General features: G+C 36.4%; 8 protein-coding genes and 1 pseudogene across 10 annotated transcripts; 5 read left to right on the top strand and 4 right to left on the bottom strand.

Annotated features, from left to right (window-relative positions):
• The first annotated feature begins 4,319 nt into the window (after positions 1–4,319).
• On the top strand, positions 4,320–5,325 carry LOC121787064 (ribulose bisphosphate carboxylase small subunit, chloroplastic-like). Its single transcript, XM_042185676.1, has 3 exons — positions 4,320–4,592; positions 4,671–4,811; positions 4,880–5,325. Exons 1-3 carry the CDS (start codon positions 4,335–4,337, stop codon positions 5,117–5,119), a joined length of 639 nt encoding a protein of 212 aa, XP_042041610.1. The 5' UTR covers positions 4,320–4,334; the 3' UTR covers positions 5,120–5,325.
• A 13,224-nt stretch (positions 5,326–18,549) lies between these two features.
• LOC121787065 (ribulose bisphosphate carboxylase small subunit, chloroplastic-like) lies at positions 18,550–19,491 on the top strand. The gene is made up of 3 exons (XM_042185677.1): positions 18,550–18,757; positions 18,845–18,985; positions 19,059–19,491. Exons 1-3 carry the CDS (start codon positions 18,584–18,586, stop codon positions 19,296–19,298), a joined length of 555 nt encoding a protein of 184 aa, XP_042041611.1. The 5' UTR covers positions 18,550–18,583; the 3' UTR covers positions 19,299–19,491.
• Positions 19,492–20,215: 724 nt separating this feature from the next.
• LOC121786089 (agmatine deiminase-like) lies at positions 20,216–25,546 on the bottom strand. 3 transcript variants are annotated; one of them, XM_042184619.1, is made up of 10 exons: positions 25,112–25,546; positions 23,631–23,744; positions 23,453–23,525; positions 23,284–23,368; positions 22,919–22,974; positions 22,734–22,812; positions 21,790–21,924; positions 21,199–21,431; positions 20,727–20,882; positions 20,216–20,630 (listed from the first exon to the last, which is right to left on the bottom strand). In XM_042184619.1, exons 2-10 carry the CDS (start codon positions 23,723–23,725, stop codon positions 20,544–20,546), a joined length of 999 nt encoding a protein of 332 aa, XP_042040553.1. In that variant the 5' UTR covers positions 23,726–23,744; positions 25,112–25,546; the 3' UTR covers positions 20,216–20,543. The 3 variants fall into 3 exon arrangements, with proteins under 3 accessions (XP_042040553.1, XP_042040551.1, XP_042040552.1); XM_042184617.1 differs by having other exon boundaries at positions 23,453–23,542; positions 25,112–25,543; XM_042184618.1 differs by lacking the exon at positions 25,112–25,546 and adding an exon at positions 24,064–24,266.
• Positions 25,547–27,070: 1,524 nt separating this feature from the next.
• Positions 27,071–30,447, bottom strand: LOC121787721 (enolase 1, chloroplastic-like). Its single transcript, XM_042186540.1, has 7 exons — positions 29,867–30,447; positions 29,057–29,364; positions 28,276–28,430; positions 27,882–28,199; positions 27,593–27,739; positions 27,462–27,512; positions 27,071–27,371 (listed from the first exon to the last, which is right to left on the bottom strand). Exons 1-7 carry the CDS (start codon positions 30,286–30,288, stop codon positions 27,306–27,308), a joined length of 1,467 nt encoding a protein of 488 aa, XP_042042474.1. The 5' UTR covers positions 30,289–30,447; the 3' UTR covers positions 27,071–27,305.
• Positions 30,448–36,943: 6,496 nt separating this feature from the next.
• Positions 36,944–38,306, top strand: LOC121787122 (tetraspanin-8-like). Its single transcript, XM_042185749.1, has 2 exons — positions 36,944–37,473; positions 37,945–38,306. The coding sequence occupies exons 1-2, from the start codon at positions 36,991–36,993 to the stop codon at positions 38,260–38,262; spliced, it is 801 nt and encodes a 266-aa protein (XP_042041683.1). The 5' UTR covers positions 36,944–36,990; the 3' UTR covers positions 38,263–38,306.
• Positions 38,307–44,218: 5,912 nt separating this feature from the next.
• Positions 44,219–44,933, top strand: LOC121786276 (SKP1-like protein 11). Its single transcript, XM_042184878.1, has 2 exons — positions 44,219–44,584; positions 44,669–44,933. Exons 1-2 carry the CDS (start codon positions 44,264–44,266, stop codon positions 44,840–44,842), a joined length of 495 nt encoding a protein of 164 aa, XP_042040812.1. The 5' UTR covers positions 44,219–44,263; the 3' UTR covers positions 44,843–44,933.
• Positions 44,934–49,087: 4,154 nt separating this feature from the next.
• Positions 49,088–52,317, bottom strand: LOC121787328 (annotated as a pseudogene).
• On the bottom strand, positions 52,010–56,666 carry LOC121787326. Its single transcript, XM_042186028.1, has 6 exons — positions 56,186–56,666; positions 55,086–55,186; positions 54,368–54,465; positions 53,352–53,563; positions 52,641–52,689; positions 52,010–52,312 (listed from the first exon to the last, which is right to left on the bottom strand). The coding sequence occupies exons 1-5, from the start codon at positions 56,601–56,603 to the stop codon at positions 52,655–52,657; spliced, it is 864 nt and encodes a 287-aa protein (XP_042041962.1). The 5' UTR covers positions 56,604–56,666; the 3' UTR covers positions 52,010–52,312; positions 52,641–52,654.
• Positions 56,667–59,663: 2,997 nt separating this feature from the next.
• On the top strand, positions 59,664–60,704 carry LOC121787327 (dof zinc finger protein DOF5.4-like). Its single transcript, XM_042186029.1, has one exon. The coding sequence runs from the start codon at positions 59,811–59,813 to the stop codon at positions 60,603–60,605; it is 795 nt and encodes a 264-aa protein (XP_042041963.1). The 5' UTR covers positions 59,664–59,810; the 3' UTR covers positions 60,606–60,704.
• The last annotated feature ends 10,268 nt before the right edge of the window (positions 60,705–70,972 follow it).

Genomic DNA, 70,972 nt, shown 5'->3' on the forward strand with positions numbered 1-70,972 from the left:
CAATCTTGACCGGCCTGACCACAGAGCGAGCTCCAACAAACTCCTCCGGCAAATCCACAACCGCGGATCAGGACCCTCCCTCAACAAAGGGTCGTAGCAGACTTACATGAAACACGTCGTGGATTCATGATCCCTGCGGAAGCTGCAGGTGCTACTCGACCGGACCCACCTTCTCCATAACCGTGAAGGTAAAACCTCCGTGCGAGCTTCGCAGACAAAGGTCTTGCAACAGAGTGCTGCCTATAATTTTGCAACTTGAGAACAACCTTATCACCAACCTTAAATTGCACATCTCTACGGTGTCGATTTGCGGTAGCGCGCATTCGCTGCTGCACGCGTTCCAGATTTTTCCGCAGCTCCACAAGAAGCGCGGCTCGCTGCTCAATCAATGTAACCACCGTCGGCTCATTCCGAATGCGCCCGCCGACGGCTGCGAGGCCACAAGAGGTGGCGGCTCCCGCCCATAGAATGCCCGGAAAGGCGACGTTCCGATACCCTCATTGTGAAAACAGTTCAATGCGAGTTCCGCCAAAGGTAGGAAGGCTATCCACTTCGTCGGGCAATCAACAGTATAGGCTAGCAAGTATTGCTCCAACCCCCTATTGCGGACCTCCGTCTGCCCATCAGATTACGGGTGATACGCGGTGGAGAAGTGCAGTGTGGTGCCGCTCAGACGGAGCATGTCCTTCCACACATCACTTAAAAATATCGGGTCACGATCCGACACCAGTGTCTTGGGAAACCCATGATGCTTCACCACCATGTCAATGAACAAACGTGCTACTCTCAAGGCATCAAAGTGTGTCGGGAATGGGGAAAAATGGGCATACTTCGACAAACGGTCCACCGCGACCATAATTGTAGTGTATCCCCTCGACGACGGCAGTCCCACAACAAAATCCATCGATACGTCGTCGGGATAGGTAACGGTTGCAATAATCCTGTAGGTTCTGCGTAGAGTACTTCGTGGTCCGACAAGTAATGCACGATGCGACAAAGGCTTTCACATCTCGTCGGATGTTTGGCCAATGAAACGACGTGTTTAAGCTCGGGTGGCCAGCCAAAGGTGTGCTATGGTGCTCGTGCAGCAGTGCCTTGCGCAAAGGCTAGTCTTTGTCCACCATGATACGGCGCCCTCAATAAATCAACCCATCCGACATGGAATACTTATGATCCGCCATGCCCGCCTCGATCTGACCTCACAAGGCGCACAATTCCGGTGAAACCTCCGTCTCCTCGCGCAACTATCTCTAGAGGTCCGGTATGGGGTGGGCTAAAGCTGTCAGGAGGGCCGCTCTGTTGTCACTCTCCTCATCGCGGCGCGACAGTGCTTCAGCCACCCTATTGGCCGCTCCTGCCTTGTACTCAATAGTAAACTTGTAGCCCATCAGCTTGCGGACATACAAATACTGCTCCGGACTTTGAATGGCCTGCTGTAACAGTTCCCGCAAACTCTTCTGATCACTCCGTATAATAAATTCCCGACCCAGCAAATACTGGCGCCAGTTTTGTACCGCTTCCACTATCGCATACAACTCATTGTGATAAGTGGACGCGCTCCAGCAACGGGGCCCCAGCTTCTTACTAAAGAAAGCCAGTGGGTGCTCGTTTGCATAAGGACAACACCTATGCCAAAATCAGACGCGTCTGTCTCCAAGTAAAATGTCTGCGAGAAATCGGGAAGATGAAAGCCTCCTTTTTAAGGAGGTCCGTAAGGGGTGCATCGATGACCGCGTAATGTGCAATAAAGCCGCGATAGTAGCCGGTGAGACCCAAAAATCCATGGAGTTGTCGTGCCGACGTGGGAGTAGGCCAAGCGATCATCGCCTCGATCTTCGCGGGGTCGGCCTTAAGTTGACCCTCCCAAATTAAATGCCCCAAATAATCCACGGTCATACTGCAAAACGAGCATTTGGACATCTTCACAAAATAATAGTGTACCTCCAAAGTAGACAAAACCTGAATCAGATGGTCGCTGTGGGACTCCAAAGTCGGGTTGTAAACTATAATATCATCGAAAAAATCAATCACAGACTTCCTCAAGAGCGGCTGGAATATGCAATTCATTGCGGACTGAAAAGTTGATGGGGCGTTCGTCAGGCCAAAAGGCATCACTAGAAACTCGAAATGGCCATCGTGTGTTCGAAACATCGTCTTATACGTGTCCGCCTCGTGCATTCTAATCTGGTGGTATCCCGGGAGAAAGTAGGGCATTTTCCATTTTTAGAAGCAAAATTTTGTATTAGAAATAATAAAATCTCCAATTATAGGTCCTTTGGGATGTAAAGTATATCCAAAACAGGGGAGCACTAGTGTTCTTTCAGCCTTATAATCACAACATCCTTCCAACCATATGCTGCCACGTGGCACTGATAAGCAACAAAATAAGGTTATTAGGCAACAAAATTAATGGGTGACATTGACGGATTTCCGCAAATCGCATAAAAGAGTATTTATATTGCATTAAATGCAGCTTATTTTGCATTTTACTCTTTTAACTACTTTTTCTAAAGACTGAAGACGATTTGAATATACTCCCTTCGTCCCTAAAATATTGTCACAGTTTGACCGGGCACAGGTTGTAAGAAATGTAATGGAAAATGGGTTGAAAAAGTTGGTAGAATGTGGATCCTACTTTTAAAGTATTAGTTTTATAATAAAATGTGAGTGAGAATAAGTTAGTGGACCGTGCGATCCATTACCAAAAATGATATAAAGTGAAATGTGACTAATTTCACTTTTAAACTCGTTGTTCGTAATCATTCTCTAGTTCTCTATTACGTTTTGAGGATTTGAATCAAATTATATAAAATCTCACATGCTTTAAAATTGTTACCCAATTGATAAATTATGTGCAATGCGTTCAACACAAAAGATATGGAGTACTTTATTACTATGATTCCAGCTTGAAATAAATAGATCACGCTTATGGACATATTTGGGCACCGGTGGCTACGCCTATAATGATTTATTTTGATTTGTGGGGCACGCTAAAAGTGTCCAAAGATGCAAACGACGTATTTTTTATTATATTTTTTTGGATACTATTAGGAGGCATTTAATTTATTTAAAAAACAAACACTGTTTTTTGTAGCGTCACATTTTAAATCAGTCACACTTAATTATTATCAGACAAAAATGTAATCATTTTCATGGATATTATTTTCAAGTCCAGCTAATAAGTTTGCAATCAACCTTATTAGTTTTGTATTAGTAACGGAAAAAAAAAAACCAATAGGAACCAGTGACGGATCCGGGGTAGGAGGGGGCAATCCGCTGTTATAGACTCGGACGTGAATTTTCCATTGTCGCCCCTCTGATATCTTCCGACATCGCCCCTATCTCCTCCTTTAACTTTCGATAAATTTTATTTCACCCCATTCATTTTAGGATCTTTGATCCGCCACTGGAACAACATATGATTTTCTAAATATATTTTGAGATAAACTTTTGTCTTAAACAAAAGTACTAGGCTGGATTTGAAATTCGACCATAAATTTATCATATACTAGTAAAAAATAAAAATTCTAGTGGTATGTTTGAATTGTACATCAATTTGAATCTAATACTATAATTTCCTTAATCCTTACTATCAAATTGAAGCCATCTTCACATCCAAACACACAAAAAACTCTTATGTAGAGAGTAGAAACTATAAGCTTGCCTGATGACCAAACCAATGCTCTCTCATAACAAATCATGATTAATCATAACATTAAAGATACTTGTTTTAGAAATCACAAATTTTGAGTATTTTCTATAAACTTTGAAAATGGTATTAAAAATCACAAGCTTTAAAATTAGTGCCAATGTCCTATAGTGGATCATTCTTCAATTTCAAAAAATCTATGATGCACATTTAGCCTACGACGCATATATTATTCAACGTCGAATTTAAAAAACAGGATATCAAAACACCAGCCATGTAGGATCATAAGAAAAAGAAAAAGAAAAAGAAAAGGTAAAAGTAAAGGCATGGAGCATCTTATTCTTATCCTAAGAAACAGCCAAACCTCCTCAAAATTCCATCACATCAATTTCGGCCATAAGCGTAATTTTCCACAATTTCAAATAAAGAAAATATCTAATAAAAAAAGCAAAACAGAGTGATCTTGATGAATGAAGGGCTGTGCTGCATTTGCAGTCTCAACCTCAAAAAGCCCATACCAGATAAGATAAGATAGCCGCCACGTGGCGCTCTGTTCACGGTTCCAAGCGATAAGGCACTAATCCATCTATATGTGGCTGCTAAATCGAAATGGCACATCCAACGGCCCAGATCCGCCAGCCCTCCGATGAATATCCTCTCTCACCAATGAGAAACAAGCGGGTGCATGGTCGTTATAAAGGCTGAGGGCAGCCAGACCAAGGATAGTACCACTACCACGCAATTAACTGAGACAGAGAGAGAGAGAGAAATGGCTTCCTCAATGCTCTCCACCGCCGCCGTCGCCGCCCGCTCCGCCCCTGCTCAAGCGAGCATGGTGGCTCCTTTCACCGGACTCAAGTCCGTCTCCGCCTTCCCCAGCACCCGCAAGACCGCGGACATCACCACCATCGCCAACAACGGCGGCAGAGTCTCATGCATGAAGGTAGGTTTCATTTAATCTCCAAAATATGTGGAGTATTTTTATGAGATTATTATTAATTAGTATGAGCACATAATATAGGTGTGGCCCACTGAGGGATTGAAGAAGTACGAGACATTGTCGTACTTGCCACCACTAACAAGGGAGCAACTCTTGAAGCAAGTCGACTTCCTTATCCGCTCTGGTCTCATTCCTTGCCTGGAATTCGAGTTGGACCCAAAGGTACTTTTTATTTAATATTAGTAAAATTTTGTAATTCCATCACTCACTATATATATTATAAAATGTAGAACGGGTTCCCCCACCGTGAGAACAACAGGTCCCCGGGATACTATGACGGAAGGTACTGGACAATGTGGAAGTTGCCCATGTTCGGCTGCACTGACCCAGTCCAGGTCCTCAAGGAGCTCGACGAGGTCTCCACCCTCCACCCCGAGGCATTCGTCCGAATCATCGGCTTCGACAACAAACGTCAGGTGCAGATCGTCAGTTTCATCGCCCACAGGCCAACTGGCTACATAGGCTTCTAAGCATTGCTTTATGCTCTCTCCATCAATTTCATGGATATGCTATGCTTTTTTTCAATTTCATTTGTACCAAAACTTATTTTGTGCATTTCCTCCCTTTCTCATCATATCGGATCCCGATAGAATGTATGAGCATAAATATCATATCCTGAACTATCATTGATCCCTTTTTTTTGTTACAATAAAATATATTGCATATCTATTTTTAATTTGTTCGTTCTCGTACATGCTTCATGATGTTTGAGTTTTTTTTTATGAATTTGGATATGGTTTAATTTGTTCATTCTCGTACACATTTGATTAATTTACTAGTGCATATCTGGTTTGATGGGTAAATCGGATATACTTACTACCTTTTAAAATGTCAAAACAAATATCCGATTGATTTTTGAATGAAAATTCGGTTCAACCTTAGGTTACTTATACTGTTAGATTGGACACTGAATTTTGTACCATTGGCAGGTATTAGACATTAATTAGTTTTGTTTCCTTAAGACAAGCTTGAGTAACTAGCAATTTCAAAGTTTAGGTTGCCATAAAATTTGGGCAGATATGAAAAACTTTTGTAACTCTGTGTACAACATTTTAAAAGTAAAAAATAAAACAGTGCAAACTTCAAATAACATTTCTATCATTCAAAACTCAGCAATTCAACATTTTCAAGTAAAAAACAAGTCGGACACTTTTTCAGTATGAGGATTGACGCACTCCTCAGGAAACACCTAATCCTTAAATATTTAATTGCAAGAATACTATCTCCATTTTTATGCGTCATTGAAGTGGCCGAAGAGTGTTATTATTAGACCTTTTCAACTTGATTTTATTGGAGTAAAAAATACCTCTACCGATTGCGAGTTGTCAGCTCACAACGAGCTATGTAATCTTGCCAATGTACAAGTACTCGTCGAACTGGTCTGTACCTCTATCTATTGTGAGTTGTCATGTCACTAACCCACATTTTTGCAGCGCGAAGAGGCCTACGCGATTAGTGTTGGCGCACCTATGTAGGAAGTACCATTCTCTCTGTGGACTCATTGGCTATGCGCAAGAATAAACCGCGTTTTATACAGAATCAATAGCAAAATATTTAAGGCACCTATCGCGTATTTTGGAGAAATAATCCGGATCAAACCATTGGCGGACGCAAAAATATTTACTGATAGGAGCTGAAATTTCTAAATTTTGTTTTAAAATGGATTTATGAATGATTTAGATAATTTATAGGGGTTTTTACATTATAATTTACACTAAATTTTGAATATATTTTAAAAATAATTAATAGAAAAAAAATTATAAAAAAATCATTGAGGGCTTAAGCCCCTCCCCCAATACACTTGGGTCCGCCCATGGATCAGACCTAAGTCTGTTGTTTCTCTTCCATGATGTATGTATGCCTTACACAATGTTCATTGGCCTCATGAGTCTGCATTTGACGCATCGTCCCTGCACCTGCATTACGAGCCATTCAGATATAGGTGTCAAGTGGGTTGGGCCGCCCAGGCCCGGTGAGGCCCAACAACATTTGAGCCCAGTCCGGCCCAGACCCATGTCTGTGTCGGGCCGGGCTGGCCTAGGTTTTGTTATAAATAATGGGTCCAGCCCGAGCCCGAGCCCAGATGGTAAGTGGGCTTGGCTGGGCTGGGCCTGGGACAAGTTCAAAATATTTATTGTGCTAATTAAACTATTTTTTATACTATAATTATGGAACTATTTTTTATAGAGATAAATCAATTAACAACTACTCCTGATATCTATAATAATGCAAATTAATTATCAATCAATATCTATAATAATCCAAATAAAATGTAATTAAGGAAATCAAATTTGTGTAATTGAATTGATTTATTAATTTTCACATAATTTCATTAACAAAAGATATGATTATCTTGGAAACTTACAAATAAAAACTTATCATGCATTTATTAATATATTAATAGAAAAGATATGGATATGTATTAAATTGCTGTGATCTGTGAAGAGTGAGAAATTCACTGGAATCATTAAATTGGCTGCCAAAGTTGGGAACGTGTGAAGGAGCAAGAAATCGACTAATGTTGAAAGGGAAAAAGAAAAAAGAGGAAAGGCGCCCACAGGCGCTCAAAATCTGTCGCTCAACTGATCAAATCTCTATATATGAAAATCATATCAATCTTCATTCTCATATAATCTATACATATACATATCTATACGTAAGCATAATGCATGCATATAAATATACATATTACAATTTGCATATATATACACACAACTAATCAATCACTATATTTGATAGAAATAAATCATTAACTAATCTCTATAATTATGCAAATCAAAATTATCATAACACAATTAATTCTAGGATCCACTATTTTTTTAAAAAAAGTCAATAACTAATCTCTATAATTATGGAAATGAAATTCATTATAAGTTTTGATTTAAATTGACTGATTGAATATTTTGCATAACATATAAAGTTATTAAGTACTCATATAATAAAATCATGCATATAATAATAAATTAATAGGAGATACGAATGTTATTATGTTATAGAATGAATAATGGAGTAATCAATCTTCACGCATATATTATATATACAATACACATGCATAAACAAGTCTATTGAAAGAGCTAATAATAGTACGTAACCTAAAGAGGAAGAGTTCTTGTTCTTATCTGTGTGTTTTGTTAATAGCGATTAAAACGAAAGGAACAAATAAACCTAATAAAACGACGGTTTACTCAACCACCATGTTCTTGGAAGCCCCATTTCAAGTTAGGAGGTAAATATGAAAACTGAAAACACCAAGTCTAGTAGAATCTTATCAAATGATTCAATTTCGTGTATCTCCAGTTTCATGTATGTATACATGCATAACAGGCTTAACAGCAAGTTAGATTCTGTCGGGCCTGGGTCGGGCTTTGAGCGGGTCTGGGCTTGGACTGATCCTTGGCTTGTAAAAAGGCTCAATTGGAGCCCAATTATTCTATGCAGCCCAGCCCAAACCCGCTCCATTTCATTAGTGGGCCGGCCCAGGGCCGGCTGGGTCAGCCCGACCCATTTGACATCTCTACATCCAGATATTCTGGTTGTAGTTGGTGTGCCCAGCCCAGCCCATTTGACATCTCTACATCCAGATATTCTGGTTGTAGTTGGTGTCTGAAAACTCTTTACCAAAGGAAAAATCGTCTTGTCGAATGGATCCGTCAAAAGCATAAATTATTGGTAGCGTGAATAAGATTGACGAATGTCGCATGAAATTAGATTGTATGTAGTGTAGGAAATTCGAGGGGTGTATATATTCCATAGGTTAAAAAGGGAAAAAGGTTGAAAAATAAATTGAAATTTCAATATGACCATTCTTTTCAAAGTAGCCGTTACCTTTTTCATTATGTCCTAGTTAAAAGCCCATTTCATAAATTAAGTAAATTGTAGTGACGTAGCGCAATCGGAAAATGAATAAGGTGAGAATTGAACGAGAAACAATATCAATTTTAATTTATTGATTGAGACTTGAGTTGAGATAAAGTCTGCCTCTTTTTAATACCTATTCCATTGCTTACCTTTCTAAAGTAGTGAATCATCGCCATTCCTGTTTAATAATGGGAGTAATATTTTTTAAATGGTTATTAATGTTATTAACCAATAACATAAATATCAAAATTCAGTTGTAATCTACTTGTAAAATTAATGGCATTTATATTAACCTTTAAGAAATTAGAATCAAAGAATATAAATATAATAAAAAATTAATGCTAACCTGGAACTAGAACAATATTCTTAAAAGATGTTCATCTTTTAATATGTAGCATTGTTATCTTTAAATAAATTATTGGTATTTATAATCTCTATAATAAACTACTATATCACTTCAAATACTCACTGCAAGATAAAAAAGAATGTTTAAGTAGTTAATTAAATTTCTAAATACATCATACAGATTTTAAAAACGTACGTCTTCAGTCTCCAACTAAAATCAAGGGACGCTACCCCCAAAGAAAAAGATACTATAATTCTATAAATGTGTAGTGAACAATTATATTCTTACACAATATGTTCTTAATTTAAAAACGTTTTTCTTTGCACCATTAATTTTAGCTATTTTTTAAAAAACAATTCAACGCAAATAGTTGCGTCTCTCTAGTTTTATATTTTTATAAGATAAATTTACTTTAGTTACTTTTACACCTTCTTGCTTTTTAGGACGGAAATAATAAACCCCAAATATGCAAGGCTATTTTATGAATTTTTTTATATCGCTTACTCATTCCATTCATAATTAATAGGTAGTATTAGTTGATTTGGTTCGAATTTTAAGAAATGAAGTGGAAAGTGAATCAGAAGATTATTTAAATACAAGTCATATTTTTATAGTAATTTTATAATAAAAAATGAGTGAAATGAGTTAGTAGAATGCAAGATTCATTACTCTATCTGTCCACGAAAAACAGTTTGGATGTCCACAAAAAATAGTCACAATTCAATAATACTCCCCTGTCCCACTCCGAATGACACATTACTAAATATAGAAACATCAATCTCAACATTTTCCCGTACTTTATTCTCTCCAATTTACTCACAAAACAATACTCCGTTTACATAAAATCCTGTCTCGAATTAGAAATGTTCCACTTAGAGTGGGACGAAGAGAGTAGAAACTTTCTCTCATGTTTTATCCATTTTCTTTTTCTCTCTTTTACTACTTTTTTTTTCTTTCCCTCTCATACTTTATATTTTTTTTTCTCTTTTCTCCTTACTTTATCAGTATTTTATTAAAACTCGTGTAGTCCACAAATTAGACTATTTTTTATTGGGGGAGGGCGTAATAAAATTATGAAAATTACTTCTTGTGCACCAATGGAGTTACTTTAGATGATACTCCCTCCGTCCTAGTTTAGGAGTGCAATTTAGTTATAGCAAATGTTTTAAGAAATTGTTGGAGTGTATAATAATTGAAATGAGATAGTGGTTGTTGGAATGTGTAATAATTGAAGTGATGTAAGAAAAGTGGGACCCTTTTGACTTATTGTATGTAAATGTGTTTCTTTTGTTTTATTTTTATGAAAATAATGACATTTGAGTATAAATTTCATCAACAATGAGGTTAAATATTTGTAAATTCTAAATAGGAATCTTAAACTGGAACGGACGAAAATGGTAAAATAGGACTCCTTAGCTGGGATGCTGGGAGTATAATCAGTGTGAAATAGATTACTTATGTCAGGCACAATGCACTTTACGCATAACTAGGTTAATGCATTGGTTAATGCACAAATATATTCTTCTTTGTTTTATTGTCTTTAATATGAATTAGTACGGTACATGGTGCACTATTTATTATCACTAAAAATACCTACAAGTTTACGGGGTAGAACTAGTATAGCTAAAGATCAATACCAGGATATCGAACATAGGGAATAAGATTGCAACTGGCTATCATATACTAAGCGTCATATACTATCTAGAGAAAGTAGAGTTTTAGGATCCAACTATAAAAACAAATATAAACAAATATATTAACAAAATAATACAAAGCAGGATAAAGAAAGTAGAGTTTTAGGATCCAGCTACTACGACCTAGTGATGATTAATCTCACAGAACTTTTACCTTTATGTGTCTCCAGGATTATTAGGAAAGTCGCAATTTTCAGATAAACTCTCTCTCAAGTGCACCTATCTAGTAGATTAGACTCTAACTATCAAAGTCTCATTCCAATAGTTTAGATTCTAACTCCTTAAGTTCCTAAGACTCAAGTCCTCACAAAGGGTCCCCTCTCTCGAGTGCAGATAAACCTATGTGTTGTACTCGTTCCTGTTTCCACGTAAAACTAGCTATCTCTCAATTAATCTAGTTAAATGGACATAGTTCTAAAGTTGGCCAGACAAAAGAACAATAAAAGCACGAGAACAAGCAAAACAATTACAAGAGCTAGGAAAAGGTTCAATTCAATAAATCAAAACATGTTCATAATAGTCTTCACCAAAAAATCTGAAAATGATGTTTAACTACTCATAGACAAGTAGTAAAATCAATAATAAAAGTACTAGACATGAAAGAAATTGATAAAATCCAAGGTTGAATCTTCAATCTTCAGTCTTCTCTTGCCTGGATCTGCAGAGCTCCGCTCCAATGGAAGATGGATGAATTATGTATAGAATATGGAATGGAAGAAAGTGTAGAGGGGGAAGGATTGGAGGCTCTGAGATGGAGATTATGAATTAGATTTGGGTATTTATAGGCGGAGAAAAGTTTATTTTTAATGATTTTCGTACCCTACAGAAAAATGGGAGAGATTTGGGCAACAATTTATTTTATTCCTTGAATTTCCGCCTATATTTTCGTCAGTTTTGACTGAACTGCGCAATATTCGTAGAATGGTCATAACTTTCTCTACAGAACTCCGATTAAGACGTTCAACGTGTCCACACTAAGCTCTTTCGAAGACGAAGAGAATGGCATGAGTAAGAACTGATTGGACTTCAAAATCGCTGGCAGAATGGGCTCGAACAGAGGCTGCTGCACTCACCAACAATTCAAATCGCAGTAAATTCTAGACTTTGTCTAAATTTCTTCTCACTTCCCAAATTTTTTTGATTTTTTTTCTTTTCATTTTTTTTCTTTTGTACATCCTTTCTTTTTTTTTCTTTTATGCACAACCAAATATCTCATTCAAACCACATGTGTCTATGCACTTTTCACAAGTAAGCACACTACTTTTCTTTCTACCTTATCTCTCCAACTCTTTTCACAAAATATAAACTAAAATTCACCAAAGAGCGTATGGATATTCCCTTTTATTTAGCTTCCAAAGAAGAAGACTTTAAAGATTCAAAGTGGCTAGCTAGGGAAAAATATTTTGAATACGGTCATAAATTTGGATATATAAAGTAGCTAAGAAGGATGACCTAACATCCTCTTTTATCATTTAAACACTATATAGACTTAGGCAGACTAGGAGCAAGTTCTAGAAATAAATACATGAATGCAGATAAATCACACAAGAAAGAAAATATAGCTCAAGTCTAACAAGGTATAAGCATGATTCAGGGTAAACAAGCAATTCACTAATTATACACCTTTTTACAAAACTCTCAAATCAATGTATCAAGTCAACTCAACCAACACATAAACAAAATTTTTATCATAGGCAACTCGGTCTGATGTCCCTAAACATGAGTATTTCTAAGTTTTCTATGTTATGTTCATGACAAGATTCACCTTGGGTTTATTAAATAAAATAAAACTAATAAAAATAAGAAAAACAACTAAATTCACGGTCCACCACTTCATCCCCCCAAACTTATTCAAAACTAAGTTAAGAATAAGTTTGTAAAGTCGGTAGGGACGTGAGTAGACTAAGAAAACACATTAAACTAAAACAAAATTAAATATGAAAAAAAGATACCGATGTTGGGTTGCCTCCCAACAAGCGCTTGGTTAACGTCTTTAGCTTGACGTTCTTTGAAACTCGTAAGTTAGCCCCCATTCTCGGAACTTCCTTTGGGATGCCTTTGTACCGTCGCAGAGGGTAATCCATTGTTGTGCTTCGTGCTCTCCTCAAATAGCAACCCTTGTCAAACAGATAAAAAAAATCAAAATAAAACTATACAAAATATTATACTCTAAATTAGTATTGTCAACCGTTCTACAATATCAGCTTAAAGCAATAATATTCCCCGGCAACGGCGCCAAAAACTTGATGCACTATTTATTAGCACTAAAAATAACTGCAAGTTTATAGGGTAGAACTAGTATAGCTAAAGGTCAGTACCGGAATATCGAACACAAGGAATAAGATTGCAACTGGCTATCATATACTAAGCGTCATATACTATCTAGAGAAAGTAGAGTTTTAGGATCCAACTATAAAAACAAATATAAACAAATATATAAACAAAATAATACAAAGCAGGCTAAAGAAAGTAGAGTTTTAGGATCCAACTACTACGACCTAGTGATGATTAATCTCACAGAACCTTTACATTTATGTGTCTCCAGGATTATTAGGAAAGTCGCGATTTTCAGATAAGCCATCTCTCAAGTGCACCTATCCAGTAGATTAGACTCTAACTATCAAAGTCTCCTTCCAATAGATTAGATTCTAACTCCTTAAGTTCCTAAGACTCAAGTCCTCACAAAGGGTCCCCTCTCTCGAGTGCAGATAAACCTATGTGTTGTACTCGTTCCTTTTACTGTATAAAACTAGCTATCTCTCGATTAATCTAGTTAAATGAACATAGTTCTAAAGTTGGCCAGATAAAAGAACATTAAAAGCACGAGAACAAGCAAAACAATCACAAGAGCTAGGAAAAAGGTTCAATTCAATAAATCAAAACATGTTCATAATAGTCTTCACCAAAAAATCTAAAAATGATGTTTAACTACTCATAGACAAGTAATAAAATCAATAATAAAAGTACTAGATATGAAAGAAATTGATAAAACCTAAGGTTGAATCTTCAATCTTCACTCTTCTCATGCCTGGATCTGCAGAGCTCCGCTCCAATGGAAGATGGATGAATTATGTATGAAATATGGAATGGAAGAAAGTGTAGAGGGGGAAGGATTGGAGGCTCTGAGATGGAGATTATGAATTAGGTTTGGGTATTTATAGGCGGAGAAAGGTTTATTTTTAATGATTTTCGTGCCCTACAAATAAATGGGAGAGATTTGGGCAACAATTTATTTTATTCCTTGAATTTCCGCCTATATTTTCGTCAGTTTTGACTGCACTGCGCAATGTTCGTAGAATGGTCATAACTTTCTCTATAGAACTCCGATTGAGACGTTCAACGTGTCCACACTAAGCTCTTTCGAAGACGAAGAGAATGGCATGAGTAAGAACTGATTGGACTTCAAAATCGCTGCCAGAATGGGCTCGAACAGACGCTGCTGCACTTTGGCCTTTTTTCACCATTTTCTATCATTTTCTATCATTTATCAACAAACACGTCAAAAATACCAAATGTATAACATATGCAATTTAAGATAATTTGCATGATTGACATTTAAAACAAGTCAAATCTAGTCCATAAAAACATGCAAAATCTGTGTTTGTCAGTACACAATGACCAACTATATTCTCCTTTTTTTTTTAATTTGAGTAAACTGCATAAATGATATTTATCTTTCACTTTCATAGATAAATAGTATCTGATTTTTATATTATATCGTTTTTGGTATCTATAAATCACATTTTTAATACTTGATGCAATTTTCACCCCAAAATTCTATTTTTACAAATACATATTCACATTTGTTATAAAAGATATTTTAGGCATACACAAAATTAGTACCAAAAGTGATATTATAATATCTTCTCTCATTCTCTTCACTCTTTATACTATTATTATTAATCAATATTAATATTATTATTTTGATGTTATAAATTGATAATTAATTTATTTTTTAATATCATTTAAATATATTTTAATTAAAATTATATCTCATTGAAGAACGAAAATTATGCTAGGTTAAAGTATTATAAAACACCTAGAAGTTGGTGCCTACATGTTATTCTAATTTCATTGATGACGACAAATCAGAAAAAAATGTCAACATATAAGATTACTAATATTTTTATTATAGCACTATCAAATGAATTCATAATCTTAATTTAAATAGATGCGCTACATATAATCTCCCTTGTGGTTATTAAATAATCATTAACGACCTCACTTGTTACACCACAAATATAAATATATTCCAAGAAGTAGTTAAAAGTTTTACTATAGCCAATTCATGGTGTTGTATTCATCTTTTATATTTTCTTAAACTACTACTCCATAATATATTAAGTTCAAGAATTATATATAAAAAAAGTTGCTACTCCATGATTGTTCCATTATACATGTATACTATAATCATTATTTAAATTATGAATCATATAATATTATATAATAATAACTATTATTATTATTATTAATCGTATTATTTTATATTAAATTGATAACTAATAATATAATATTACTAAAATTTTAAAACTGTGAATTGTATAATAATGATATAAATAATTGAATATTTTTAGTTAGGTGTTTCAACCCTAAAATGAGTATAAAATAATTTAATTAAAAATATTCAATTGATTTAATTAGTTTAAATAATTAATTTAATTAGGTGTTTTGTTCTTGATTTATATTATAAATGCAACTAGATGTAGGTATAAAACACTAAAAAGAAATAAGAAAAAGAAGAGTAAATTGAAAAAGGAACTATAAACTAAGGAGAAAAAAGAAAGAAGAAAGGAAGATAAAATACTAAAAAGAAAGAAGAAAATGAAAAAAAAGATAGAAGAAGAAACTAAAAAAGAAAAAAAGAAATAAGAAAGGAAGAAAAAAGAAATCACATGTTTGGTACTATTAATTGAAATTTCCAAAAATATCATTCATAACAAAAAAATCACATGTTTAGTACTTAGGGTTATTTTTGTTACAGAGTGCCAAAAACGATATAAAATAAAGATCAGGTGACATTTATGTGCGAAAGTAAAAGATTAAGTACTAAATGTAGTTCACTCTTTTAATATATGAACATGATTTAAACTTGGAAGAATGCACACTTTTATAACACTAGTAATATCTTTAATGTTTTTCTATTTCTATTTTTAGTATCAATCTTAATTTTAGCATTTTTTATGGATTACCCGATTTTGTGATTATGGAAGACAATAGTGCGTGTATCAAGTCACACTGCATTACTTAAATAAATAAATGATTTCCTAAGTAGGTTTTATACGAGAGACTTATGTCTCAACCTGGAGTATTGGGACTGGACTTGAAATTCGACCACAAATTTATCATATACTCCTACTAAGAAATAAAAGTCTATTGGGAGTTGGGATGATTGAACTTTACATCAATTTAAACCTAACATTCAAATTGAAGCCATCTTCAGAGCATCCACAACCGTGCTCTTGCCAGCGAGCACGGTTGTGGGCCCGGCGCCACTATTCATGCATGCTCTCTGGCAAGAGAACAACACCCACAGCTGTGCTCTTCCGCAAGGACGAGCACAATTCAATTTAAAATTCAATTAAACAAAAACATTTCCATAATATTAAAATTCATTAAAAAACCACAATAAATATTACAAATTACAAATAAAATAAAAATGACATAATTAAAATCCTAAAAATTAAAAATTACATAATTAAAATACTAAAAATATAAAATTACATAATTAAACTCCTAAAAATTAAAAATTACATAATTATTGGCTAATATTACCCGAGGAAGACTACTCATCCGGCGGCACTAACCCCAATTATTTTTGGAGACTCAATATCATGGTCTCGTGCGTTTGAAGTTGCGTGGGGGTCATAGTTGACCTATCGGCCATATTGAATTGGCCTAAGAGCATCCACAGCGAGTTGTTCGGGGGTGGAGGTGGAGCATAGGGAGCGGGTTCGGGAGCGGGGGCAGATAGAGTCGCGGCGCGACGGCGGTCGGCCGCCGCCTTCTTCCTTCCTTGCGGTCGGCGTCGGGGCTACCCAAGTTAGCTCCGGCGAGTTGGCTAGCCACTTCTTCGGAGCCGGCGTCGGATAGGGATAACGACCTTGACCGTTTGGAGGAGCCGCTAGAGGAGGATGTTACGCCTCCCATATACTTCGGGTGCGTCCGCGTGTCCTGCCAAACGTTGAGGTACTTGAACGACTTGCCGTTCATGGATTGGTAGGTGCTCAGCGCGGCAGTGATGATGTCGACCTCGCTCCGGCTGCTCCCGACATTCCGCGTCTCCTGGAGGAAATAGTCATTGAACTTGCCAATTTCTTCGTTGGCTCGGCCGATGGAGTTGCGCACCATACTCTCGTTGCACTCAATCGTTCCCACCGGCCGGTTTTCATTGTACCGGCGAGAGACGCGCCACCAAAAGTGATCGCCGGATTGGTTCGTGCCAACCAACGCATCTTCGGAGATTTCCAAGTACGCCTTGAACAATTTATCCATCTCCGCCGGAGTGTACGATGTGCGGACACCGCGAGTAGGAGGAGGCGGAGTTTGGGAGGGGGCGGTCGGCCTAGGCTCCGGTGTCCACCCGTATCGCCCTTCGGAGTCACCTTGGTCGTCGATTGGGTATGGCCGGTAGCCACCCGGAACGCCCGAATCTTGGGTTTGAGGAGGGGCCGAATATTCCGTTTTCGGACTAGGAAACGGTTGTGAACCGAACCATTCGGGGTTCCAACCGTGAGAGGGCGGGTGGTCATCGCCTTGGCCGGACATTGTTATATTGTAGGGTATGAGAGAATGAAGATGAAAATGGATATGAGAGAATGAAGATGAGAATTGTGTAGTTTGATGTGAATTTTTGGGTGTGAAAGTGGGGGTATTTATAGACGACAGTGTGTATTTTTTGGAAAAAAAATAAAAAAAAAATAAAAATGGTAAAAAAGGTAATAAACGGATATATTTTTTTTTTGGAAGTGATTTTTATTTTATTTTTAATCGGTTTTTTTAATTAAAAACCGATTTTTAATTAAAAAATTCAAAGTGCCGTTGCCCAATCGCCGCATGCCACGTGTCCTGCTCGCTGGCACGGCGACGTTGCTCGATGCATCGAGCAGCGCCGTGCCAGCGGCGGCGAGACACGTCCGTGCCAGAGGCGCGAACGGACGCGGGTTGGGCCACCACCGTTGTGGTTGCTCTCCCGTCCAAGCCCAAAGAAAATTCTTGAGTTCAAACTTCAGTTAGGGGAAATTATTGTGACCACCCATTATAGACATAGTTGTAAGTTGTAAATAAGCTTGACTTAAATAAGGAATAAAATATAACCATGGTATATTTAAGAGACTATTTTAATCTAATTATTGAAAAGGTTATGTGTGTTCTTATTTTTGTTTTTATTTTGTTTTTTTGGAGAACTATTAATATTTGGTTAGTTTACAACATTAGTAGGGTTTAATTCAACAAAGCTAAGCCTAGACCAAAATCACTGATATTGTAACTAATAATGATTTTATATGATTATATTGATCGACTATCATTCGATCAATATTGCAACAATAACCTTGACTTGCATTGTACATTTGTACTTATATACCATTAAATAAGTGAAGGTGTGAACATAATGTAGTCATATAAACAAAAAAAAAATCAAACTATAGGCGTGGAACATCTTATCCTATGAAACACCTTCCATCCCATCAATTTCGAAGGTAGCCATAAACTTAATTTTCCTCAATTTCGAAAGGCAAAAAATATCTTACAGAAAACAAAATAGAGTAAAATCTAGAGGATGAAGGGCTGTGCTGCCTTTGCAGTCTCAACCTCAAATGCCCCATACCAGATAAGATAACCGCCACGTGTCAATATGGCACTAATCCATCTATATGTGGTTGCAAGAGACCACATCCAACGGCCCATATCTACCGCCACCACCCAAGATCAAACCACAGCCCTCCGATTAAAATCGGCTCTCACCAATGAGAAACGTTATAAAGAGTGGGGGCAGCCAACGATGGTACCAAACAGCAGAGAAATAATTAAAGAGAGAGATGGCTTCCTCAATGGTCTCCACCGCCGCCGTCGGCGCCCGCTCCACCCCTGCTCAAGCGAGCATGGTGGCTCCTTTCACCGGACTCAAGTCCGTCTCCGCCTTCCCCAGCACCCGCAAGACCGCGGACATCACCACCATCGCCAACAACGGCGGCAGAGTCTCATGCATGAAGGTAGGTTTCATTTAATCTCCAAAATATGTGGAGTATTTTTATGAGATTATTATTAATTAGTATTATAAATATGAGCACATAATATAGGTGTGGCCCACTGAGGGATTGAAGAAGTACGAGACATTGTCGTACTTGCCACCACTAACAAGGGAGCAACTCTTGAAGCAAGTCGACTTCCTTATCCGCTCTGGTCTCATTCCTTGCCTGGAATTCGAGTTGGACCCAAAGGTACTTTTTTTTTTTAATATTAGTAAAATTTTGTAATTCCATCACTCACTATATATATTACTATAAAATGTAGAACGGGTTCCCCCACCGTGAGAACAACAGGTCCCCGGGATACTATGACGGAAGGTACTGGACAATGTGGAAGTTGCCCATGTTCGGCTGCACTGACCCAGTCCAGGTCCTCAAGGAGCTCGACGAGGTCTCCACCCTCCACCCCGAGGCATTCGTCCGAATCATCGGCTTCGACAACAAACGTCAGGTGCAGATCGTCAGTTTCATCGCCCACAGGCCAACTGGCTACATAGGCTTCTAAGCATTGCTTTATGCTCTCTCCATCAATTTCATGGATATGCTATGCTTTTTTTCAATTTCATTTGTACCAAAACTTATTTTGTGCATTTCCTCCCTTTCTCATCATATCTGATCCCGATAGAATGTATGAGCATAAATATCATATCCTGAACTATCATCGATCTCTTTTATTATAAAATATATTGGTTATCTTATTTTAATTTGTCCATTCTTGTACATGCTTCATGAGGTTTACGTGGTCTAATGATTAGTATATATGACATGTTTCATAGCACGTCTGAAAGGAGTAATTACGCCATTCATACAAAAATATCATTATTGTTTATATTAGTACAATTTTTTCTGCATAAATAAAACAAAAAGTTGTATATCACGTATTTATAAATACTGCTAACTTTTTGCCTACGTGATGTACAAATCCTGAAACAATAATATACTCTTTTGTAACAACACAGAACAATTAAATTAAGATGAAATTTTTTGTATTAACATGAAACAATGTTGAAATATTTTGTATTAACATGAAACAAAGTTGAAATATTTTGTACCTCATGTTGGCTAAATGTTGAGCTAAATACAATTAACGAATGTATTAAAATGAAATGCGAATGGATTTTTTTGTATTATTCATGCATACTTCAAGCTTTTTATACCTACTTGAAAAAATGACGGAACATTTTGTATGAATAGTATAATTACCACCTTGCAACGGACATCACGGCATGTGCCATCCATCCACTTTCCCGTCACCCCACTCTGTGCCATCCCCCTCCCCACCTCCAACAACAGGGCGTACTGCACCACACACCTCCCAACGGGTGCGTAGCCCCCTTCTCCTACCCATGCCCTAAGATGCCACATCTACCTTTCAAGTTGATTTGCTAATTGTGACATAAGTTGCCCGAAGACAGAGAGAAATTCGCAAAACATTTATCATAAAATATTTTAGGAATCAAGCAGTGTGTTAAATCCTCTAAATTCTGTCCCACATCGACTTGGTGAAGATCCCATCTAATCTATATAAGTGTGGATAACCCTCCCCCTTATGAGGCCTTTTAAGGGGTGAGTGACCCATTTCTAATACAGTGCAAATTATGATGTGTTTCGGTTGTTTAAGTTTGCCTAGCAACATTGTTGATAGAGAAAAATAGGAAAGAGAATGTGGGAGTGAATTTTGAGTGGATATAAGTTATGGATCAATAAATTCAAGGCAATGGAATCATTTGCTGCCTTTCAAGCTTTAGATTTATGGAGAAGCTGGTTGCTGTTGGGTGATGCAATGTATATTGCCTCCACCAAGCACGATATCACGAGCATCTTCGATTCTCACAATCTGGACTCAAACATAAAGCAAATATTATATAAGTAAACATGAACATTGTCTACTGGTAGCTAGACATTCATGCGACTTTAACTGGGAAACGCCTACCTCATAATTTGGAAATGTGGAAGACAAGACGCGAACAGCTTCATCATCCCACTTCTGATCACCGAATTGAGGGGTGATAATTGCTCTGCTAGCAATATAGAAGTTTGCGTAGGAGGCTGCAAGTCTCGTGCCAGGATCCCTTCCTTTACCATCACCCTGTTGAGTCATTTAGGTCAAAGAAGAAAAGCAAGAAAGCGTGAAAACACAGTAGTTTCAAATTTTCTATAACCATTAAGTCTCAGTTTCGGAATTAATCAATGGTATGGTAAAGAAATTTAACGATCATAAGCACAACAAAGAGATAAACGATGGAGCATATTTTTATGACCTAATCAAATGCAGAAATTAGGAGTCGAGTTTTACTCGTGTTGAGATAAGCTTAAGTCAGCCAGGCAGGTAGTAAAGCTCATAATCCTATCATTGCTAGAGAATTGGGAACAAAACAGGGTTATGTGAAAGAAAAAAATTCAACCTGTTGTAGTCCATTAGCTTCCTCCTCTGTCATATAGAGTGGTCCTGGCACATGAAGTTTGATGATTTCGAATTTTCTACCTTTGGCATCAGTTTCTCTCGTAAGAACAGAAAGAGCTTCCATCGATCGTTCGTATTGGGGATCTGACTTATCATCAGTCCATGACAATAAAACTACACCAGGCCTCGAGAAACAGCACATGTTATCAATATGCCCATTAGTGTCATCATCACCTGCAAGATACATAACAATGTTTGAAAATATATGTCGAGCTGTGGTGTTTTCATGGAGTTAGGATAAGCCCAAGTCAATGAAAATAAGTGGTGAAGATCAACTATATACCGTCAATGGAGAAATGTCAATTAATTTAACCACAAAAACTAACTTTTATGCATTCGATTATAGCCTACAGGTTACAAAATCAACTAGTTGACAATATGGAACATAATAAGTGAGGTTGTATATGTGTAAATCTAGATCAAACATGTTAATCTAGTTACATGTTCCTGAAGAGATGTGTTCATATCGAGCTATTTAGAGTTTGTCCCTGAAACCAAGTAACCAGAATGCAAGATGTGAACAAGAAGATACCAAATAATCCACGAGGCAGCCAGATGACCTTCTTCACTCCAAGGTATGCCTTAAGTTCATCCTCAATTTGTCCCTTAGATAAACCTGGATTTCTATTTTTATTCAGTAGGCACTCCTCTGTTGTAAGACAAGTCCCTGAAGGAAGAAACAGATATTGATTAGTCTGTGTTACTCTAAAAATTCTAAGGATAATAAGTTTAACGTAAACACTGGAAGTTCCTACGAAAGAATATGCTTGTTAGTGATAGGCGAAATGGTTACCATGAATTATGGAAATAAGAAAAGTCTTAGTTTATAGGATGTCATATTGACACTAAATAAAGAGGCACATATACATCAATTCTTTCGCCTGCTAACATCAGTGCTTAAATCCGCAGTGTTGAGAAGTAGTACAAAAACGTTCTATAGACACAGACTGGGTTTCATGGACTGCATTCTGCAATATAGAGTGAAATCAACATACTCAATGCATTCTGCATTCATACATAGTGAGATGCACGACTCAGTAAATACAGGGTGAAACCAAAGTAAAGATGCAAATCAGCTCCACTGCTTCAAAAAAACCGTAAGTCGCGCAGTCACTTGATCTTTTCATACGCTGTCGTATATATATTCTGATCCACACCAGGTTAGTTTTCTTTTCATATCTAAGTAATAAGTTGACCAAACATGCTTATATTTTCCACTTATTAGGCATGTTGGTACTCTGTGAGTTTTCATTTCTTGTACACAAATCCTCATAAAGGAATTCAAGGAATTAGAATTTGGGAGTCACGTCTCTTGCCAAAAATCTGAGAGACTGAGATTATATCTATCATGCCATATAGAAATCACGATGGAATATGATAAAAGCTCAAGTTAATTTCATGCAGAGAAATTCGTATTGGAGTAAACAAAATGTATAAGTATGTAAGTATAAGGATGTCAAGAAAGAAGTAAAAAACCTTCTCCATCAACATGAACACTTCCACCTTCAAGAATCATAGAATGAGAAAACCTAGGAACATTTTCAATTTCCAGAACCTGCAAGGGTAAATATAAACAAGTATATAATGTGATTAATGTAGGTCCAACAAAATAAATTTATCCATGTACTTGCTCTCATATTGCACTATAAAACTTGGCCAACCTTATTAGCGATAAGTAAGTCAAGGCTCCAATCTTCATAACAACCTCCATCCATGCCTAGGAAAGTGGAACGTGTTTATTTAAAACGTTTGGTGGATGTAGATAAGATAAATTCATGATATAGACCTTATACCAAAAACATTTTCTCATTGTGGAGACATATCACACCAAAAATTAGTTCCACACTGGAAATATATCCTACATAATTTAGAAAGCACAAAAACCAAATGAAATCACCAAAACCACAAAAAAAAAGATTGAAGTATATTCTACATAGAAATGGCCACATTTTACTGTTTAGATGTCTACTCTGCACAAAATATCCTCAGAGTAGCGGAAATATTTGAAAGATTCATGCTGACTTACCACCATAGCCATTGAAGTTCCAATCAATCCCTGCAACCTTGCTGTCCAACTTCTCGTTATCTAACAGGCTATTTCTGACAAGAAACTGCCAAAAAATGAAGCGAGATCATATTAATACAGCTTCTGTAGCAGAGGATAATAATATGGTTTAGACAAGTAAAACTCTCACTGTTGGTCCAGTGTCACGGAGCCAAGAGTCATTCATGCTGATCTCAACCACCCTGATATGTTCTGGCAATTGACTGCGGGCATTCTCCCACTGTATTATTATAAGGAAACCTTTGTTTTTGAAAGGAGTACTGAAAATAAAATGAAGTACTGAAAAGAAAAAAAAAAGAATGTCAAACCTGCACAGAACTGGCACATACAGTAACTGGTTCAAATCTTGAAATTGCAGTTGCAACTCTGGTAAAGACACGTTGAGCATGCACGGCATTGTCATGCCAATTGTCTGGCCGTTCCTGTTAATCAAGTGGAGGAGCTAGGATATGAATTAACTTATTGAGCCATTAATATTATGTTCAGTCTACAACTTCCATCGCTATGTTGGAATATTGAACAAAGTTTAGTTTTGTTCAAGAATCTATACATTTTTCCTGCAACTACTAGGAGTAATTCTTAGTGTTAATTTAATTCACTCAAAACTTTTGAGACATGATTGATATGTATATTGCAAGTTTTCACCCTACTCCTCAACATACTCTGATTCTCCAGCAGTCTAGGTTCATGTTCAAATAAAAGGGAGATGACATGTAATGGTAACCACAAGTTAAAGCTTACAGATTATGACCATAAGATGCTACATTGTTGGAAGCCTTCCAATTCCACAGATGCATGTTTTCAATTGAAAACACGAAGTTCAACAATAATCAGAAGATGTTCCATCTTATAATGGCATTCAGTATAGCCCTTCTTGACCTTAGATCCTACATCCTGGACAGGGTATAGACAAGACACTATGTACAACACGCAAACAAAAAAGGAAAACATCTTACTACAAGCCAAAATCCTCTGTTTATCAAATCCCTACGCTCGATGTGATAAAGACCTGAATGAAAAAAAAAAAAAACTAAGCCAGCAAAATCAAAATCCAAACATTGGCATCTGGCATTGAAGGTGTGTACCTCAAGCTGGTAGGATTGCATGGAGATGGGGAAAGTCTTATACACGCATTCACATACATAATACTCCATCTGTCCCACAATAAGAGTCATGTTTTGCCATTTCGGTCCATCCCACAATAAGAGTCATAAATCACTTTTACCATAAATGGTAAATAGACTCTCACATTCCACCAACTTATTCCACTCACATTTTATTATAAAATTAATATATATAATTGGATTCGTATTACCCTAATTTATTCAACTCACTTTTCTTTACATTTCAAAACATGTGCCATAACCATTAGCACTCCTATTGCGGGACGGAGGGAGTATAGATATAGAGAGAGTGAGAGACAGAGAGAAAAAATTCACGTTTTATTAAAGATCTTTCCACAGCATGAATATCACCAGAAAAAAATTCACCAAACCAGCAAGACTATACAAACGCAGGATTCCTGTTAAACTCTTCTCACATTTAAAGAGATAAGACACATATTTCCATCATAATCCAACTAATAAGTATGATTTCCATCATACTTCAACTGAATGAGTATTATTTCCATAAAAAATTTCTTCACTAAACATATCAGCCTTCTCAGCGGCCTTCTCGAATTAGAAATACTAACATCAAAAAGTCACAAAAACCACATAGAAAAGAAAAGTAAAAACAGAGCAAGAGATATAATGCAAAAAAAAGCAGAAAATGAATGGAAGAAACTCACAGGCCAGCCGATCCAGCAGCGCGAGTGAGGCGCCCACTCAGCAGGCATGTAATACCCGTGATCCACCGGCCTCCCTTTCAGCTTCATCCTAGCCATCCGCTCTTCCAAACCAAACTTCATACCAAACGCAGAGATTCTTATACAGTTAAAACAGATAGAAAGGATTGACTTGAAAATTCAAGGTCGAAATCAACGATAGCACGTTGGTAAACTGGATTTGTTTATTAATCAAATCGGCGGAAGCAGCATAAAAACAGGCGGAGATTGATTTGCAATCACAAGTTTTAGACCTAATAGCTGGCAATCATAGCAGCACTTTGAATTTTCAATTAAAATTTGTGAGTGAAAGCAAAAGGAATGGAGGTAAAAGTTAGATGAGGTTTGAATTGTGGTGATTAGAATATTCGAGTCGGGAATCTTTATGTGGGGCTGTGCTGCCGCATTTGCATGGCTTTCACAGACACTCGCTATCTATGCCCACTGCAGCAGATCTAACGACTCTGCCATCATTCGTTTCTGGGTTCGGTTTCGGGTTATCCAACCCGAAAAAATCAGTTGACCCGAAATCTTAGGATGAGGATCTTGCTGTGCACGAATGCACAGTGTTCCACACAAATAATTAAAATAATCAAATAAATTTAATTAAATAAATAATATTATATTGAATTGAGAAAAACAGCAAGGCATTATTATATTGAATTGAGAAAAACAGTAGGCCCTGCTGTGCATTTGTGCACAGAGGATCCCTTCCCAAAATCTTAAGGTTTCAAAAAAAAATTTCAATTATGTCATCTATCATGGTGTTCAAAATGACGTTTCATTATACAGTACGTTTCTTTCATACTCCCTCCGTCCCGTGTTACTTGCACTTATTTTCTTTCTGGGCGTCCTAAGTTATTTGCACTCTTTCCATTTTTAGTAAAAATTATCACCTACAGTCGTAATATTTGACTTTGTCTATCATTCATTCCTTAATCTACGTGCCGAAAAGGAAACGTTCAAGTAACGCGGGACGGAAGGAGTATTTTTTTCTTTTCTTATTTTAAACTTCGTAGAATTGACTAGAATTACCCAAACTTCATTATTTAAATGATTATTAATTTAAATGGAATGATGGAAGTCGGTGAGCGGCACTATTGAGGCCTCATATACACAGCACGTGCGTGCACACGCACAGAGAGTGTGAAATTGTAGCACGACAGCTTGGTCAAAGATTACATCCTAGACGCACCGAGAGTGTGAAATTTTCTTTTGTCATTTAGTTTATTTCAACTATGTAATTTTTTAATTTTAATTATGTTTATGAATTTTGAGTTATTTATTTTAATTTTATAAATATCACAATATAAATGAAATTATTAATAAAACAAATAAAAACTGATAATATAATTATGAATCGTAGATATTTAATTTGTGGCCTATGCATTCATTGTGAGTGTTTCAGGCCACACATATTAAATTGATGTGCCGTATATGATTGATATAGGTTTGGTCACAATTTAAAATTCAGATCTTTCTCCATATAGCTACCCTATAATGATGATTTTTTTTTCTTTTATTATACTAGCAAATTGACTTCATAAAAATTGCCCATATACCCAAAGGCTGAATCAATTCTCTAACCATTTAATAAAGAATAAGCAAGTTCTATGAATGAACAAGTTCTATACCACTCGATCACACCTCTGGGCTCATATGTTCATATTCTTGCGGAGATTGAGATGGAGTACAATACAAGACTAGTAAGATTTTAAATTTCAGAATTTTGAATTTTTATTCAGATATCAAATGTCTGAAATTATGAATTTTGATTCAAACATAAATACCATCATAAAATGCAAGGTGAATTATAAACTTGGATATAATTTCAGTATCATTCTGTATCCTAAAATGTGGCCTCAATTTTGTAAAATAAACAATTCATCCCTTTAGATGAGGAATCTACTGAAAACAGAGGGGTGCTAAAAAAAAGTTTTAAATTGGAAAACAGACTCTTATTGTTCTAAGTTACATTCTCATCAAGGTTTCTCTTAAGAAATGCACAACTCAATCAGCCTCGTCACAGATATCACAAACACAAGAAGCTCTCTGCCAGTCTAGCCCTTTTATTTTCAGTAAATTGCCTTCTACTCATCATATTCAATATACAACAAAAAGAAAGACTTTGGATTTATCCCGATTGAATAAACAGAACTCACGGGGATCTGAAACCTTCACCAGCATAGCGAACATTGCCAAGTTCCTCCTCAATGCGAAGAAGCTGCAATCAAGTCCAGAGCAAATACAATCGTTCAAAAAAGTTTGGTCGTCATAGAGAGAATGCATAAAAGAGGGCTTCCTCGTCTTTTACCTGATTATATTTGGCCAAGCGCTCGCTTCTGCAGGGAGCCCCAGTCTTTATCTGTGCAGTGAAAAGATAATTTTGTTAGACGAGTGCTTGTAAAAAGAGATCAGTAGATATGAGATAGAGCTGCCAAAAACCTGTCCGCTAGCCAAGCCCACGGATAAATCAGCAATAAAGTTGTCTTCAGTCTCACCACTGCGGTGGCTAACCATCACTCCCCATCCAGCAGCCTTCGAGTCGAGTGCTGCTTGAATTGATTCAGTAACAGTACCAATTTGGTTCACCTGCGACATTTGCAGCACATCTTTTAGTGTTTAAAGATGTGCTTAGCTACATGACTAAATCTCATGGATTGACTATAAGTATCGGAACAAAGGAAGGACGCCATGAGACTGATGCGAAAATCTAATGGGTCAAAGCACATACCTTCAAAAGTAAAGCATTGCAGGCCTTCTTCTGTATAGCTTCTGCTATCCTTTTTGGATTTGTAACTAACAAATCATCACCCACGAGCTGGATATCAACCGCGGATTGCAAGGATGACCATGAACTCCAATCATCTTGGTCGAATGGATCTTCAATTGATACAATTGGGAAATCCCTCACGAACTCTTGGTATAATTGACCAAGTTTTTCAGCTGTCAGCACATGAGCACCATCATTGGGTTGTTTTTTGAAATTGAGATCGTACTTCCCTTCTTTAGTCAAGAACTCTGAAGCAGCAACATCCATCCCTATTTTGATCTGGACAAGAATTCGAACAACATGTTAAGAAACAACATAATCCAAGCATGAAGAACAGGAGTAGCATTTATTATACCTTCCCCGTATACCCCGCCTTTTCGATTGCATCCATGAGCAGAACCAATCCCTCCCGATTGTCCTGAACATTTGGAGCAAATCCACCTTCATCTCCGACATTGCATGCATCTTGTCCATATTTAGTCTTGATAATTCCCTTCAGAATATGATAAACTGCTCAAAACAAAGAAATCACATTATCCTCTCATCCAAATATCATTATAGTTCAAAGCTAAAAAGTTCAAACAAAGTGAACCATCATGTTCCCAGTTTTTAGCATAAATTACACATATTCTTAGGAAAAATTAAGAAATCAGAGGCACATTATAGACAGTACACCTCCGGAAACGAACATAATTTCTGTATTCAGCAGTTCATATCTCTTTGGCTATAGTTATGAATGCTTCGAAATGTATAACAAGCTTTTTCATAGGTAAACTACCCAAGGATGTCTAATAATCCAATAAGTAACCAACTAGTCCAAAGGATGAGATCAATATACAAAAAGACCCAGATTGTTAGTTTGAACCATCAAAGGCTCACAAAATCTAGTCCCCTCCTAGTCTGGAATGAAAATGGTCCAATATCTAAAGTACATTTCTCACGTGATTCCCTACAGCTTTTTTTTCCCTTCCTCCCCCCCCTGTGTTTTGGTAGTATAGAGGTCATTACATATTCAAAACAAATATCCAATTCCTTTGAGTTTATTCATACAAAAATGTACATCTTTCGAAATGAGTACTCTGATGACTGACAGTAATTTGAGGTATCGTTGTCCTAGAGAGAGAAACTTTACTAACCCTCACTGCCCATCCGGAAAGCCTCAGAAAATGAGCTTGCTCCTACTGGCAATATCATGAATTCTTGCATGGCCAGGTTGTTACCAGCATGGCTGCCTCCATTGATGACATTGAATGCCGGAACTGGCATAACAAGTTCTTTCGTGTTTGATATCTCCTGTATGTGTTTGTACAGTGGCACGCCCTTTGCTCCAGCTCCAGCACGACATACACTAAGAGAAACTCCTAAAATAGCATTAGCCCCAAGTTTTGATTTGTTTGGAGTCCCATCAATCTCCAGCATAACCCCATCGACATCGCTCTGATTCCTTTAACGAGAAAAGCAGGTAAAAAGGGTTATAAGAAAGCAATTCGCAACCAGAAAACAATAGTGAATATTCCAGTACTTAAAATTAATGATGCCATTAGAAACTATCATTGGTTTATTCCAAAATCATGAGTATTGATAGTGAATGATCAGCTTGTACTATCAAGTCCGAGCCATTGACAGCTCTGTAAATGCATATGGAATTACTCATCAGTTAATTAAAAACAGACGAGAAGTAATTCTTGGCCAGGTAAAATCATCGACCGCATCCAATTTATTCGAAATATGACAAAATCTTATTTAACTAACGCTAGAAATGTTGTTGCCAAAAAAAGAGTTAAAATTGAAAGTAAAATACGCAGATCAAAAGGAAGAAGTAAATAATCCCTCAATGAATAATCACATCGAATAAAAACTCGTGGAGAAATAACACAAATTAGAAGAATAGTATGAACTACACCAGAAAATGAATTGAAAAGAGGCAATTTGATTTCATGATATACCTGACATCAATGCCGACGAGCTTAGGCCCCAAAAACTCATTAATATTCCTCACCGCATTGAGGACTCCTTTCCCCCCATAAACGGCCTTGTCGCCGTCTCTGAGCTCGAGTGCCTCGTAGATCCCGGTGGAGGCGCCGCTGGGGACGGCGGAGCGGTAGAGCGCGTCGTCATCGGTGATCAGATCGACCTCGACGGTGGGATTGCCCCTGCTGTCGACGATCTGGCGCGCCTTGACGTGCTTGACCTTGCTGGAGGCCTTGGCGGCGGCGGGAGGGGAAGGGGCGGCGGCGGCGAGGGAGCTGCGGACGGAGAAGGGGCGGGATTTGACCTTCTGCGAGGAGGGGAGCGAGAAGAGGGGGGTTTGGGGAGTGGGCTTGGTGGAGAAGATGGGGTTGGAGAGGTGAGTAGGAGTCAATGCCATTGTAGTATGAGTAAAGAGAGAGAGAATTGGGGATTGGGAATATAAAGGGGGGGCGGAGGGTTTATGGGAAAGTCCGTCAAAGGTGGCGATGAGGTAGAGAGTGAGCAAAGATGGCTATCGATGGTTGTTGGAATGTAGGAGAGAGAGAGGTGGGTTTGATTGTTTAATAAATGGGCCGCCACAGACCTACCATTTGACGGTATATATTACTCCCTCCGTCCAGCAATAGGAGTCCCATTTCTCCATGGCACGGGTTTTAAGAAAGTTGTTGGAGTGTGTAATAAATGGTGTGTGATAGTGGAATTTGGGTCTCACTTAAAATGTTGGTTGAATACAAAAATAGATCTAATTTAAGCATTGGATTTTAGTATTCCTAATTTAAATTAAAAAAACTGGAATATGCATAAATAAAATAGGCAATTTTCAACTGAATCCCAAATCTGCCTTCCATTCATTCCATAATGCAGTAACCGAAATATGTTCACATAGTACAAGAGGTGACCAAAAAATTTAAAGTTTCCCTCTTAAGCATTTTAGAGGGAACTTTGAACACAAATTTTCAAACTCCCTCAGAAAAAGTTCATCATTGGGATGGAGGAGGGGTCAAGAACAACACTGTTCTTCAGCAGCTGTAGGAAGAACTTGGTGGTGCATTTTCTACTGAAGCACATCATCGATGGAGTGCTCACAAGAGGGGCAGTAATGGAGGCAGCAGAGGAGTACGGCATAAGCAGAGACAAGCCAAGCACAACCAACACAATAGCAACATCATCAGAACCAATCAGAACCATCAATCCACAAACATAGCATAATGCAGTAACCAATCAAGGAACCACAATTACACTAATAAGGGCAGTTTATACTCAGCCTCCAAACCTCTAAAGGGGTGGCTGAACTCAAATTAACACAAGGCAGAGACAAACCAAGCACAACCAACACAATAGCAACATCATCAGAACCAATCAGAAAATCGATCCCCAACATAGCATCAGGTAGTAACCAATCAAGGAACCCCAATTACCCTCAGCAAAATATCATCATAGGGCAGTTTATAATCAGCCTCCAAACCCAACATTGGGGGTGGCTAAACTAACCAATACAGGGACAAAACCAACAACCAATACTCCTCACAAAGAATTCATCACAGAGCAGCCTCCTAACCCAACATTGGGGGTGGCTAAACCCTTCATCATAGAGCCAGATATCCCCAACCCCCTCGGAATCCCATAAATCGCGAACCCTATGAACCTCCAAACCCTATGAATGTAGGGGGTGGTTCTAAGGCAAATTGAAAGAAAGACTCACAGATTATCAAGGGGATTTCATTTTTCTCGCCGATTTCAGAGGCGAATTGGAATCAAGGAGAGGCGTTGAAGGTGTAGCAGCGAATCACCTTCAACATCCACGCAATAGCCTTGTTTCTCGCCGATTTCAGAGGCGAATCGGAATCAAATTCATCGATTATCAAGGGGATTTCATTTTTCTCCTTGATTAACAGGTTTTTAAGCTCCTGCTCCTCCCAGTAAAAGTCGTGGTCAAGGAGAATCGCAGAAGGGGGCTTAGGGGTCTCCGAGAGAGAGATAGGAGAAACTGGATTGGAATCGGAGTCCATTACACAGATCTAGGCGGTGGCGATTAGGTTTGAGGAGGAGAGGTCGGCGGCGATTAGGGATGGAGGAAGTGGGAGGATGGAGAGTGAGAGGATAGAGAGTGAGAGTGAGAGTGAGAGTGAGAGTGAGAGTGAGACAGGTGTTTGGGTTTGGGGGTGGATAGTGTATTTAAGTTGTATTTCCAAATATGGTAAGCGAACCGGGACTCCTATTCGCGGACGTCCCGAAATGGAAAAACGGGACTCCTATTGCCGGACGGAGGGAGTACTTGCTAATTACAGCCCAACGTGTTACATAAAAAACATTCAAATTTTAAGGGCATTGACGGATGAGACGGGAACTAAGGGACGCGTTACAGTTATCCCGTCTACCTAGGCGTGCACACGGTCAAAAATCGCCGATTCTGTAAAATTAAGGGACGCGATACTATTACCCCGTCTACGGGTCTACCTGTATATTTTAGTTGGTTGAGAGACGGAGAGGGTGTTCCTCCACGCACCTCCCCTTATCCGAAGCTAGACTCTAGCTATCTTTATTGAGTTTTTGAATAATCATGTTTAGTATCAATGCAAGAAAATAAGTAGTACTTGTAATTATCTTGGTAAAGAAGATTTTTATCTAAAAGACAAGAATCAAGGAATGATTGGAAAATCAAATTAAAGGATATTTGCTAGAATTGGAATTTATTTTCTATGTATTACTAGCCTATAAAAGGAAGGATGTGTGAGTGTGTGACAATTGAGAGAGAATTACGCAGTCCTAATGTGATGTAGTCGGTATGAATATGATTCTTCGAGTTTTTTTTTATTATTATTATTATTATATTTTCTATCATGGTATTAGAACAACTAATGATCTAGTTGTTAGTTCATTGATTATAGTAATACATAAATCGATCCAATTTATCCCTTATCCACACGTATCAAAAACAAACTTTTAGTAAAAAAAAATAATCGAAATCTTGAATTGGCTCATTGACACACGAGCAAAAATTGTCAATGAAAAATTAAAATGGCTCTTGAATATACGAACAAAAACTATTTAGATTGGTTCCTAGATAGTACAAGTCAAAACTGTCTTATTAGCTCATTGACACTAGTCAAACTGTCAACCAAAATCAAAATAGTTCATTGAAACGAGTCTAAACTTTTATTAATGAATTGAAGAAGCTTCTCGGGAAAAGTCTAAACTATCAATGAAAATTGAAGAACTTCTGAATATTAATATAGAGTTGTAAACTAATTTTGAAATTGAAGATTATTGCAAGTAAAGTGTCGAGATGTCTGATATTTAACTTGACGGGGATTGTTGACCAGAAGAATTCGATCAAAGGTAAGAATCAAGGAGTAATTATGGAAAATCAGAAGATACTTAGTAGAATTAGAATATATTTCTAATATAGATACCTAAAATTATAAAAGAATGTGTAACAATTTATAGAAAATTACCCAAACATAATACTCCTACTATTCTATAGTCTTTACAATTTTCGTATATTTTATTTTTCGCATTCTATATTCTATCATATCATTTTGGTAATACAAGTAAAATCTTGTACTTAGTGATCTTTATTTGGGTAGTATATGTGCATTGTTGGCAGTTATGTGAAAATACAATAGCGCATTTTATTTTTAATACCACGGAGTACTTAACACACAACACAAGTGATATGTACTCTCTTTTAAGAAAAGTGATTAAAAAAGTTGATATTTTGTAAATAGAGAAAGAGACTCATTTACAAATATTGTAATTTTTTATAATAATAAATTAGATATGAATGGAAAATTGAGAATAATATGTTTCAAGCCTTAAATCAGTCCTTAATTCTTGTACTGCAACTTATTGCAAAAAGGGTAGTGATTTAGAGACATAATGTCTCCAAGCCATAATACCCTTATGGCATTTTGACATAGATATATTTTTTATTATGACTAGTTTACCCAATATCATATTAAATGGATACAAATCTATTTAAGGAATATTAAATCAAATTAAATATCTTTATCTAAATGCATATTTATTGATATGATTAGAGATAAACCTCGAAACTTTTTATAGGTTTACATATCATTTTTTCATGTTAATTTTATACTATATTATTTATTTAAAAATCATGAATTTAGATTATAAATTAGTTACTATAGTATTAATTATCAAAATACATACTAAATTATTACTATTTAATAATAAAATAATTTGATAACTTCATATATTATTATTTTTACAAATTATTTTTATCTAATCAGTTGATAATTTAATTATGAGTTATTTCTTTTTTTATGTTATACTTTCACAGCCGGTTTTATTATTTTTTTTGTTAAATTTCTTATTCAAATTTGAATTGTATGATTAAATAATAGTAGTAGTTATTATGATGAATCATTTGTTTGTGTTATCTTTTGTATTTTTGTAGTATTAATTTTCTTAGCTTTTATCACATGTAATATTTTTTTTATATTTTGATCGACAACTACTAGTTAGACTTCGACTCTATAAAATTATGCTTAGAAAATTAACTTTATAACGTTTCAAAAATTAAAAATTCTTGTATTTTTTAAAAAATTATTTATTAGTATTAAAAAATTATTAAAATTATAAGTCATAAAAACGGCTACATGTATATATATACTTAATTTCTAAGTGTTATCATCCAACGAAAAGGTAATAGTACTCACATCAAATTATGTTATTAGTAGTATTAAATAATTATTAAAATTTAAAGTCATAAAAATGAGTACATGCGTATAGATACTCAATTTCTTAGTGTTATCGTCCAACTAAATAGTAGTAATAGTCATTTGCATCAAATTATTTTATTAGTATTAAAATTCTAAGTCATAAAAATGACTACATGCATATACATACTTAGTTTCTTAGTGTTATCGTCCAACGAAATAGTAATAGTCATTATCATCAAATTATTTTATTAGTAATATTAAATAATTGTTAAAATTCTAAGTCATAAAAATGACTACATGCATATACATACTTAATTTGTTAGTGTTATCGCCCAACGAAATAGTAATCGTCATTCTCATCAAATTATTTTATTAGTAACATTAAATAATTTTTAAAATTCTAAGTCATTAAAATGACTACATGCATATACACACTTAATTTCTTAGTGTTATCGTCCAACGAAATAGTAATCGTCATTCGCATCAAATTATTTTATTAGTATTAAATAATTATTAAAATTCCAAGTCATAAAAATAATTACATATGTATATGCACTTAATTTCTAATTGTTATCATCCATCGAAATAGTAATAGTCATTCTCATCAAATTGTTTTATTAGTATTAAATAATTATTAAAATTCCGAATCGTAAAAATGATTACATGCATATACATACTTAATTTCTTAGTGTTGTCGTCCAACGAAATAATAATAGTCATTCACATACAATTATTTTTTTTCTATAAATAATGTGTAAAATTCTAAATTTTAAAATAGTAGTAGTATAAATATGTTATATACTTAATTTCTACTTGTTATCATCTAGTGAAATGATAATAGTCATTTGCATCAAATTATTTTATTAGTAATTATTAAAATTTGAAGTCATAAAACGACTACATGTGTATATTTACTAAATTTCTTAGTGTTATTACCCAGCGAAATAGGAATATTCATTCGCATCCAAGTATTTTGTTATTAAATAATCGTTAAAGTTCTATATTGTAAAAGACTAGTATAACGAAATAGTAATAGTCATTCTCATCAAATTATTTTATTAGTATTAAATTATTATTTAAATTCTGAATCATAAAAATGACTACATGCATATATACTTATTTTCTTAGTGTTATCGTCCAACGAAATAGTAATAGTCATTCACGTCCAATTTTTTTTTTGTTATTAATAATGTTTAAAATTCTAAATTTTAAAATACTAGTAGTAAATAGATGTATGTATAATACTTAATTTTTTACTTGTTATGATCTCATGAAAGAAAGGGTTGTGCATGAAAAATGAAAAATTTTAATTGTGAAATATGACTATTAAATTTCTATAGCTAAATTATTTTAGCTATAGAAATTATTACTTAATTAAATTATTTTGACACTACCTAACAATTTAATTCTAGTATACAAATTTAAATTGTTGTTCCCTAACATTTTGTCCATTAATAAATTAAAACATGTATAAATTTCAAATCTTAATTTTGATGCTCTAAGAACTCAAGCAATTAAATTGATTTATTAATTTTATACATATAAATTATAGATTCAATAATGTTTTGTAATGATAAAATTAAGATTGAGTGTTAAATCTATTTAGTACCTATAAGTTTAGAATTTTAAAAATATAATTTTATAATGTATTATTTAAATAGAGTTTAAATTCATTATTTAAAATTATATTTTTTAAAAAATCGTGACTTAGCATCATTGGAGTATTTAATACACTTCATACAATTTGAATATAATTTGCTTAAATCAAGCCATCCATATAAATACACACAACTTTCCTAAGCAAGTAATTCTTAAATATAAAAAATGTTTTTATATGCACAAGGGTAGTATGGTATATGTACAAAACATTTATTTAAATAAAAATATAAAACAATCTAAAATGACTACTTTAACCTCATTATGTCTTAGACATTATGTCTCCAAAACATTTTTCTTGCAAAAAATATCGACAAGAAGTCAACAACATTAATTATACTACTATTTGATAAAATTTGGATTAGTCGATATTCATATCATTATATGTAGTATCACTTATAGTTTTGCAATCACACGTGTCTCGTCAATAAACTAAATCAGCCTTTTTATACTAGTGATCACTAGTTTAAAAGTACATTTTTTTCTTACAACTTGTCTTTGAAAATTAACAACGACATTATATTAAATTAAATTTGAATTAATAATACAATTAGGGTCACACGATTGATGAAAGCAGTTAGACTCCCACGTTGTCCCCCTCAATCAGCAGTTATTTCTCAACCTGGCTAATGCATTTCAAAAATCGAACCGTTTTAAACCCTATTTTCCTGCAATCAGTTCCTTTGCAAATCAAAATTCACAACACAAAACCAAAATCATCTCCCTTCTCTCCAATCCAAAAAAAGAAGAAAAAAGAAATGGTGCGCGCAAGCAACGGGATGATCATAGCCCTAAACGTGGCAACCATGGCGGTGGCTCTGAGCGCCATGGGCTTCTCCCTTTGGTTCCACGTCAGAGACGGCTCCCAGTGTCAGCGAATCCTCAAGACCCCTCTCCTCGTGGTGGGCGTCGCCTTGGTCGTGGTGGCGGCAACGGGGCTTGTCGGCGCCATCACGGGCTCCTCGCCCGTCATGTGGGCCTACCTCTTCATGTTGCTCGCCCTCATCGTCAGCCTCGTCGTCTTCACCGTCTTCACCGTCATGGTCACCAACCGCGGCGTCGGCCGCGCCGTCTCCGGCCAGGGCGTCGGCGACCACCGCCTCGGCAACTACTCCAAGTGGCTGCAGAGGTACGTCGTCAACGCCAGGAACTGGGACCAGATCAAGAGCTGCATGATCGACGCCGGAGTCTGCAAGCTCGCCGCCAATGTGAAGACCGGCGACATCTATACCCCTATCGTGGTACGTTGTCTTCGTTTCTGAGTAATTACACAACTCATACAAAATGTTTCACATTTTTTATATCACCAAAAAATGAAGTTGTGAAATTTACTTGGGTCATACCAAAAGTTTAATTTAAAACATTTCGTTATTTATGTCTACAACTATATCGTGGTATGTGTCTTCGTTCGGAGTAATTACACTACTCATACAAAATATTTCTAATTTTTTCATATTGGCACAAAAAGTTCGAAATTTACACAAATCATACAAAAGTTTTAGTCATTAGAAATTAGGGCAAGCTTTTGTTTTTTTTCCAATTAAATTGAAACGTGGATGAAATTTTTTGTGTGTGCAAAATTCAAATATTTTGTTCACATTTTGTATGAATTGTATAATTATTCATGTTCGTTAATAACAAATTAGGGCAAAATATATTTCCCGGATAAGAAAAATTAGGGCAAACATTTGTTTTTCCCCCCAAATTTGCAGTCGGGTTGCTGCAAGCCGCCGGGCTACTGCGGGATGGAGAGGCGGAACTCGAGCTACTGGGTGATGCCGAAGAAGCATGGGCCCGCAGCAGGGGAACCGGACTGCAAGGCGTGGAGCAACAAGGCGGAGGAGATGTGCTACGGCTGCGACGCCTGCAAAAAGGCGGTGTTGACGAACATCCGCAGAGAGTGGAAGATGGTGGCATTGATAAACATGGGCATCATCGTCATCGTCACCGTCGTCTACTCCATCGGCTGCTGCGATCTCAGAAACAACCGCTTCCATTACCACATTAAATCCCCACATCCACATGCCTAGTACTTATGCTGCACAACTATTTAATTAGTGTGTTTTTACATGCTTTTTTCCCTACATACTATGATTGTTTGAAGTTGTAATCTATCTAGTTTAGTTGTTAATTTGATTATGTTTCGTTTCAAATTTTCAATCTCGTGCTTTATTTTATTCATTCATTCATCTATCACTACAAAAACTGTCGGTTTAGTAGCGGAAAATTTTGTTGCTAATTCTCATAATTCCGCTGGTAAAATGGGTTAGCAACAGATTAGCAACAAATCTACGCTGCTTCTAAATTCCTTACTGGTAAAATTTAGCAACTACATAAATTGTGCTACTAATATTTTAGTAACGAATTAGTAGCAGAATGAGTCTGTTGATAATTGTTGGCATCAAAAGGGGATCAAAAATTTTAGCAATAAACTTAGTATGTTGCAAATTGTTAGTAACGAATTAGCAATGCATCAAATCCGCTCCTAAATTGTTGGCATCAAAAAGGGATCGAAAATGTTAGCAACAAACTTAGTATGTTGCAAATTGTTAGCAACGGATTAGCAATGCACCAAATCCGCTCCTAAATTATTAGCATCAACAAGGGATCGAAAAATTTAGCAACAAATTTAGTTCGTTACAAATTGTTAGCAGCGAATTAGCAATGCACTAAATCCGCTCCTAAATTATTGGAATAAAAAACGGATCGAAAAAAATAGCAACAAACTTAGTCCGTTACGAATTGTTAGCAACGAATTAGCAATGCACCAAATCCACTCCTAAATTGTTGACATCAAAAAGGGATCGAAAAAGTTAGAAACAAATTTAGTCCCTTACAAATTGTTTGCAACGGATTAGCAACACACTTATTCCACTATAAAATTTTCAGTAATAAAAACGAATTGAAAATTTAGTAACATACTCAGGTCGCTACTATTTATTAGTAATGAATTAGCAGCAAGCTCAATTCGCCTCAAATGTGACAATTTTTATAAAAAAATCACCAATTGGTATCCCACTACTAAGTTCAAGTTACACATTATTGTTTCAATTATTCGTTTGCTTATCCAATTAAAACAAACAACTTACAACAAACCAACAATTATCAAATAAAGAAAATAAAGAACATTCATTTGTATACAACAATAACTAATAATGCATTTTTCCAAAAAAACATGAAGTTTGATACTGTTATGAGTTTAAATTATAATGGACTATAAATTAAAAAGCAGATATCAATCTCAATCTCCTAATTCTGTAGAATCATCACGACCAGACTGAGTAGTAGAGTGACTCGAGTGCTGGGACTGCTGGTGCATGTACTGATCCATCCCTTCTTTGATCAACTTCACTTCATCTTCTAGTTTCATTCTCATCTCATGCTCTGCATTGAATTTCTGTTCCATCTCAAATTGTCATTGACGGTCTACTTGTTGGCTCGTCCCTGCTGCAGTGTGTGCAGACAAACTATCCACGAGTCTACGAGGTTTGGTCCAAGGTCTCCCGTTCCAACCATCCATCTCTTCTTTTCGAGACGACCTCGCATAACCTCATTGATAAAGATTTCATTCATATTGGCATCTTCACCTTGGGTGGCAGCAATTTCTTTCACTCTCGCCTAGTTAATGTGAATGATAATAAATGTTATACACATAATAAGTGAAATATATAATATACATACATAAGTATAATATAACTTAAGTCTATATCCGCAGTCTTATTATAGGTGAATTCTCCATTTTTATTGTGGTGTACCATGAACGTTTCATAACCTATCATTGATAGGTCGCTAGGACGTATATTAGCAAAAAAAAAGTTAAAACTGATTACACTTAATGTAAGCAAACCAACACAGTTACAAGGTAGTTTATATAGCACAACGTGTCCACATCTTAAAACTTTTTCAAGCTTTTTATAGTATAATAATAATAATATGTTATTAACTTTTAAAAAGTGTAGTCTTCTTCTTACTCAACAAAAGGACAAAAGCAATAGGACAAAAGCAATCAAAATTCATAACCACATGTGTATGATATTCATATAAAGCAATCAAAATTCTCAACAACATTTGTATATACAATGCTTTAGCAAATTCAGAAGCAAGATTTAAGAGAGAACCGTGAGATTATCAGAAGCAAGATTAAAGAGAGAACCGTGAGAGGAAGGAGAGTGGCGGCTGCGGCAAAATGATTAGAATTCTCTAGGAATTGTGTGCTATTTGAGTTAATTACATACTACGAATATTAATTAGGTTTTAGTATGTCTAAGGGCTATTGGTGGGCTTGCTTAGTAGGTTAAATTAAAGGTATAACATTGAAAGCTTTAATGATTATCATATCTCGTAAATTTATAGAAGATTATAATTTAATTATGATTTTACTTAATTGATAATCATAGATAGTTTTTTAATAATAAATGAATAAATATTGTTGCCTAACGCGGCTCCAAGATTTTGTACTAAGGAGTATTACTAAATTAAATAAAAGGAAATAAATATTGCCTAGTACTAAATAAGGAGTATTACTAAATTAATATTATAAATAATAATCCTTCAAACTGTATCCTTCAAATTAATATTATAAATAATTAATATTATAAATAATACCAATGGTGTTGTTTGGTTGCCATGACAATCCATCTAGGATTACGTTGTCAACCGAATAACCCCAATGTATCAATTTTAATTTACATTAATGTAGATCATTAATCTGGATCAAGATTTTTACAATTAGAAAAAAATTATAGTATAAATACAAAATTTTGAAATTTAATTACAATTTACACAAATATTAGTAAATTAAAGATTGGTCACTATGAATTAAGATAATATATACATGTACATAATTAACTTATTAGTTATATTCACAAAGCTCAATAATGAAAAAGAATGAGAATACATAACTCATAATTAACTAATACTAACAGATTTCATAATATAAATTTCATTAGCGACATGTTCTGTGACTATTATAATAAATTTCAGTAGCAATGTCATGTGACTATTACAAATGATTGGTTTCTCTTGGAGACTAGATTTTAGAAAACCGTACTATCGAATTAAATGAGAGAGAATAAAATAATTAAGAAACAATATTAATAATATTGTTTTTTTTTGAAATAGGAAAATCAATCATTAGTGGTGAGATAAACATAAAAGGGAAAATCAATCACTTATATACTGATGAGGGAGTATGATTGAAAATTTATTATTATTATTATTATTATTATTATTATTATTATTATTATTATTATTATTATTATTATTATTATTATTATTATTATTATTATTAATATATAGTAATTTATACTAAATTAAGGCACATAATAATTATAATAATATAAGTCGGAGTTATTATTAAGTCCCACCTCCGTATTTTAAAGATTGATGTTTATGGGCTTAAATATTTCTTAAAATAGAAAGTTTGAATGTTTATATTTTTAAGAGAGGGACTAAAATGGAAAAGGTTGCTATTTTAAAAATACGGAGGTAGTAATATTTGCAACTTTTTGTTAAATATTTATTACCAGTGCAATTTTTTGTTTTTAACTAGCCGTAGACCATTTACCGTTGCTAATTTGTTGGTAATTTAATACCAACGACATTTGGCTGTTGCTACTTACTAATGAAAATTGTTCTATTGTAATTCCGTTGGTAATGTATTACCATTTACCGTTGCTAATTTGTTGGTAATTTAATGCCAACGACATTTGGTTGTTGCTACTTACTACTGAAAATTGTTCCGTTGTAATTCCGTTGGTAATGTATTACCAACAACATTTGTCTATTGCTACTTGCTAGTGAATATCAATCCACTGCAATATTGTTGGTAATTTATTACTAGTGACATTTCTTCGTTGTTACTTACTAGTGAAAATTAGACTGTTGTAATTCTGTTGGTAATTTATTACCAACGACATTTTTCTGTTGCTACTTCCTAGTAAATATCAATCCGTTGCAATATTGTTGGTAATTTATTGCCAACGAAATTTGTTTGTTGCTACTTAGCAGTGCAAATTAGTCTGTTGTAATTCCGTTGGTAATTTATTACCAACAACATTTGTATGTTGCTACTTACTAGTGAATATCAATCTGCTGCATTGTTGTTGGTAATTTATTGCCAACGAAATTTATTTGTTGCTACTTAGCAGTGCAAATTAGTCCGTTGTAATTCCGTTGGTAATATATTACCAGCAACATTTGTATGTTGCTACTTACTAGTGAATATCAATCTGTTGCAATGTTGTTGTTGGTAATTTATTGCCAACGAAATTTATTTGTTGCTACTTAGCAGTGCAAATGAGTCCGTTGTAATTTCGTTGGTAATTGTTTACCAACAACATTTGTATGTTGCTACCTACTAGTGAATATCAATCCGCTGCAATATTGTTGGTAATTTATTACTAGCAACATTTGTTCGTTGCTGCTTACTAGTGACTATCAATCTGTTGCTATACACACTGTTAATTATGACCCGTGATTGAGAAATCAAAATCCATCATAAATTCACTACTACTTTCGCTAGGACAATTACTAGTGGATATTCTGCCCCCAATCTGCTACTAACAACAACATACTATATGTGTATCACTCTTTTAAAAAAAAATCACTACAAGAAAATTGAACATATTATGTAGTGGAGTACTACATAATTAACATTTCACTTTAAAAACCGTCGTATGTGTGTTTGTGGAGTATATGATATTTTGAACTAAACCGTCATATATAAGAAAATTAACATTACATACTTACTCTCATGTATAAACCGTCATAAAAAATAAATGAACAATGGATTTAAGACAATTCAATCAAAACTACTGTTATATTGATATGATTTCATTGTTTAATACTAGTATTTTAGAATATTTTACAAAAAAAGAACAAGTTATAAAAGAATAATACAAAAGAAAAAGAAAAAACTAAAACTTAACTACGAAATAATTAATAAAAATTTAGGGGGCGTATTATGATCAATAAGTGAAATTCTGTCAAAAATCAATGCAAATCTCAACCCTTAGATCCTTAGATTGGATGGTTGTGATAAGTTACATTATTAGACTAAGATGTTACATTATTAGCCAAGCTACATTATTTTACTAAAATAGTACTCCCTCCGTCCCGCACTACTTGCACTTATTTCCTTTCTGGGCGTCCCAAGTTATTTGCACTCTCTCCATTTTTAGTAACAATTTATACCTACAGCCGTAATTGTTGACTTTGTCTATCACTCATTCCTTAATCTTCGTGCCCAAAAGAAAAGGTGCGAGTAGTGCGGGATGGATGAAGTACATTATTAGCTAATTTACATTATTAGACTAATAATCTACATTATTAGATGACACTTGGCATTAATCAGACCATTAAATCACAAGATCCAATGGATTACAAGTGTTTTGATTTTGAACCGTATTTAACGTATGAATCTGAATATATCCCTAAAAATTTATTTGAAAAAACACATAGCACTATATTAAGTTATCAAATTATTTTCTAATGAAACATATAATAATTTAGTTATATAGTATGTTAATTAGTGGAGAACTAATATACTTATAAATTTATAATCTAAACTAATGATTTTTTTAAAAAATAAGTGTTTAATTAACATGACAAAAATTATACTCCATATATACATACAGGGTACATATGAATTTTTTTTTAAAATCCATTTATAACTTTGATGCATGATTCAAGTTTATCTCAAATTAACATGCGTTTAGGGTAAATCACTCAGTATAAAATATAATTATGTAAAATCTAGTGCTGATTTTTTCTCTACGAATATGATAATTACCTTATTTAATACGGGAAAATCCAGTGCTGACTATGTTATATTTTCCATTCTCGAGTCATATGATATTCCTTTTATAATTGTGCCTTGTTTTGTTAAAAAATCTGCAATCAGAATCCAATTTTGAGACGGATTTGCTTCCATCTATAAATACACATGACTACCTCACAAATTATTCATCAGCTCTCTCTGCCTCTTCTTCTTCTCTCTAGGTTTTGCAATTAAAATTTCAAAACAATTCAATGGCTTCTTCGTCTTCAATTGTGGAGGCTTCGGCTAAGAAGACGATTGTTTTGATCAGCAAAGAAAAGCAGAACTTCGAAGTAAACGAAGCCGCAGCTATGCTTTCGAACACCGTGAAGAACATGATTGAAGACGGCTGCACCGAGGGTGGAATCCCGCTGCCTAACGTCGATTCGGCGACGCTCGCGAAGGTGCTCGAGTACTGCAACGCCCACGCCGCCGCCGCTGCCGCCGATGGGGATTTGAACAAGTTCGATTCCGATTACAAGAAGAGCCTCGAGGATGATCGTGTACAGAACATGTTGTTTGATGTCATTTTGGTAATTTAATTATTCTTTCTTGGTAGTTCATCAATTATTTTAATTATTATTTTGATTTTGATCTTGATCTTGATTTTGATTTAGGCGGCAAATTACATGGATATTGCAAGTCTTCTGAATCTGACGTGTCAATTGGTGGCGGATATGATGAAGGGAAAGACTCCGGAGCAAATACGCACAAAATTTCACATAATAAACGACTATACTCCAGAAGAAGAAGCTGCGGTTAGACGGGAGAATCAATGGGCGTTTGAATAAATTCATGGCACTCTTTTACACTTATTTTTTACTTTTTGGATATTCTATTATGTTATGTTTAGTACTACTATTTTTACTAGTTATCACTTTCAGAAATCTCAATTATACTTGTTTTTCACTTTTAATAATTAAAGATTTATCATAACTACGGACTATCATTTCATTTAATATATTACGTATATATCCTTTTGCAATAATTTAGGAAAAGATTACGGATTACATCTTTTATATATATTGCAGATGAAAGAAAAGATTGTTTTTTCATTATATATCTCGAAATCAAGCGTAGATTTATCATAACTTTTTTATACTCATTTAATTTTTGTTTTAAAAAATCCCAGCGGTGAACTAGGGAATGCGTTTTTCACATTTATTCATGTAAACTTGTTAGTCTCGATCGAGTGCCACTAGAGGTGCAATTAATTTAAAATTTAGTTCCTAAAAATTATGAAATTAAAGAAGAAATTTGATGATGTTTTCAGGCATAAGGCTCGGATTACGAAAAGTTGTGAAATTTGGAAGTTGTGATTTCTCAAAAAAAAAATTGGCCTGCAATACTCGCAATGTTGGTTGTTTGCATTAAAGCATTGATGGCCAAATATAATTATACTAGTACATCCCACCTTCCAAATATCCCAAAATTCTTGAATGAATGAAAAAAACTTCGAAAGCATTTAGTTTATTTGTTAGATAGGATGTAGAATCATTACGATTTATCAAGTTTAATTTAGATAGATTTACCGCAGATTTGATGATTTTTAGATATTTATTTGCCTAAGTTGGAATTTATTTTAGAATTTAAATATAAAAGAATAATTAATTAATTATTAAGTAAATAATTTAATTAAGAATATAATAATTTAAATTAATGTTGTCACATTTAATTAGAAATTTAAAGGCATTATTTACTTTTTTCTTAAAATATTAATACTATCTTGTTACACAATATAATTTAATACTCCATAATTACCAGTTATCTATCGACAAGTCATGCCATTACTCACATCCACTAATGTAAAATATCAAAGTAATCGTTAAAGACGTTTTTAATGCAATTAAAGACGCTACTTTATGTTTTTTATATATATCATAAACGCTTCAAAAAAGCGACTTATTGTTGGTGTCCCAATTAAAATTGGAGAACACAAATAGAAGCATCCTAAAAAAGCAAAAGATTAAGTTAACTTGTCATTCATTTAGCAACGCATTCTTTTTCGTTCTAAATTGTTGTTATTTCTTAAAATTTTACAATATAAGTAATAACATCTCAATTTTTATTTTCTTAAAAAATAGTACAGTACGTTTTTTTTGTAGTGCGAGTTATTTTCAAAGATTGATATAGAACTGATTTATAATCACTAACGTTTTGGTGATAAAAACTAAATATTATATGACATAATTGATATAATCACTAAATATTACTATATCCCTAATTTAACCTTTACATTAATATAATTACAACCTCAAACCAAAAATTCAAACAAAATGGTGAAAAACAACTAGTTCCGTAAATGGTAAAGTTTGTTGCATCCATGCATAAAGCTACTAATTATAGCATAATTCCAACTCAAAAGAATGACCGCCGACCAACCACCGACCGCCAACAATTTCCGAGCAAACGTAGGGTTTTGAGTCATGTGGAAATGCTAATTGACTTATTATCATTATTTAAATTAATTTAAACAATTAATTAGCTTAATTGGGATTATCGATATAAGGCAAGTGAGAAATGTACCATAAAGTCGTGAAAAACGGTCTTGTGTTTTGCACCTCGTGGAAACCAAATTATTGTCAAAAGCTACAAATGTTTTGTTGCATCCATTTGTTTTATGATCCATCAATTTTATTTTACCCTTTGATTAATTCATTAATTTAGAGTACCACTTGCACATTAATCATTATTATTTTCTCCCATTTCTTGGTTTTGCCCCCCTCTATCACATGTTGGAAAATCTGCGCCTTCACAACTATGACAGTATTGTATTGAGATTTTGTTGTATTTTAGTTTTAAAAAATTAGTTCGAGTTCGTTAGTTTGACTGCTTTTATGAAAATAGAGATTCACGTTTCCTGACAGCAGTCTTGTTTTCTTTTAGTATTAATTAGTTTGGGTTATTTCAACAATTATTCTAATGGAATGGTATTAATAAATTAAGCGTTTGTTATGCAAATAATGTTGTGGTAAACTTAAATTTGATCCCTTCATTTTTACAGCCATATAATATGACAATATTTGGCCATAGATACATTTTTAATCTCTAACTGATTTTGTAACAAAAGGTCTTCTTTTCAAGAAATTAAAGAGGAACAAATATTTGACAAAGAAAATTAATGACATTTTAAAAATAGAATTACAAAGGTAAATAGCATGAAACACAAGAGATAAGCCCTCATGTGATTTGATGAAGACGAGCCGCGTTGGACGGAAAACATCAGGACCATGCCCGTGTGCAACGCTCGGCCATTTACCCCACCTGCTTGCGTTGTCGTCTAGGCACGTCATGAAGTGCATAGCCTTTTTTTGTTTTTCTTTCTAAATTTAAAATTTTAATTTGTTGGCTTTTACAGTTTTTTTTAAATGGTAAAATCTTATTTCTTTTATCTACTTACCGTGCATACCTTTTTGTATATACTACACTCCATTCACGTAGTGCCAAGCATGAGCCTTCCGACTAGACAAAAGGTAACTAAGCGTAAAGCAAAGGGAAGGCGATGACTTGAGGGATACTCGCACGATCGTGGACAAGTTCAAGAATATCAACGAAAATTCGAATATTCAATGAAAATTCTCAATAAAACCATGTGTCATTTCATACAAATTTTGACTAGTACACAAATTTGAAATATTATGTATGCATGACTGGCTTGTCAGATGGATAAAATATTATCAAAATAACATGCTTGCTCACACGCATATATATTAAAACATATAAAACCGAAATTAAGTAACAATAATGAATTAATCAAAAGTGAGATTAATTTGAAACCTGAGCAGCATTGAATTGTACAGAAGAATAAATATCAGATTCCGGTAAACGCATTTGGATTTGGGAACCAAAATATATTAAAAAACTAAATTAAATTCAAAATAAAAAAAATCCACATTTAAAAATAGTAACTTTTCCTCGTTGCATGCATGGCGGCAGACAGGGGCAAAACACACTCTCTTTTTCCTATAACACATAAACAAAAATTCACTCCCACTTTTCTTAACTCCTAACTTTGAACATCAAATTCGAGTTCTCCGATGTACAAACTGTCCCATATTTATTTAATAATATTATTTGCATACATTCAAGAATTGATTAAAATACCCAAGCTTTGACCTGATTGATTTTGTAAGTACTATCTATATATATACCCCAACACCCTCCTATTATTTTGCATGTGTTTTTTCCATCTTCAACACCAACAAAATAAGCTGAGGGAGAAAAAATTAACAATGAAGTTGCAGATTTTGATCTTGCTTTTCATAATATTTCTTGCTATGCAGGAAAATTCTACTTCACTTGCTCGTCGAGGTAAATTCATTATTTTTTTTTATTTTTACTATCCCAATTAATTAATGTGATATATATTGGAATTGGATGGTATATTTGTTTATACTGTTTTTTGCCTTGTATATTTGTAGTGAAGAAAGGAAACCATGTGTTAACAACAAAGAAAGAAATGGCAGCAGACAGTGATTGCTTCAGTTTACCAAAGGTAACTTTCTATTTAATTTAATTCAGTCAGGATTTGGGGTGACATTTAGTTGAAATTAATGAGAAAAAATTGTGCAGTCAGTTGAGAAAATTGCAAGAAAACTGAGAGTTGAAGCAACAAAGAAAGTAGTTTCCAATTCTCTTGGAAAGAGAAAAGGTGAAGAAGAAGGCGACGACGAAAATTCAGTAATGGCGTTCAGCTCGGATTATCATCCACCGAAGCCACATCCTCCGAAGAACAACTGATCTAGATAGGTATAGAGAGAGAGGTGAAGTGAGAGAGCAATTTTCCCCCTGCTCTTACTTTAGCTCTCTCAAAACTATAGCATATACTCCTATATAGTACTAGTATACAGTTTTGTATTGTATTTGTATGTATCAATCATATCAAGAATCAAATATTTTTGTTCAGAATCATTTGTTCTTTAATTTTGGAAGAGAATTCTTAAGAGTATGTGTTCCTTTTTTCTGTTTAATTTCAGTATTTCTGTGTCAGCAAAAACATTAATCTATGTCTGAATGTATGATACAAAGACAGTGTGAACTGAATTATGTACAAGAATGGTAATCATTGATCTGTACAAAAAACAAATGTTGAGCTTTGTTGACAACAATGGCTACTATCTACTTCTATCACACAACAACAGACAATCAAACACTATTTATGGCTTCTTCGTGATCCGATGATGTATCTAAATACTCCCAAGGGTTGGCTTAGAAATAGTCCTCTTTAGGCCGGTCGTGTATCACCAATCTCTTGCTCGGCTTTCCCATCCGATCAACATGAGCGACCTTCACCGCGCTAGAGAATTCGTCCCAATTCAGTGATCCTGAGCTGTAAAGGTCTATTAGGTCGACTAGTAGCCTCCTGTCCACAAGGATCGTCTTCTTGTACCCGAGAAATCTGCAAACAGTGTTAACAAACTCTCTCAAATCCGCACAATGACTTGTGTCCCTTTGAATTCGGGACTGTTACAAATTGTACCTGCGATGCCCTTCAACAACTTTAGCCATGTTGCCATCGTACGTTGGAACGAAGATATCACTCTCCAACGACACAAGATAATCCAATGCAGCCATTTGAGACGAGTGATTTTGGAAGAACATAAGATCGGAAGGCTCCAACAGCGTCTCCTTCTTAATCTGTCGTGACATAGACAAACAGATGAATAACAAACATCGTGACACGACGATACCCCTGAAAGACTAAAAACTACAGATAGCTTTCCGCAATAGACTCACAAGATATGGATACGATGATAAGAGTGTTGACAATCTTCGTTTACCGCCATATATTTCCCCAGCAGCGATGTAAATCTGGATGGCAGGATCAATCTCCAATGCCCTCAACACGAGTGCAGTTTCCTCGAGTGTCAATGGACACAACCCCTCTTTTCTCTTAATATCGGAGTCTATGACTTTCTCTTTCCACCAAGGGTAGGCGTATCTATGAATAACGGATATATAACCCGAGTTTAGTAGTAGTTTACACAGTGACTGCAGGCTGCAATACAAAGCGAACGGAGCTCACCTCATGCTTGCTAGCTCTTCCACCTCCTCGGAGTTGCACCCTTGAGTACAACCGGAGAAGGCTAGCATATCCATCTCGTATCTGAGATGAAGCACTAAGAAAGGGCCATTTCGCCTCAGTATTTTGATGACCTTTCTGCTGAGTTCTTCTATTTGAGGTGTAAATCTTAAGGAACTAAAGTTTACTCTGCAACGCAGCCTCTGAGTCTCCAAGGGCTGGCCGTTTTTGCTAGACGAGCATCTATCCTATTCAGATGGACAACTTTATATCGCTGAATGAGAGGGAGAATCTGCATACACCAAACAAGATAGAGATATCACTCAAAACTTGCTATCAGATTGCTAAATCAATCAAACAAAGCAACAAATTAAATGAGCAGATCTGATGACCTCATTGTGGTAATATGAGATATCAGACCAGCTAATCGGGGGCATTGTGTGAATAATCCCGAGCTCTACTCTGCTCTGGACGCATGGGGGTAGCTCCTTGAGTATTCGAACTTCATCTCTCAGCGAAGAAAAGAAATGATCGACATCAAATATGTCTTGAAATTCACTGCAAACATAATGCATAGACTATGATGATTTAGGTAGGAGAAACATGCCCACAAATTTCAACATTGGCCGGTGTTAGTAGTGAGGGCAAACTTCGGATCATTCCAAAACGAAGTCTTGTCAAGTTCAGGAACTATCAACGTAACATTCAAAGATCTTGCAATAGCAACCATGTCACATGTCTGCATACACACAAACAAGGCTATTCAACAACTGTTCATGTAGACAAACTAAACGGATCGATAGAAAAGCAACTCACTGCTGCTCTCATTTGGTTAAGCCCTCCATTGCACGAAACGATCATGTAACCGTTGTTTTTATAGAGCCATGAATTGGAAACATAATTCAGCACAATCATCTACAACTGCAAATTTCAACCAAGCACATAAATGCTTAATCAAGACTAGAACAAGGCAATCATGCTAGAACACAAACTCATACATCGAGCTCAGCTCCGAATAACAGCATTCACATAGTAACTACAAATCCTCCTCAGTCACCACACAGCTTAACATGAAGATAAATGCCTAATAAGAGTGAAGAAGATCATCAAACGAGGCAATCATGCTAGGAACACAAACTCAAACATCGATTTCCAGCTGCGAATAAAAGCATCAACATATCCAATAATAAACCATACAGACATCTTACTATCATCAACATCTTTAACTAAAAAGGCAAATAAATCCAATCTTCATCATCTCTAATCAATCACCACACAGCTTAATGTGAAGATAAGGGAGTAAAGGCTCACTTTTAGGTGGGAGAGGCGATGAGTGAAGGCCGAATGCAGGCTCGGGTTCGTGAAAGAAGCAAGAGGGCCAGCTTTTGAAGAAGCGAGGCCCCCAAGTTTCACTCAGTGCAGTCAACTGAAGTGCACAAGTCCACAACAAAACCATGGTGGTTGCTCTGATCATCCATAGCTTCATTCTCGATCCAGAATTCCTCGGCTTATCCCCTCCAAACGCCGCCGTTTTGTGCCCCCATTATTTCACAACCACCCCATAAAAATCTCTTCAATCCATAAAAATTGAACCTGAGATTTTTCCCCATAGGAAAATGCAAAAGTTGGTTTGAGTTTGCAATATGATTAGAGAAATTTTATACACCAAAAATAAGATTTAGTATATGATTAGAGATGATCTAAGTATACAACCGGCGTTGAGCATGCGAATCTCATGCTATAAGAAATGGTCCCGATAGAAATAATATCTAAATGAAAGTTTGTTCTCATTTGGCTCAGTCTATCCACTGGGATACAATTATTCGTTGAATTTTGTATGTGTTGAGCCAAACAACCATGAAGAAGTATATCATACGTATGTCTTTTTTTTTTTACTCAAGAACGTTGGTCCTATTATTGGCTATATGTGCCCTAGTTTTAAATATATTTTGTTTTTGATATGGTAGGCAAAATAATTCAATGTCCTATACTTTGTTTTTTTTTTATTTAATAATTTATGAATAACAACTTAATTGAAGGGCTTAGATGGGCTCCAGTGGTCTGATACGTCAAGATCACAAAACACTGCTCTTTTGAGAAGACAGAATTTACGATTGGTAACTGGATTGCATCTTGATGCCTATCTTCATAACAAAACACTGCTCTTTTCAGAACCTCAAAACTATGATCATCTCGTCCCCATTACCTGCTTGGCTTCAGGCCATCCTTTCGCATTTTCCTGTGAGATTAGGCCACTCCATCAATTGAATGAATCTACCAACAAGATGAGCAAGAGGACCACCATTCAAGAAAATCATATAGTTACTCTGATGATCTATAATTTACACGACATGTCCCATCATCTTACGTGTAAGTTGTTTTAATTAGTCGTGACAATTTCAGACCTGGAGAAAATGAACTTATAGAAGAGCAAATGTAAATTACAGAAATTTAAAGCAGTAGAAGTTCCATATCAACATGAAGGCTTATTGAGGAAAAAAATTAATATTTTGGTGTCTTAAAATGAAGTATAGGAACAAGTCACACTAATGCTACATTTCACTTACCAAGCTATATCCAGTCAAAAATCATCATCAAAGCCATCGTCTCCATCATCTGATAAAATCGTGCAAGTAATTAGGCAAGCCACCATTGAGCACAGTATAAAAGCATGAGTTCAGATCAATTCAAAAAAGATTATATGTGGAAAGTGAAAGAATTATAAAGACCTAACCAAGTTCATCTTTGTTTACATAATAAAACTCACAAAAAACAAAAGCCTGTGAGAATGGCATGCTTATTGCTTGAAAACCAAGCATGACGTGTGATGATACTATAAATATCCCATGCTTGATTTGTCTAGTAGTTAGGGATGGAAGAGCACTAGAACAGAATATCATTTCTGAATTTTGAATTAAGTAGGGTTTAGACATATGACTTCATGCCATTACATAAATAATATGATGCACGCAACAATTTGTACTCAGTGAAATGATTCCAAAAGCATTCTAAGCAGATACAAGCTTGCTTTTTCATTTATTAACATGCACTAATTCGATGGGAATGTTGCATAGCACAATAAATGGGAACATTTCTTGAGTGCCTTGTCATTTGATACATTCAAGGAGACATCTTAACCAAATTAGGATACACAAAGTTTGACAAGAAAGTGTTAATTTGAAAGTAGCTACAACAACTGAAGAGCAAAGGATAGTGAATGAAGCATTCAATAAAGAAAACAATGCAGATAAAACTTCCACAATGATTAATTTATGTACCTTGACCATCATCACCATCCTCAAGGTCTCCAAGAAGAAATGCATCTAAATCTTGCTCATAAGCTTTTTTCTCTGTATGATTGCTTTTGGGTTTTGTAATCTCATCTGCTTTCTCAGGAGATGTTTCACCTGATGAAACTTCCTTCACTTCAGTATCTTTCACCTTTTCAACGGTTTTATTCTTTACATCATCCATGTAGCGTAATTCATATCTGCCATAGACTTGTATGTTAGAAGTACTCAAGTAAAAAAAACCATTGCCACACAGCACACAGGCAACCATATGTTAGGCACAGAGTAGAGAGAACATATTTTCGTGCATCGGCAGACAGATCTCTTTGTTTGAGCATTTTGGTGGGGAGAGAGAGATATAGTATTTTCTTGCTTGGCACATATCAGTATAGCTAGGCACTTTGAATTTTATCAGTTTGTCATTCGGTTGGTCAAAAGGAAATATCCATCCTTATTACTTGAGTAAGCAAGCTTCAAATTTAAAGTCCAAGGGAATATCCATCCACATTTCATTTAATAGGTTAAAACATTCACCTATAAAAACAGAGATTTTTTCAAGGAAAAAAAATGAATTAATAGAGTTTTCATCTACATTACTTGAGTAAGCAAGTTTCAAATCATCTTCATTTTAAAACATAAACAATATGCAAGATTGCAGAGTTCCAAATTTTCTAACTCCTATGACATGAAGAAACAAAGTGAACTCATACTAACTTATATCTATCTGAAAAACAAAGATGCTGAAAGGAGAAAGGTCTGAAATTTCTAATTAGCTGTTTTATCACAAGTGTTATACTGTATGAAATGGGTTTAGTGTGATAAAGAAATCAGAAGATAACCAGTTTCTCACAATTCAAGCAAAAACTTTACACGGTATTATAATACTGATTCAACATAGTTTGAAGATAACACAAGAGAGCAAGACAGTGATCTTAATTCAAACAACTACCTAAGAGATTCACCTAAAAATCCAAATGAGCCTCTCCGAATTGATAAATACTTACGGAGCAACATGGCTCTTAACTAGAATGAAGTAGATTCTCCAGAATTTCCTTTCTTTCATCACTCGCGGGCACAGCTGATACCTTAGCTTTGAAACTTCCTGAAAATTGTAAAAGAATACAAACTTCTTGTTTACTATTGAAGACTTTCAAAATATTGAAAACTCTTCCAAAATTAAATGTGAAGCCGCTGGTTGATATCGGAACACATCACACATTATCTACATGTACATAAATGGGAGATCATTTCAATCCTATTATACCACCTAAAAATTAGTAAAAGTAATGTGATTGATTCACAACATCCATCTAATATGCAAAGAGGTATACCATTATTTCCAACAGTAAATGTATAAAGTAACTAGCTTACGGATGTTTTCCATCCATGATGTGTAGCATCATAAGTGGGATTTAGCTGACACACCAGCACTGTTGCACATCACAGCCTCCAGAAATGTAAAATTAAGAAACAACCTAAAATAAATGGTACTGTTATGCAATCAATGAAAATTAAAAGGCCAATATGTTGGGGTGAGTGATCTATAAGAAGCAGCAAGACCTACTCTGATATCTTAAGAGTCCTAAGTGCAGTTTGCATTAATCTGGAATCACTATGCTATATATTGATATCTTCAATAAAAAATATGTCAGTGTTAAATAATATTATCACATCCTTGATACCAGAACTTGCTTAAGTCAGTATTCAAATTCACATTCTAACCTTCACAGTTAATAGAACAAGCTTCGCATGCTTTTCTTGCCACTCAGTAAGGTCCTGTCGGATATTTGAAACCATAGGAACCTCAGATTCCCCTGAGTCATCTGTAGACCAGAAATGCTGGTTGACATTAGATTTTTCATCAAAATTTGAAAAACATGATACAAACTTTGAAATTAGTTTTATATTCGGGAATCAACTAGCTCAAACTTAACTATGTCCTGATAATAATAGTATTGCATTTACAAAATACTTACATAAAACACCTGAACATGATACTTTAAAAGGATCCTAGTAATAACTTGCACGAGGAATGGAACAGCATATCCAAGCAAAGACAATGCCAACATTGCATAAACTTGCATAATTTTGCCTAATTCTAATGCTGGAGAGTAAGGCACCTTATTTAGTTCCAAATTTTGGCCGTCCTATTGTGGTAGCCTCTGTTGGCATTCACAAGTCTTCCCTGAAACCCCTAGTAACTAAGGTAAACAACATAGAAAAAAGCACCTATTTCTGTACCGCTTCCAGGGGTGAAGAAAAAAAGGGATGTTTTGTCAATAGGATACAATAATCTGAGGGATGATGACACTTTTTGATTGTTCACTAGCCTAGTTTCTAGGTCCAGAAATGAGAAGAAAATCTCCTTATTGTTTACCGATATTAACAATTGAACATGCATATTTTAGTGTAACGCCTATATTATGGATATCAATACAGGTACTACAATTTCTACACTAACGAGCTAGCCTCCTCACGAATCTCTTCAGAGTGCCATAGTGTTTCCTACATTTTGAGCAAGATAGAATCCTAAGCATCCCATGTATCAATTCAATCTCAAAAAAAGCCAAACGCACTACCTACAAACAACTAATCGTATCTCTAATCCCTATATAACTGATTAGCCTCAGTAATGTCGTGGAAAGAAGCTACCAATTGTTCCACTGCCTCAGTTCACAAATCTAATCAGAATTCATCAAAAACAGTAGACTAAAGAGACAGGCAGATCGAGCAGCAATATAACAAATCAAAGCGTGAAATAATATATCATGCACACAGTTTTGATCAGAAACAAGTAGCAATAGTACATTAGAGTCCAACACCTTCTAGCGGGAAATCCTGGAAGGTGTTAATGGTAATTTCCTTGACAAAGTGCCTCAGCTCATCAGTGACCCCATACTTTTCGAGATCGGCGTCGTCGTCAATGCGGGGCTTGGAGTCAACGAGATTGGTAATGGCGGCGGCGGCGGGCGGAATCTGAGCAGTGATATGATCGGCGAGCTCCTTGGATCTCTTGGAGGCCTCGGAGACGACGTCGGAGAGGTTGGCAACGGTGACGGGGGGAATCTGAGCGGTGATCTGATCGGCGCGCTTGAGAGCCTCGGCGGCGAGCTCCTTGGAGCGCTTGGATGCCTCGGAGACGACTTCGGAGATGTTGGCGGCGGCGATGGACTGCCTGAGCTCGTGAGATTTCTTGGCCGCTTCCTCGGCGAAGGAGCGAGCTCGGTTCCAGATGTCCATGGACGATCGGGATTGCCGAAAACGAGAGTGGATCTAGTGATTTAGTACTTCCTCCATCCCATGTTAATTGCGTAAATGAGTTTGGTTTTTTAATATAATTAAATTAGAATTTTAAGTGTAATAAAACATTACTTAGTAAAGAAACTCTTAACTTAAACTAATATATTAATTAAATACATTAATTCTAACTTAAAAAAACTATAAATAATGTAAGGAATTTGTGACGAGCCGAAAAGCAACCGGACAAATAACATGGGACGAATGGAGTATGCTTATAATTTGGGCGTCGGATTTTTGGAATTTGGATTGTGGAAGTGTACTACGTTATGCTCTTAAGTTGGGTCATAATTGTTTTAGTTAGTTTTGGATAACTTATTCAAATTAAATTTTCATTTAGGCCATTCATGCACCAAAATCTTACTTCGTATTTTACTGTGGAAAACTTCTCTAATTATAATGTATATAAAACTCATTTTTATAGGAAGAAACAGCACCAGATATGAATAATACTAACAATAATGGAGGGAAATGATCAAAATATAACTAATATTATGTGCATGGCTAGATAATAAATCTCAACCATTAGATCAAAACGATCTAGTTCACTATATGGGTGTTTTAGTTCACAATATGAATTTGAAAACAAGGAGTGAACCAAAACATCATATTTACTCTGTGAAGGATTTTGTTTATTGTAATGGTGTTTTGGTTCACTCATTCGTGTAATGAAACTAAATCACTCTTATAGTGAACTAAATCGCTCTTATAGTGAACTAAATTCGTGTTATCTAGTTATGCATTTAAGTAGTGGTTTTCCTAGATCACTACTCATACTACAGCTATTGCAAATTTTTTGTGAGACATATGCTAAAGAATTGGGTAAATTTTGTGTTAAGTATTAATGGTTAGAGTAAAATTACTTTTTGATATGGCAAGGTATTGATAAAATGCAAACTTTAAATATTGTACAAACTCCAAACAATAATCGGTACCGTTAGAAAATGTCAACAGATGATAAAATAACAACAACAAAAAATGTCAACACAGTTTTAACACGATATCAACACAATATCAACTGTCGACACTGTATTGACATTTTTTTTTACTATTATTTGTTCATATGTTGATATTTCTTACAGTCCAGACTCTAGATCATTATTTGAATTTTGTATAATATTTACCGTTTGAATTTAAAGTATTATATATACTCATTATTCATAAATGCATAAATGGTTGGAGATAGTTGGAATTAACTTACTTTTGAATGTTTGGAACAGCTGCTGACTGCTGCCGTGCATGAAGCTACAACAGGTATCCAAACCCAAATTGATCTAATCCTTTCATTTTTGACATGTAATCACACCAATTTTTGACATGTAATTCAAAAATATTTAGTGATAGTTGACCATACGTATATTAAATAAACCTTTTGACTTTGAAGTATTCATTTTACAATCGAGCCTATGCCTCATCATATTCATATACCATTCACCAATAAGAACTTCAATATTTATATGGGTCAATTTTCTCTCTAGCGTAAAAAAACAAAAAAAAATGATTATTACTATTCATCAATACCCTATGATCATAGTATATATATATATATATATCTATATATATATATATATTATGATCATAAATTGAAATATAAAGAAGGTAAATAAGTTGGTCGAGAATTATTCCATCATATCTACAGAAACTAAATCAACACAACACCCACTGTAAGTCTGTAAACATATGAAAAGAATTAACGCAAATAACGAAATTGTGAAATATAGTCGTACTCAGCAAACACAAGACTCTCTGCTTTCAATACTAATTTTTGAAATATTCCAGTTCCTAACTTTTAGTTGAAAATTAGACAGACAAATTTTCAAATGTACTTAATTTTGGTTTTTCCGAAAATGTCATTGAGCATATAATTAAATTTGGACTAGAGGTGTGCATTATTAAGCAATGGGCAGTGTGAAAGGGTTGAAATGGATCGATATATAGGCACGGAAAATCTATATATAGGCCTTTAAATTATGGACGGGGCAGGCACTGCAGTTATGGCTATAAATCCAAACTGCTAAAATTGATCTGTTATAATGTTATACACTATTTCTGAGTCTATATTCCCACATCCATTGATTTTGATTTTCGAATTTTAATTACCAATTTTTTATTCAAACGGCTAAGGTCTCATTTTAAATTACTCCTATGTTTTTTTTATTTTCTTTAACAGCCTTTGGCACTTGGCAATGGACAATTCACCCTTTCTCATTTTCATTTCCTTCCTTTTATTTAGTTTTTTCACTTATAAATTTTACACATATGAAAATTTGTATATTATCATATCGAAATCTTTCATATCGTACTGAAAATCATGCTACCATACTAAACATTGGATTTTTTTGATATTTTTAATACAATAAATACTCCCGTAGTCCCAACTAAGTTGTGACAAAAATTTTGGACACGGATATTAAGAAATTATGTTGAATGAATATGCGAGATAAGACAAAGTACAGTAGGTAATAAAATAAAATAGAAGTAATTAGATGTTTTATTTTTGTCAAAAAATAAAATTACTCAACTTAATTGGGACATCCCAAATTGAAATACGACTCAACTTAGTTGGAACGGAAAGAATAGTATATTGATATTTCGGCATTTTTTTTCCTAAACCTAATTTTCACTAATATCTTAAAAAATATACAACAATTTAATAAACAAAATAATTATAAACTGTGCTAATTTATAAGTACTACTTACAACTTATCTAGATTTATCTTTATTCTTAACACTATCACCATGTACTCCTTTGTCACTATTACTTGTCAGAATTTTGTTTTCTCGGATGTCTCTAAATACTTATCATATTTATTTTTATTATTTTTTATAATGGACCATAAAATGCATTAACTTTTTTTACAAACTTTCCCCTATATTTTATAAATAAACTCGAACCAGATCAATTTGTGATAATTAATGCCTGAGCGTGGTTTTTTTTTTCCTGAAACTGAAATTCAACAATATTTTAATTAGTTAATGTTTGGAAGGGTATAACCGTCAGTTGAGGTCGTCACTAAAATATTGGGATTAGAATATTTGCTGGGATATTTGTTTGGAGAGGAGAGAGCGATTCACATCTCAACACTGAGCAGTTCCCAAATGCCCGAAAATTAGGCGCTCGTTAACCTAGAGCCGGCGAAATCGCCGAGGATGCACGGCATTGGAGAAGCAAGCGGCGCCGGAAAGTTAATCGCCGCCGGCGATCGGCGCCTGCGGCCTCTCCATCACCAGATCCTCAACTGCCCCCGCTGCGATTCGCTCAACACCAAATTCTGCTACTATAACAACTACAACCTCTCGCAGCCGCGCCACTTCTGCAAGAGCTGCCGCCGCTACTGGACCAAAGGCGGCGTCCTCCGTAACGTCCCCGTCGGCGGCAGCTGCCGCAAAACCAAGCGCTCCAAGCCTCGTACCGACGACGCGCCGCCGCCAGAGACAAAATCCACCTCTCAAACCTCCTCCACCTGCCATTCCTCAACCCTAACCACCGCTCCTCCTCCTACATCCGTCGCCGCTACGCCGATCAATTCGACGCCGGATTCCGCTCTCATGTACAATTTCGCCGACGCTAGTTTCTCCAACGCGAATCCGAGCCTCGATCAGCACCTGCCAGTGGTTGACGATAGTCCAACGCCGGCAGGTCAGATCTTCGCGGCGGAAGTAGGGAGCTTCACGGAGCTGATGACGTCACCGGAGGAATTGATGATCGTGAAGACGAGGTCGTACACGCGGGAGCAATCGGCGACCGTGGATGAGTTGAAGGTAGAAGATGATAATGATAATTGTACGGAGGGGCTAGCGGCCGCGGCGGCGGCGCTGGAGTGGGGAAGCAGTGGCGACGACGGAGATCAAGGGCTGTTTGATCTAACGGCTGGCGTGGATCCTGCTTACTGGAGTCAATCTGATTGGACTGACAATGACCAATCCCTAAATTATCTACGCTAGTTTAATCACACCTTTAACTAATTATAATAGTAATATTACTACCTCCGTCCCCCAAAATTCGTCCCGGTTTGACCGGGCACGGGTTTTAAGGAATGTAATGGAAAGTGGATTAAAAAAGTTAGTGGAATGTGGGCTTGACTTTTATATATTAGTTTTATAATAAAATGTGAGTAGGAATGAGTTAGTGGAATGTGGGGTCCACTACCAAAAATGGTAAAAGTGAAATGGGACAAATTTTGGGGGACGGACGAAAAAGGAAAGTTGGGACAAATTTTCAGGGACGGAGGGAGTATTATTTTGTTTCACTACACTAAAATATTCATAAATATCTGATATTGTAGAAAATCGCAAGTGGCCTTTCTGTTTTTGAAGAAACGCACTTAGTTTGAACTTTGAGTATATGTTCTTATTTTTTCTCTTACGTTTTTGGTTATGAATTGTATACATACAATTCTCTTTCTGTTTTGTATGTGTGTGTTGAATATCATTATTGGGTACTTTTAAATAAATGCCTGACTAAATTAGCAATGTAGGCGGTCAAAGCCAACTCCCCTACTTGCATTATTACAAACCTCATTACTTTGATTGTTGATTATAAATTCATTAAACAGAAACGTGATTGCTAACCGTTTTAATAAAAGAACTATGTAGGTTGGCGGTTGTATGGTATCGGCCCCTCCCGCTAAAAAAAGAGGAGTGAAAAACAAAACAAAACAAAATAAAATCATAATTATAAATTGATGTGACAAACTAAAACAATGTACAGTTATTTTTAGTTTAATAGACATTTCGAATAAGCTATAAACCAAATTAATAATACTTCTTCCGTCCCATAAAAATATGAGCAATGGATATAACACGTGAATTAAGACAAAATTGTTAAAGTAAGAGAGATACAGTGAGGATATAGTAAAGTAAAAGAGATGAGGAAAATTGGTAAAATAGTTAAAGTAGTGTTAGTGGATAGCGGGGGCATAAATTATTAAATTGATACGTATAACTTTCCAAAAATGGAATGCACATATTTTTGTAGGACGGATGAAAATGAAAAATACGTATATTTTTATGGGACCAAGGGAGTATGTGATATTATTTTTAAATTATAATATATCAAATAACTCTATACAACTAAATAGTATATTTCCCGTCCTATTAAAAAAATAAACTCTTTTTTTATCCGTCCCACAAAAATAAAAAATTTATATTTAAGGAATTTTTTTTATCACTAATGAGTCATTGATACACTTTTTTCCCTTTGATACACTTTTTTTCCTTCTTCTTTTTTTCTTATTTTGTCAATTTTACATTAAGAATTTGTGTTATTTTAAAAATTTATAACAGTGGGACGAAAGATAGTCCGCCCGATGCATCGGGCTGGCTATCGTCCGCCACTGTAGCAATGCGGACGAGCGGACTATCGTCCGTCCCACTGTGGCAATGCGGACGATGCCCGATGCATCTCCGCGGTATCATCCGCCCCACTGCGGGTCACGCGGACGATACATCGGATGATGCAACGCGTTACATTTTTTTTTATTTTTTTCGAAATTTTTATCTATTTAAACCTCCATTTCTCTTCCATTTCCCACACCAATAATTCTCTCTCATCTCTCACTTTCCCCACACACCAATATTTCACTCACAATCTTTCTCACTAAAAAAATGAGACCCGGCGGCGACTGGAGTACCTCGGAGGGCATTACTCGGGCCTTGACTCGGGCCTTATTCGATTGCGTTCATGAGGCCGCGGAGGAACACTTGGCCAAAATGGAGCGCGAAGCGGCGGAGCAGGCCCAATGGTGCAGATCCCACGTCCGATCGACGTCGGACGTTTGTCCGCGGCAAACATGGCGTAGCTCACCAACGTCTGTTCGCAGACTATTTTGATGAGCAACCACGGTGGTGCCCGACGATTTTTCACCACCGTTTTAGAATGCGGCGAGATCTTTTTCTCAGCATTGTCCAAACGTTGGAGGCACGTGATGAATACTTCCAGTATCGGGAAGATGGCATCGGCAGACCCGGACTTACGCCATTGCAGAAGTGCAAAGTTGCGCTCCGGCAGTTGGCATACGACACCACGACGGACATGTTGGACGAGTACCTTCACGTCGGGGAGAACACTGGCCGCGAGTGCCTAAAGAATTTTTGTAGGGGAGTTGTGGAGGCTTATAGCAACACCTATTTGCGAAAGCCGACTGCTGAGGATTGCCGAGCCCTAATGAAGATGCACGAGACGGCGCACGGATTTCCAGGAATGCTAGGGAGCATCGATTGTATGCACTGGGAGTGGAAGAATTGCCCGACTGCGTGGAGAGACCAATTTACCAGTGGATACAAGGGCAACCACCCGACGATGATCCTCGAAGCCGTCGCTGACCATCGGCTCTAGATCTGGCATGCTTACTTCGGTGTAGCGGGGTCGAACAACGACATCAACGTCCTCAACTCATCCAACCTCTTCAACGAGCAATGCAATGGTAACGGCCCGACTATAGACTTCACTGCCAACGGACGCCAATATCATATGGGGTACTACTTGGCCGATGGCATATACCCGAGGTGGCCAGTTTTTTTGAAGACGATCAGCTGTCCAATGGGTGAGAAGAGAGTTTTATTCGCGCATAAGCAGGAGGCTGCGCGGAAGGATGTGGAGCGGGCATTTGGTGTGCTCCAAGTGCGGTGGGCAATAGTGAAGGGTCCGGAGCGGTTCTGGTACAAGGACGTCATCGCCGATGTCATGTATGCGTGCATCATCTTGCATAACAAGATAGTCGAACACGAAGGTGGAAGAGTCACCGATTGGGGCGATAATGAAGGTGGATCTAGCTCCAGCACGGCGGCCCCGCCCCACGTTCGAGGATTACCGATGGGCTTCAATGAGGTTCTATCTAGACAGGCCTCAATGCGCAACCAACAAGACCATGCTCAGCTCATGAACGACATGATTGAAGAAGTTTGGGACTGTAACCGCTGTTGAGAATTTGTATTTTTTTTATTTCGTAGTGTAATGTTTGAATTTTAATGAAATGAAGTTTTTTTTCCAATTTTTGTATTGTTTTAATTATTCAAATAAATAAAATGCTTAGGGTGGACTATAGGACGACCTATAGGGCATCCCACTGCAGGTGGAAGAGTAAGAGGATGAAATGTTGATGTGGCGGAGCATAGGTCACCCTATAGGGCGGACTATAGGGCACCCATCGTGGATGCCTTAGAAAATGCACGTAGTATTTAGAAACTCAATTTATCCAATAAGTATATATCAATTATCAATCCCAGTTATTGATAAATGGTGTATTTTACTTTATTACTACTATAGTGGTAGTAGTAGTATAAATGAAATTGGAATAGTATATCGACATAGGTTCCGTACGTATGATATAAGAGTGTCCACTATAGGGGCGGCGCGTCGGCCACCCTCAATCCGCCGCCGCCCCGGCGGCCTATAGTGCGAGAATCATCCGCCCCGAGGAGGACGAATTTTTTGGGGAGGACGGTCCTTCGGCGAGAAGAGTGCGAGGACGCGCCGGGAGGAACCGCCGCGCCGATATACTATAGCGAGGCGGTGCGCGGCGCCCCGGATACGGGGCAGACGAATTTTTTTTCCCTTTTTTAAAAATTCAATTTAATTTATCTATAAATACACCCCATTCCCTTCATTATTTTCACACCATTCCAAATCTTCACTCATACTTTCTCTCACTAAAATTTGTGGATTCAATTGGTATTAAAAATGGACGATTTGTGGAATGACGCGTGGAATTCACTGATTCAAGAGGTGCAGAACCAAGCCGACGAGGAGGATGCGGCGCGCTAGGCGGAAGTTGCGGAGGCCGCGATCCCTCGTGCGATAACTCGTCGTCGGACCATCCAACGAGACCATAGCGGAGCGCACCACCGTCTAATGGCGGAGTACTTTGTGGATAACCCTCGTTATCCACCCGAGATTTTCCGTCGGTGATTTAGAATGTCGCAACGACTCTTCAACCATATAGTGAAGAATTTGGCGGAGCGGTACCGGTGCTTCACCCTCCGGAGTGATTGCACTGGCCGGATCGGACTGTCTACTTTTCAGAAATGCACCGCTATAATTGGGCAGCTTACCTATGCCGGATCGACTGATATGTTCGACGAATACCTACAGATGGGTGAGACGACTAGCCTAACGGTGCTCAGGCAGTTTTGTAAGGGGATCTGGGAAATATTTGGTGCGGAGTTCCTACGAAAGCCCACCCCTGATGAGTGCCAGAGACTGCTAGATATGCCCTGTTCGGTTCACGGTTTCCCAGGGATGTTAGGAAGCATCGATTGCATGCATTGGGAGTGGAGAAACTGCCCGGTGGCGTGGAAAGGCCAGTTCACTACTGGTTTCAAAAGCAAAGGTCCATCGATGATTTTGGAAGCCGTTGCTGACTACCGTTTGCGGATCTGGCATGCGTATTTCGGTGTTGCAGGTTCGAACAACGACATCAATGTTCTTTAGTCATCGCCTCTCTTCAATGATGAGTGTCGGGGGGAGGGTCCAGAAATCAGCTTCGTAGCCAACGGAACGCAGTACAACATGGGATACTATTTGGCAGATGGGATATACCCTCGGTGGCCTGTATTCGTCAAGACAATTCACCAACCGGTTGGACCGAAGAAATAATATTTTGCGCGAAAACAAGAGGCTGCTAGAAAGGATCTTGAGGGAGCTTTTGGTGTCCTCCAAGCGCAATGAGCCATTATACGGTGCCCGACACGAGTTTGGCACGAAGATGATGTCGCGAATATTATGTTAACATGTATCATATTGCACAATATGATAATAGAAGATGAAGGATTTGCTGTAGAGCGCTGGGCACCGGAAGATAGCGCAAGTACAAGTAACGGTGTTGCCTCCGTGCCGATACAGATGGGCGTACCACGGAGCAATGAATATTTGCTCCAACGTTTCACCGATATGCGCAGGAGCACAACACATACCACACCCCATGCAGATTTGATTGAAGAAGTTTGGGCACGTATGGGAGGTGGCGTAGCGTGAAGACCATTGTGATTTTCAATAGATTAAATTTTTGTTGTATAATTTGTCCATTACTTTAATATGACGAAAATTTAGTGTTTAATTTTAATTTCTTCACTTATAGCCATTTTTTTCTAATTACGTTTAGTCCGATAATTTTAATTATAACTGAATTGTAATAAACGAAATTTTTTTTAGGACTTTGGAAGTATCCACCTTATAGCCGGACAGTTTTTTTTATAAGCACGGATATATAAACTGGATTTGTGGACAAAAAAAGAGCGGGGCTATTGCGGCGGTCCGCCTATAGTAGATACCTTAATGTATGCATGTGGCTGGCGGCAAAGAGGCGGTCGGTTAGTGGGCGGGGAAATTGAAAACTCCTATCATCCACGTGGCATACTGAAAGCGACATCACAACTCTTCCCTACCCGTGTCGCTTTCTCATTGGTCATACGCTGCTACTTCCTACAGATGCAAATAAAATCACTCATTATAATTTAATTTCTACTTTTACGCAATACATATTCAGCATATTGATTGTTTGGTTTCTTTTGAAATCACTCACAATTTGAATGTCGGTTATTTTGAGATTGACCTTAATTGCAAACTAAATTGTAAATTTATATTGACCTTAATTTTTTTTAACACTCTCAAAGCGATATTGCAATTGCAAATTGGGTCTTTGACATATATAGGTGGTGATTTTATTTACAACTAAACACATAAATATAATACTTCTTCACTCGATAAAATTTAGTTACTTGTTGCCTGAATAAGTATTTTGTCTTGTATGATAAGATATTTTTAATTTCTAAATGTGGCATTTATTCAACCGGAGTTTTCTTGTAAACATGTCCACTGATTCATGTGTGTTTTCATGTGGTATGGCCACGTGAGAGCTGTTGATTTCTGGAATTACAAGAGATAAAAGCCGGGCGTAATACAAATCCAAAGAAGGAATATAAAAGGAGAAACTGAACTAAAAATTACAACTGAAATTGAAACAGTAACCGTGAATAAGTTTAGCCGAGTCGAGGAGGCCTCTTCCCGCAAGACGAGATATGCCCCGGTAGTGCTCTCGGTTTGGCGTGTCGTCCCTAAAGGTAAAACGGCTACGTCTCTGGTGATGCAGCACCACAATCAACAGAGCTCCGGCGAACTGGATGGAGGAGAGGGCAGAGCTTCGACAGAAAGACAATGCAAAGAGAGGGAGAGAGCTTATGCTTGTGTAATGTGTGTCTAATGCAGTGGAATGGCTAGCCTATTTATAGGCTAAGCCACCATGCAGGGTCAACCAAGCCATGAAGGCTCATCATGGAAGATTCGTAACCGCCGACGGTTACGAGCGTGTGGCAGGAGTGTGCCTTTCGCGTGCGGAGCGTGTGCTTTTCTCACGTGGCAGCTCTGACTGTGCCACACTTGACGACGTGTCAAGCCACTTGGATTGCTGACTCTGCAGTGGTATAAAAAGATTAAGTTTGGGCTAGGGACAAGCCCAAACACCAAGCCCAAAGACCACCCAAAGACCAATTACCAAGATCGAGATCGGGATCGGGATCGGGACAGGGCCCGGGATCGGGATCGGGACCGGGCCCGGGCCCGAGGCCCGCGGCCGCAGCCGCGACCACGAGCACGGGCTCGGGTTCGAGCGGGCGAGCGAGCGGCGGCGGCGGCGGCGCGCGCGTGTGGGTTCTTTCACCCATCTTGGTCCACTATAATTATTAAGTAACATAAAATCACTTAATTTAAACACATTAAAATATGTGTTACTTCTCCTGTATGGGATAATTAACACTAGTTAATTATTCTCTAACCTCTAACTACAAGCTTTAATTAAAAGCTAATTATGTCTAACTTTAATCCACCATTTCTCACTCACCGGAAATCGGATTTGAGAATGTAAATATACTACATTTATCTACGTAAAATGTAGATCGACGCTATATCATTTAATTTCACAAAATTAAATGTCTCGTCACTTTTATTATTTGGTCAAAATCCATTGACCGGGCATATTTAATCCATGATTTTTACAATCCCCCACATGAGTGGAAATAGCCAAATGCATATGCATGCAGACACAAGCTCAACCCTCGAGAGGTATATAAGCATAAGGATAGGTAGTTGTTGGCTTTGAACCCTCCATAGTCGACACCATCAGATACACATGCGGCTTAGTAGCGCGATGCTTTGAACTAATCCCCCACAACGTGCACCGAGACAATGGTGTTGACGCTTAAACACCTCAACCTCACCCGTTCTCACGTTTTGTGTCCATTGCGGTCTTGGACATCACTTTGGATTCATAAGTACGTTTTATGAAGCGACCACACTTCGCACTCACATAGGTGATTCTTAGTCTAGTACCTTGCCATACTTGGTCTCTTTGAGAACTCCATCTCTTTGAGATCCTTAAGAACCATTAAAAGTCATAGACTTAGCCTTTACCACTAGGCAAGTTCTCCAACACTCTATTGCTCTCTAGGGAATAAATATAGTTGAGTGTTGCTCATGAACTCTCATAGCTTAGTTGTCCCTTTGAACCAAGTTCTTGGGATCTCCAGTCATCATGGTTGGGGTACCACTATGATAATTCTTTAGTTGGTGGATTTCAAACCCATTCCCTCTAGCAACTTATTCATTTGATCACGGTTTAACCCTTTGGTTAGCGGATCCGCTAGATTATCTATTGACTTCACATAGTCAATTGTAATCACCCCTGTTGTGATCAAATGTCTCACGGTGTTATGTCGTCGACGTATATGTCGAGACTTACCGTTATAGAAACCATTGTTTGCCCTTCCAATAGCGGCTTGGTTATCGCAGTGGATCAACACTGGTGACACTGGCTTAGATCAACATGGAATATCTTCAAGGAAATTCTTAAGCCACTCGGCTTCCTCACCAGCCTTATCTAAGGCAATGAACTCCGATTTCATGGTTGATCGGGCTATACATGTCTGTTTTGTGGATTTCCACGATACAACACCTTCCCCAATAGTAAAGACGCATCCACTTGTTGAAAGTGAGTCTTTATTATCGGATGTCCAGTTCGCATCACAGTACCCTTCAAGTACCGGGGGGTATCTCGAGAAGTGTAGCCCATGATTTTGAGTATGTTTTAAATATCTCAAAACCCTCACAAGAGCTCTCTAATGCTCTTTGCTTGGATTGCTCGTGTAACGACTCAACTTGTTCACGGCACAAGCAATGTCAGGTCGAGTGCAATTAGTCAAGTACATAATGCACCCGATGACCCGTGCATACTCTTCTTGTGCAACGGGCTCGCCTTTGTTTTTGCTCAAGTGAACGTCGAGTTCAATTGGAGTCTTAACCGGCGCGCCATCATAGGCTTTGAATTTATTCAATATCTTCTCAACATAATGTGATTGTGTTAAGATGATTCCATCAGACGTTCTTAGAATCTTCATTCCAAGAATTACATCACCTAGACCCATGTCTTTCATGTCAAAGTTTCTCTTTAACATGGCCTTTGTATTGTTAATTACTTGAGTGTTGCTCCCCAAGATTAACATATCGTCAACGTATAGACACACTATAACATGGCCGTTATTAGTGCTCTTGATGTAGATACATTTGTCGCACTCGCTGATTTTAAACCCATTTGATAACATCACATTATCAAACTTCAAGTGTCACTGCAATGGCGCTTGTTTTAATCCATATAAGGACTTTACGAGCTTGCATATCTTTTTCTCTTGTCCAGGTACTACAAACCCTTTGGGTTGTTCCATATATATTTCATCTTCTAGTTCACCATTTAGAAACGCGGTCTTTACATCCATTTGATGAATCTCAAGATTGTGCAATGCAGCAATAGCGAGAAGCACTCGGATAGATGTAATCCTTGTTACAGGTGAATAGGTATCGAAGAAGTCATGTCCTTCCTTTTGTTTAAAACCCTTTACTACTAATCGGGCTTTATACTTATCCACTGTTCCATCGGCCTTAAATTTCCTTTTAAGCACCCATTTGCAACCTAGAGGTTTCGCACCTTCAGGTAGATCTACGAACACCCAAGTGTTGTTTAGCAAAATTGAATCTATTTCGCTTTGAACATCTTCTTTCCAATGCAACCCGTCTGGGCCATCGAAGGCTACTTTTATAGATGTTGGTTCTTCATCTAACATAAAAGCAATGTAGTCAGGAGCAAAATTTTTTGGTGTTCTGACTCTATTACCACGTCTTAGTACTATATCCTTTGGATCGGGCCTTGCACGCTTGCGCGATTCAGGTTCCTCATCCGCTGATTTAGAACTATATCCGCTGATTTAGAACTAGTGGCTTCAATCTCTACTGGTTTAGAACTAGTGGCTTCTTCTTCAATTCTTGTTTCAGAATTGGTTGAGACTTTTTCCTTGTCTTTGCAAGGAAATGTATTTTCGAGAAATACAGCATTCCTCGACTCAATTGTTGTTCCTACACAAATAGTCGATATTTCAGACTTGTGAACAACAAATCGATATGCACTACTATTAAGTGCATATCCAATGAAGATGCAATCAACCGTTTTAGGTCCGATTGTAACTTCTTTGGGCGGAGAAACCATCACCTTAGCCAAACACCCCCACACTTTGAGGTATTTGTATGATGACTTCCTTCACTTCCACAACTCATAAGGAGTAACATCTTTTCCTTTATTCAAGATATAGTTGGCTGTCAATACAGCTTCCCCCCCCACATGTTATGTGGTAATCCTGAAGTCAGAAGCAGTGCATTCATCATCTCTTTTAGAGTTCGATTTTTACGTTCTGCAACACCGTTAGATTGTGGTGAATATGGAGCAGTTGTTTGATGAATTATACCAATTGCGTTGCATAACTCCTCAAACGGGGCTACATATTCGCCTCCTCTATCACTTCGAATCGTTTTGATTTTACAACCAAGTTGATTCTCAACTTCGTTCTTATAATTTTTGAACGCTTCTATTGCTTCATCTTTACTTCTTAAAAGATAAATGTAGCATTACCTTGTGCAATCATCTATGAAAGCGATAAAGCACTTTTTACCACCTCTAGTTTGCACCATCTTTAAATCACATACGTCCGTGTGAATTAATTCAAGGGGTTTTGTGCTTCGTTCCACTGAGTGAAACGGCAACTTAGTCATTTTTTCTTCAAGACAAATTTCACATTTATCTTGGATATCCAATTCATAGCCTTTAGTAAATCTAAATTCACTAATCTTTTAATGGCTTTTGAATTCACATGTCCCAATCTACAATGCCACAAATTTGAAGACTCGGTCAAATAAGAGGAAGTAGATGCTTTATTATTATTAGCCAATGGCTTTGCAACACTGCGAGTTGCCACACTAAGCTTAAAAAGCCCATCGG

This window comes from Salvia splendens, chromosome 22 (assembly GCF_004379255.2).
Source record: "Salvia splendens isolate huo1 chromosome 22, SspV2, whole genome shotgun sequence".
Taxonomy (NCBI): Eukaryota; Viridiplantae; Streptophyta; class Magnoliopsida; order Lamiales; family Lamiaceae; genus Salvia; species Salvia splendens.

What these genes read in the sequence shown, in the direction of transcription:
- LOC121787064 (XM_042185676.1), top strand. Translation starts at nt 4,335, where the DNA reads ATGGTCGTTATAAAGGCTGAGGGCAGCCAGACCAAGGATAGTACCACT. An exon ending in GCAGAGTCTCATGCATGAAG is followed by an intron (nt 4,593 to 4,670) that starts GTAGGTTTCATT and finishes CACATAATATAG; the next exon opens with GTGTGGCCCACTGAGGGATT. An exon ending in AATTCGAGTTGGACCCAAAG is followed by an intron (nt 4,812 to 4,879) that starts GTACTTTTTATT and finishes TATAAAATGTAG; the next exon opens with AACGGGTTCCCCCACCGTGA.
- LOC121787065 (XM_042185677.1), top strand. Translation starts at nt 18,584, where the DNA reads ATGGCTTCCTCAATGGTCTCCACCGCCGCCGTCGGCGCCCGCTCCACC. An exon ending in GCAGAGTCTCATGCATGAAG is followed by an intron (nt 18,758 to 18,844) that starts GTAGGTTTCATT and finishes CACATAATATAG; the next exon opens with GTGTGGCCCACTGAGGGATT. An exon ending in AATTCGAGTTGGACCCAAAG is followed by an intron (nt 18,986 to 19,058) that starts GTACTTTTTTTT and finishes TATAAAATGTAG; the next exon opens with AACGGGTTCCCCCACCGTGA.
- LOC121786089 (XM_042184617.1), bottom strand. Translation starts at nt 25,231, where the DNA reads ATGAAGTTTGGTTTGGAAGAGCGGATGGCTAGGATGAAGCTGAAAGGG. An exon ending in GCTGCTGGATCGGCTGGCCT is followed by an intron (nt 23,745 to 25,111) that starts GTGAGTTTCTTC and finishes CTTGATTAACAG; the next exon opens with GAACGGCCAGACAATTGGCA. An exon ending in GCTGCCTCGTGGATTATTTG is followed by an intron (nt 21,432 to 21,789) that starts GTATCTTCTTGT and finishes TGTATCTTGCAG; the next exon opens with GTGATGATGACACTAATGGG.
- LOC121787721 (XM_042186540.1), bottom strand. Translation starts at nt 30,288, where the DNA reads ATGGCATTGACTCCTACTCACCTCTCCAACCCCATCTTCTCCACCAAG. An exon ending in GCAATGCTTTACTTTTGAAG is followed by an intron (nt 27,740 to 27,881) that starts GTATGTGCTTTG and finishes CAAATGTCGCAG; the next exon opens with GTGAACCAAATTGGTACTGT. An exon ending in TGGGCTTGGCTAGCGGACAG is followed by an intron (nt 27,513 to 27,592) that starts GTTTTTGGCAGC and finishes TTCACTGCACAG; the next exon opens with ATAAAGACTGGGGCTCCCTG.
- LOC121787122 (XM_042185749.1), top strand. Translation starts at nt 36,991, where the DNA reads ATGGTGCGCGCAAGCAACGGGATGATCATAGCCCTAAACGTGGCAACC. An exon ending in ACATCTATACCCCTATCGTG is followed by an intron (nt 37,474 to 37,944) that starts GTACGTTGTCTT and finishes CCAAATTTGCAG; the next exon opens with TCGGGTTGCTGCAAGCCGCC.
- LOC121786276 (XM_042184878.1), top strand. Translation starts at nt 44,264, where the DNA reads ATGGCTTCTTCGTCTTCAATTGTGGAGGCTTCGGCTAAGAAGACGATT. An exon ending in TGTTGTTTGATGTCATTTTG is followed by an intron (nt 44,585 to 44,668) that starts GTAATTTAATTA and finishes ATTTTGATTTAG; the next exon opens with GCGGCAAATTACATGGATAT.
- LOC121787326 (XM_042186028.1), bottom strand. Translation starts at nt 56,603, where the DNA reads ATGGACATCTGGAACCGAGCTCGCTCCTTCGCCGAGGAAGCGGCCAAG. An exon ending in TTGTTCTATTAACTGTGAAG is followed by an intron (nt 54,466 to 55,085) that starts GTTAGAATGTGA and finishes TACAATTTTCAG; the next exon opens with GAAGTTTCAAAGCTAAGGTA. An exon ending in GGATGGTGATGATGGTCAAG is followed by an intron (nt 52,690 to 53,351) that starts GTACATAAATTA and finishes CGATTTTATCAG; the next exon opens with ATGATGGAGACGATGGCTTT.
- LOC121787327 (XM_042186029.1), top strand. Translation starts at nt 59,811, where the DNA reads ATGCACGGCATTGGAGAAGCAAGCGGCGCCGGAAAGTTAATCGCCGCC.